The sequence below is a fragment of the Archocentrus centrarchus genome, chromosome 1, assembly GCF_007364275.1.
Source record: "Archocentrus centrarchus isolate MPI-CPG fArcCen1 chromosome 1, fArcCen1, whole genome shotgun sequence".
Classification (NCBI taxonomy): Eukaryota; Metazoa; Chordata; class Actinopteri; order Cichliformes; family Cichlidae; genus Archocentrus; species Archocentrus centrarchus.
In genome coordinates, this window is record NC_044346.1 from 24,174,681 (window position 1) to 24,245,126 (window position 70,446).

Consider the following 70,446-nt stretch of genomic DNA (forward strand, 5'->3'; position numbering starts at 1 on the left):
ACAGGGGGAGGTAAACTCAGGGTTCACATCAAAGTCTTTTTTCCTCACAAAAAATGGGATGAGATTCTGGAAAAGTGCTTGTGCTGCCACGCCAGCTACAAATCCAGGCACTTCGTCTGTCAGTCTGGGAATCCAAGTGCTGAAAGAACACCAAGACACCAGAGATTCATATGTTTGCCGTTTCATAAATTTTGATAAATCTGACCAGGCCCGGTAGCCAAAGTTGTGTCTCCAAGTTGGCTCAGAGTGGTCTTTCCCACTGTTGGAATTTGCGGACTGTGATATTGAAATACTCTGTGATTAATGTGTATTTTGACATTGAAATGTTATAGAAGTCCTGTAAGTGGAACAAACAACGTGCATGACTATAATCAAAGTTTCATGGGAGCTTGTGAATCTGTCAGTGTAAAAACCATTTAGCAGCCCCCAGTTTTGCGTTGCGACTGCAACTCTTTGGAGGTTTTTTTTCAGTGCTGCTACCACCATGATTTCAGTGCTGCAACCCCCTCCTCTACAATTTCAGCACTCTTGCATCAAGCCTGCATCTCTCCACCCCTCCCTTTCCCCACTTCATCCAGAAACCATGTGTGGTGTGTCATTTCAACTCCCTCCACACTGAAGAAGGGCCCCTAACAAAACAAAACAATTATCTCTCCCCTCGTTAGGACCTGGCTTGCATCCCCTCTCCCTCTTTAACTACCCTCTTCCTCCTGTCGGACCCAGCCTTTGCTCTTCCCCTTCCGTAGCTGTCTGTGTGACAATAAGTTGAGCTGAGGGTCTCTTAAGTGCTTCTTGAGTGGAGCGTTTAGTTGATTTTAGGCTTCATGTTTCTTTCAAAGGCCTCCGAAGGAACAGGGGCGCAGGATAGTTTTGGCATAGTGACGAGGGCGAGGTGCTCAAGAGAGAAAAATGAAGGGAAGGCAAGAGAGCAGAAGTAGTTCAACGGATGATGGCATGTGGTGGTATGAGGTGGGTGCTGATGTGTGCTGGTTAAAAGGAAGGGGAATGGATGGATTGGCAGTGGAAGGGTGAGCAGGTTTCACCATGCCAGCTCTTAATTACTTTAATTGGAGTCATTAGCTAAGTGAGCATGAGAGACATCACCTGCATGGCATGCAGGACCGCACCTGCCACAGCAACATTGCTATCATCATCACACTCCAGCAGAGGATTTACTGACAGCTCGACACTCAGCAGCAATAATCACTACAAGTACACTCAGAAGTACAACGCAAACAAATACAAATATCACCAAATGCAAATAAGAAATCGTTCAGTCTAATATCACTCTTAATGGAATACAAAATTTTAGAGAAAAGGGAGAAACCCTACAATTTTAAAAGCTGTATCTTTTGGAGCATCAGAAAATAAAACACCAGGTTAAGGATACTGTTGGTGGGTGTTTTTAAAATGGTTACAGCTGCCAAAGCCTCTTTCAGTATTTATATGACTATTATTTTAAGACAGACTTGAAAGTGAACATATCCCTTAAGAAGACCCTAAACATGTTGAGCCTATATCAGGCAACATAATATTTTTCCATTAATTTTTTTTTGTTAAAACATCTCAAGCATTCATGATAATCATGAGAAAATTCTGAATAATTCTGCATTCAGGACCAATTTCCTCCAAATAATACTCTCTCTGTCTCTCTCTCTCTGTCTTTTGAAAGCAGCACACTTCTGAACACAAGTAATTTGTCACTTATTATGATTCAACTTCTTAGCAATGTAAAAATTTTGGTCATTGAGTCAAATAATCTTGGTTAACAGATTCTGCAAAATTTGTAGGCAAAAATGAGATTTTTGGTACAGGAAACCATGTTTGCCATTTGCAGTCTGCTTGTAGTCCTTGTTTGACATGGTTCTGGATGTGTGCAGGTAAACAGCTGAGAGCCTAAGTCGGAGTGCATTTGCCAAAATGCAAACTCAAAACCGTGGGCTATTGTCTGGTGACATTTCAGATTTTTATAAGCTATAAATCCATCTGCATTCATTAAAGTCTTGGCCTGGCTGAAACAGAAGCCACAAAAGATCTGATCTATGATAAGCAGACTAGCAAAGGGGGTTCCCTGATTGAGTCTCATGTGATGTCTTGCGCTGTCTTCTGCACATTTTCACATTAAATCAAGTTGTAATTGAATTAAATGTTGGTTCAACCTCTTGCAAAACCTTTTAAAAATAAAATAAACCCTTTTCACCTTACAATGTCAGATTAGCAAACATCTAATTCACACAAATCCCAAAAAACACATTCACTTGTTTTGCTGTGCGGTGTTGGTAAAAACTGCAACAGGCTTTCATCCAATAAGAAACTTTTATAGGGCTACACCTATCTTTGTTCTGCTAAGCACCCAACAGACAGTCTGGCGGGCAGGTTGGCAGTCAGGCAGAATGGCAGTAGGCTGGCAGGCCTAGCCCGGGGCACCATCTCCAGCAGAGCCAACTCTGACCAGCTGGTCCAGACTAACACCACAGAGTGAGCATGTACTGCTGTATCAGAGGGGAAATGGATGTTATAGCTGTGGAACAGACATGCTCTCACCTAGAACCTGACACCTACAGCAGTAGACCTCTACTGTTGGGATTTAGGTGATAACACACCATCTCACCTATGACTTAACAGGTCTTAGAAATAATCCTCCTGGCGTATCCCGTCACCGTCCAAATTTATTTCATGAGAGTGGAGATAGTCCCCTGTTCCACAGATGCCAGATCTAGGAGCATGATCACTAGTCCAGTCTAGTCCAAGCTAAGCAACAAGGGCTTAACTAAAATGCTGCAGTACCTTCAATGGTTACTTGAGTCTAGCTCCAAAAAGGGCACATTAATCCCCATAGACTCAGATGTTAAAAGGTCCAGCTTCACAGCAAAAATAAGCAGGTTTACATCCGGTCATTACTTGGGTTCATATTTACTCCTTCAAACCACAGAGCAGCATCTATCAACTATCCATCCATTTTCTTCCACTTATCCTTTTCAGGGTCTGCCTCTCACCCCAGCTGTCATGAGATGAGAGGCAGGTACACCCTGCAAAGGTCACCAGCCTGTCACAGAGCTAACACAGAGAGACAGACAACCATTCACACTCACACATACCTATGGGCAATTTTAGAATCACCAATTAACCTAACACCACTAGCTGCATGTCTTTGGACTATGGGAGGAGACTGGAGTACCTAGAAAAAACCCAAGCAAACATGGAAAGAACATGCAAACTCCACACAGAAAAGTCCCAGCCAAGGTGGATTCAAACCCAAGACCTTCTTGCTGTGAGGCAACAGTGCTAACCACCATGCCACCATGTTTGTGGTAAATGGACCAGTACTTTCTACTATTTTTGCACATCAATGGACGCATTAGGGGAAACTCTGGGTTCAGTATCTTCTGGTATCTTGCCCAAGGATACTACTCAATATTAGCTACAATACAGACAAACACACAGGAAATCAGTGGAAAGAGGTCATCAGCATCAAAAGGTTCATTATTATAATCAAGAAAAAATATGTATAACTTATTAATAATGAGCAAAATGGCTATTTATCATTCTCACAGTATAATTCGGTTTCCTCTTAATTCACCTTGACTGAAGTAATATTGCCCATCTCCCCACCATCCTTCATCCCCACACACACCCATCACACATACCTCCCAACCATTTCCATGTCTGACAGTTAAAAGGCCTACACACACACACACACAGAGAGAAAGAGCAGGCAGCTCATTGTGCGTTTTAAAGCGCTAACTAGGCCACTTAGCACCCCGTGACGCTGATCTGATCCCCGAGGCGCTGAACTTGGCAGCAGGCCCTCCTCCTTTCGCTCCTTCCTTTCCCCTCGCCATGGGAACCAGGCCATCCTTAATGACACAGGAGTGCTCTGCCGGATCCCACAATGCAAAGGGGGCTGACATCTGTCTTGCTAAGTGGTGCAATCTCTTGTGCACCTTGTTTGTTCAATCAACAACCGTCCTCAAACCCCCCCCCCCCCCCCCCCCCCCCCCACTCTGCCCATTTTCTTTTTTATCGCTCTTCTTCCAGGAAAAAAACCAAAAAGATTGAAAGAAGGGTGATACAGTGAGAAGATAGTGAGTTCATCACTCTCTCTTTGTCAACATCATCATGTGCACAGATAGCAAATGTGCTATTGCATAATGACATTTAGGGATGACGAAATGCGAGCCAGGCTTAGTTATAGATCAATCAGACTCTGACATTTTACAAACAACCCTATTCACCATGAGGAATTTGATCATTGTCGTATGAGCCTCCCAAGTTCTCCACCTTCTGCATATATCTATGTATAGGAAAAAAAAAAAGAAAAGAAAAGAAAAAAAGAAAAGAAAACAAGTGCCTGATTAAAACTGGCCCCTAATTCTTCACAGTTAAGACCTGGGCAAATATTTGTCCCATCAATCTTGGAAAATATAGCCATCAACCCAAGATGTTAATCACATGCTAATGGAATCCAAGGGACTCAATGCACCCCCGTAGTGCAATGAACGCTTTCACTTTTTCAGAAAGCCCACGTGAATGCAAATGGCCATCTAAGCAGCCATTTTGACAACATGCCAAGGCGACGTAAAGAGCCCCCTTCTTTATGCTCCTCTGGGAATGTATGTAGGGATGTGTGGGATGAGTTCACTTTACCAGGCCCAGGTGCCAGGATATAAATGAATAATAGGTTTTATGGGCCCTAACAGGGGGGGGAGCACATACACACATAATCACACATGCCCACTTGCTCAAGTGCATCTGTGGTGAAGGATGTTCAAATTCCCACAGCTAGCTTGAAAAGAGATTGGGCATGAGAATAGTTGGTTCCTATACATAATTCAGGGGTCCATGCTGAAACAATTATGTTTGCTTACTGCTAAGTACCCGTGCTCAATAGCCTGCTTGCTGTCTAGTTTGGTGCTTTCAGATGTAAGTGGTATGTGCTAAAAGTCGATGGAACACAGCATTTTAATAAAATATAGAAGCTGACACTTGAATGCTTGAATACAAGAGTGGGAGGGAAATAAACAACAAATGCTCTTCATGTTTTTACTTGAGCTTTGCATGCAAACTAAATTGCACTTGTAAATCCAGCAATGTTGGCAGAAAACTAATTAGCAACGCCAGGAAAAAGGAATGTGGACAAAGAGGACATTTTAATGACAATATTACAGATCACAATATTTCAGTTTAGATCAATCTAAACAAAAAAAATTTTTTAATCACAAGTCCAGTGTGGACCGCTTCGTTTGTTCTAACAGAAAATTGCACGACCTAAATGCAGGTCAGTTTGTCAGCAATCAGTGGTGGGATCAGCCACAAGAATATTTACCTTCTGAATAACACATTCAGACTTAACAACAGATGCACATACAATTATGCATACAAATATTTGTTCAAATGTTTAAAAATAATTACATTCTAGTTAATGAAAAATAACAGCTCAATTTTGGCAGTGATTTAAAAACTTGCCTCCATGTCTTTTTTCTTTTTTGAACTTGTTATGACAGCTGTAACACAGTTACATATGTGTGTAACCTGCAGCCACGGCGCTCCTTTCCTCGCGACCCGTCTCACACTTGCACTCTTCCACCACCATCAGTCGCTTCTCCTTGACCTCGGCTCCACAGCGCAGAGGCACGGTAACAGTCTGAGTTTTGGATGGTGCACAGCGAGAGCACGGGGCCCGCCGCTGGAAGGCTCCTGTCTCAGGACTCAGTCCTGCAAACTCTCCTTCAGATGGGACAAAGAGGGAGCTGCACTGGCCGAAACACAGCTTGTTGTGTACTGTCACTGTTTCGCATCCATCTGCTGTCACATGCTGGGAAGATGACAGAGAGGGTCAGGTTTAGGATAAACACAGCAGCTATAGACATAAAAGCTTCCTTTACCTCTGAGAATATATTAAAAAAAAACCAAAACTATCTGTTTATGCAAGTGCACATAATCACAGCTAATGCACAAGCAGAGGTACAACCAGCTTTAAGATGGAACAGAGTGTAATTATCACTTAAAAATCAACACTTAGGTTACTAACAGTGACAAACTGATAATATTCCATGTAGCTGTGTAAAGGGTTAATTACCTTAATGCTGATTTTTATGTGCATATAAATGGGGAAAGAAATGAAAATCTATCAGAACATATACGAGTCTTTGCCTCTTACCTGAGTGAAAGGTACTGCAGTGCATGTCTGTTTCATGTCCTTCAGGTTCACTGGCAAAGACATTTTGCCTCCTTTTCCTATGACGTTCTGCCACATTTGCAGGCCCTGCTTCTTCTTTAGCTCCATCTCAGTGGGGTTTTTAGGGCTCAGGTTGTGTAGTGGATTTACGGGGGCCTTGTGGGTCCCAGTCTGACCTAGACGACCGCGAGACAGGAAGGCAGGGAAGGGCAGTCTGGTACTGTGGGAAGGGGCTCTTCTGGGACTCAGTCCTCTTCTGAAGAGTCCTGACTGGGTCAAGGTACGAGGGTCTAGCTGCACAACCTTGACTATTCCCTGGACAGGTTCCTCTGGACCGCTGCCAGATGACTCAAAATCCATCCTGGATCCTTTCATATGGGTGTTGTAAGGAAGCGTAAGAGCCACAGCTGTCCAACTGGACAAAAAGACGAAACTGATGAGGAGAGCCATACTCTGAGGAAAAGTTGGATAATTGGTGGAAACGACACTGAAATTATTTAATTATTTTCCACAACTGACTTTTAAAAAAATCTTCGTTGGGTAGTTTGTGGTCCAAGGTTCCAAATGGCAACCTTGCTGTCGGTGCTTTGCCAGTATAGCAGAGGGAGCCTTTTTATGTAGGTAGCTGCCAATTCTCACCTGCGTTTAATGCAAAGAAGGTGTCACAATTCCCACACCAGACCAGACATCACACCCAGCTTAAAAGTCCAGGTCGTGGATGGTTGCCAGACAGAGAGGATTTTAGTTTCAAAGTAAGTGTGGAAAAGACGGTCATAAAAACATAACATTTGAAAAATGAGCTTGATCTTGGAGTTCAAAATAATCCGATCTGGGTTGATTCCATAGATGCTAATTAAGTTGTAGCTTTGAGTTTATGTTATTTAGAATGCTTTCAATTTTTTAAAAAAAATCAATAGATAAAGAAGTTTAATCAACAGTTGGATGAAATAGAGGTAAAGAGGAGATACAAATGCCATTCTTGTAAAACATAGTCCAATATTTAGTACTTGCTGCCTAACAGCCCCAAATATCCCACAGATATTCATCTGGCAAAACCTATAGGATATTAATACCCCCCCCCCCCCCCCCCCCCCCCCCCAAAAAAAAAAAAAAAAAAAAATCAAAGTGCTATGTATCCAATCAAATATTAATTTTTATTGTCTTGGAATGCAGATTAAAAAGAAATACAATGGTAAGAAAACATTAGCACACGAAATTTATGAGAATGAAAAACTAAATTGCAGTTCTCTTGCTAAATTACACATAATTTACATATATTTAACCTTTGACTTGTGAAACATAGAGGCAGAAAAAAAGATAAAACCAAAAAAAATGAGGAAAAAAGTATGCCTGGAAAGTACTATCTGCCTAAAGCCATTTGCGCCCTATCCCACAGTTTCAGAAAGACTTTGAAAACACTATCTCATTAACTGTGCTGGTCATTCGACAGGTGTTCCTGTTACCTTTGACTGTAAAGCAATAATGAGTTTATGTTCCCTGTGTAAACCGGCAGTGTCCTTCCCATTTATTCCCACAGGCAGCTTCTTAGTCTCTCCCTCGGCGTCCCATCATTGCACCATTAGACTTGATTGTGCTCTGTCACCCGTGACATGATCACACACTGGCTGTTGAAGGCAGATTAGCTGACAGTGTTATCATAGAACGAGTGTTTAACTTTCTCATATACACACCAGAGCATTAAAAGTCACTTTCCCCTCTTTTCTTCTCAAGGTTTCTTTCCCAGAATCACCACCTATCTATCAGACACAATGATACAAGAACAGGAAAGGAAATAAAAGGAAAAGGAAAGAATCAGGCTGTTTGATTTGAAGGTTTTTTTTTTTCACTTACACTGACACTGGGTCAGGTCTGTAGTAACAACTTTACTTGCCAGCAAGATAGGTAGTAATGTAGGATTATGTGGCTGTCTTTAAAGAGCGCAAGATTTCTTCCTCTAGCTGCAGAATTAGTATTCTCCACAAGAGGGCACAGTTTACAAACTATTGCCTCCTATTTCCATTCAACTGCCCCCTTACCATTTAAGCAGATCTGCACTGTGGACTGTGGATGACATTTCACTCACACAATTAAGGGATAAGTTTCCTGCTTTTTCAACAGAGGGCTGTATTGAAAGGTTAGAGCTGCTTTCAGCTGCTCCCTTTTCACAAGGGGTCACCAGAGTGGGTAGCTCCGCATGTTTGATCTAGCAGATATTTACACCTTTCCTGATGCAACCCCTTATTTCTGATGATGGAAATAACAACAATTAAACCATATAAAAGGAGGCACAACATAAACTGTGATAGCAAAGATACTCAGGGAAGCACTTTTTTGACAGTGATGCGATTTTTTAAATTTTGCCTCTGTACACCATCAAAATGTATTTTAAATGAAGCAATGAAGATGTGGCTGAAGTTCAGACTTTCAGCTTTAATTCAAGGGTCTCAACAAAAGTATTGCATTAACTGTTTAGGGATTGCAGTCATTTTTCTACATAGTCCCCCATTTTCAGAGGCTCAGAATAAGTTGGGCAAACTAAGATAATTTTAAATCCAAGGATTGTTTTCAATACTTGGATGAAAATCGTGAAGTCTTAAACCCAGGGATATCACCAAATGATGTGTTTCGTTCCTTGAAATGCTCCGTAAGCCCTTAACTGCAGTCGTCTTCAGCCGCTGCTTGTTTGCGGGTCTCTTTGCATTCAGGTTTTTTTCTTCAGTAACTCAAAAGCTGCTCAGTTGGGCTGAGATCAGGTGACTGATTTGACCATCAAAGAATATCCCATTTCTTTGTCTTGAGAAGCTCTTGGCTTGCTTTGGGTTATTATTCATTTGCACTGTGAAGCAAAGTCCGATCAGTTTCGCAACCTTTGGCTGAATCTGAGTGGATATATCACGCATTACACCGTCAGTGAACTCCAATGACCTGGTTCCACTGGCAGCCACACATGCCCATGCCATAACATTGCCTCCACGGGCTCTTTTAGATGTTTTCTGGTAAAGACTAATCTGACCTTCTCGTTCCTCCCCAGAAGCCCGAGACAGACGGAGAAGGACAAAGAAGACCGAGGTCACCTGCAGCATCTCAGGATCACTGAAGAACCAAGGCCGTACATCCCGATGAAGTTGAAAAACATAATTTACTGTCCTATACTCTTAGTCCCCAAGTTTATAAGTTGAGGAAACTGATCTAAACTCTTCATTACTATTTGTGCAACATGTATCTAATTCACCTCCAGCAGGCTACTCTTCACTCTCTGGTGAATAAATAATAAATGACTGTACTTAAGAAGGGTTAGTGTTATTTTCCACAATTAAACAGATCAAGGTTCAAAGTTATCATTATTGTCCCACTAGGTCTGCAGTCAAATTGCTGTTGGGTTTATCAACAACACTTGGAATGAAAGACACATGGCACCTCTTAGTCTGGAGTTCAAACGCCCTGTGGAGTATATGGGTCAGACTGAGGTTATTATAGTATAACTAAAAATTACTTTGAGGAAAACAAGAACTGCAACACTATGAAAAACTACTTAAAATAAAAGCATACAGAAAAATTGTTTTAGTTTTAGTCTTTCTCATTTGTTTGCAGTAAATTTGTCAAGAGGCCCAAGGAGACATCGGTGTATGTTTTTATTGAGATGTTTGTGAGTCAACTGCTTCCAAGAAGTGTTTTATTTGCATTATAAGACATAGTATGAACTTCTTAACTCTTGCTGTTCTTGACCTGTTTAGATGAAGGAGCGGTGGCTCCATGGTGTAGTGGTTAGCACGTTTACCTTACACGTGAAATATCCCCAGTTTGAGACTGGGTGGAAACACACTAGACTGGTACTCCTGGTGCCGGTCCCAGTCGAGGATAAATGAGAGGGTTGCGTCAGGAAGGGTGCCCTGTGTAAAATCTGTGCTGAATCAAATATGTGGCTCCATCCACTGTGGTGACCCCCTGGGAAATAAGGGAGTAGCTGAAAGTGCCTCAGATAAAGGAGCGATTCATCACACCAAGCCACAAAGTCATTATCCCTGCTTTGCTTTCTCACCGCTAAGAAGGCTGACAATAACAGAATCATCAGCAAAGCTGAAGCTGTGCCACTTCTTGTAATTGCCGTTGCACTCATTAGTGTATATTATATATAAAATCACTTAAAATATATGTATTATAAATCTTTAGGGGGGGGCAGGTGTAAGTAACAAGTGATGGAGTGCCAATGCAGGTACCACAACTCACATCTCACATCTTATTTAAACTTCTCTTACTGCATTTATGCTTGAAGTTCACAAAAATGTTGAGCTCAAAGAGAAATGAACAATAACCTGGAGAAAACACTATGATGCATAATCACAGGATGCATTTAACTGCAGTTTAACTGTTTTATGATGTTTATGATGACTCTGGCATTATGGCACAGCATGTGACTAAAACCTGCTGCTTCAGCAGCCAGCACACTGTAAAATGTACTAAGCAGACCTCACAGAAGACACAGACACAAACACACACGCAAACACACAATACAGCATAATCAATCCTGCTTAACATAAATTGAAATGTATCAAATGAAATTAACCTGTGGAAATATAATTTACTCACACTGCCTTAATCTAATTAAAGTGTTTCTAACCGTACGGCTCCACCAAACTGATCAAGTATACCTTTTCATCCCCCATGCAATTAATCAGCTGTTCGCTAATGTTATTAATTAATAACTCATGAACTTTGTTCACTGTACTTATCACCTGCCATCATCCTTGCAGATTTTTTTTTTCAATGACCAAATGCTGGGCATTTTCCAAAGCATGCAGCAGATTGCTGAAACAGAAAAGAATCACTTAAAGGCTTAAGGTTTAGAGTTAATATACTGTAAAATATGAGCTAATGCAACACTAACATGATTGCTGCTCAGGGTAGTGTAAGTCTTGCTAGAACTGGGTTGGACCTGCTTTTGCCTTCAGAATTGGCTTAATTCTTCATGCTACAGATTCAGCAGCGTGTTGGAAACATTCCTCAGAGATTTTGGTCCATTTTGACACCATCACACAGCTGGTGGAGATTGTGTCAATACTGCATGCGTGTTTGTGTCTGTGTCTTTTGTGAGGTCTGCTTAGTACGATCACACAGCTGGTGGAGATTTGTCAGCTGCCCATCTTGCAATGTGGAAATTTTGGCACAAGTCAAGTTTGAAATATTTATTGTTTTGACGTGATCATACATAGAAAAGTCAATTCATCACATTATTTTAGTTATTTTAGTGTTACATAAACATAAACCACTGACACAATGTAACCAGATTTCTCTGCACTGTGCATTGTTTCACATTATGGACTTAAATGTATCAGCACATAAAGTGTCAGCAAAAAACAGCCTTCATAAAAACATAAATAAATCACAGTATAAATGTGCAACAATACATAGTTTTAAAACTAAAACTACATCAGTTTCATTACCTTCTTCTCTATGTTTAAATTAATGTTTTAGAAATCAACAAGGGTGCAGTGTTAAACGTTCGGCTGAAAATGTGTTTTGAATCAAGTAATAGAAAACTTTATTACAAAGTTATTATTTCCTTCCAAAGCTCAATCAGTTCTTGCCAACTCGACAGTAGAGAACCATTGAAACCACCATGGCAGCAATCTGTAAAGACAAAAGTTAATAAACATGTGATCTAAACACAGTGAACAGAGCTGAGACACAAGTTACCATGTGGGCAATTTTACAACTTCTGTTATTCTGTATGTAAGTGGTGATGAAGAAGAATCAAGATCATATTATGCAAATGAGATAGTAACTGTGTGGCAATAATATCCAAGACGACACTGGCGGCTGATAAAACATGAATGATTTGACATTATACCTCAAGAGCAGTGATTCCCAGCGCCACAGCTGCAATGATCTGAGCATTGTCCTCTATCAGCTGCAGCAGTTTGTCAAAGCAGCCGTCAATATTCTGGAAGTAAAACGAAAAGTTTTAGGTGATCTGTCACATTAATGTATCTGTTGCTAACATGCATGAAGTTATGGCAGATGTAGGATGGTCTTGTACCGAAAGTTCTGCTTTATTTGTGTTGCATGCACCGATGGTGATGGTTGAATTACAGCATGGGGTTGGATAGACATTTTTTCCATTGAGATTGTAAAAAGGGGAGTTGTCAAAATCTGTGTAGTTCCTGTATCCACAGCATTTAAACTAGAAAGAAACCAAAAAGTGTTAATACCACAACTTTTTAATCACCATAACATTAAAAAAAAAACATATATCATATAACATATATCAAACATGCAGTTGCAAGTTTGATATATGTCTTAAAAGTTGGATCAAATAAACTTCTGTGAGCATATAAATAACATATTAAATAAATTGATAGGATAGATACCTCCTCCATTGTTACGTTCCAGAGTGAGGTCAGACTTTCATCTTCTCCATATTTGTTTTCAAGACTCTGTCTAACCTCATCTTCCAGTTCCTGAAGAAGCTCACCAGCCTGAGAAACGCAGACAGACAGGAGCTCATTATCATACTTTAGACGTTTTTAAAGAAAGTCAGTCTCTTTTTTAAAATTTCTAAATCTGACCACCGGGAAGGTCATGTTTTGCTTATCAGAGCCACTTACCAAACCCTGGAAGACAAATAGCACCACGCCTCCTGCAACCTCGATGAGGAAGATAACCAATATGATAATGAAGAACTAAAAGGAGGGAAAGGATAAAGCACACTGTAAAACATTTGTTAGCAGCATATTCATAAGTTGTCAATAAAATCAAGTTTTGCTAACAAAGTGAGAAAGCTGGAAAGTTACAATTTAGTCTTAATGGGCTAAAATATTAATCTACCTGCTAAAATATGAAGTTAAAGCATAGCTGCAGAAACATCACATCCATATCAGGATCAGGTGATTAGGGAGTAATACATTATTGTCATCATGGACAGTACTGTGACTTAAAGTCAGAATACAGCAAATCTGCAATAGTCAATACTTTGCAAGCTGGTCATTTACTGTAGAATATCCTGATATGTCTGTGTAACTGAAAAAGACAACACAACCCCCAAAAGGCAAAAAGGCAGGATCCATATATTTATAATGTGCCCTGTGGTGTTAGAGTCCATTTATGTGCATTATATTAATTGGCTTTTCAAACTAACCACATTTTCCCACTGGGAGTTTTGCCTGCTTACTTCTGTTGCCTTTAGCCTCGTTCATTTAATAAGAACTAGCACTAGCAGTGATAAAGTGATGGATCTGGTAAGTCAAATTGTTGAATTTCCTTTTTTTTAAGAGCACCTTCGTGTTTTAAAGTGTACAAATAAGAATCACATGGGAAAGCAATGTGATAAATCAATATTTTTGAAAGACTACATCTGCTCCAAACTGTCCATTATTTAACATGCTTCTTTTTCTTTCTTCTTCTTTAAAAAAATTTTTTTTTAAATCTTTTTAATTTTGACTCTGTCAAACATTGCTCACCGTCAGCAGCATGCACTTGCTCTCCCTGATGGCTCCACAGCAGCCCAGGAAGCCAATGACCAGAAGTACAGCGCCCACTGCGATGAGCAGGTAGCTGACGTTGACCAGTTGCGATAACGAAGAGTTACTTTCCACTTGTTCCAGTACACCCAGCAGCGAATTCTTGTCCACCTGCACCCACACTCCCACACCCAGAATGACTGCACCTGCTAACTGCAGGTTATGTGATAAAAGAAAGGAGAGAAAGAAAAAAAAAACTGTAAGATAATGTAAGAAGATTGTATTAAAACATGGAATAATAATGGGAAATTACTGAAAGGAGAAAGTGCAAACACTGAAACGATTAATAAAATGAGTTGCACTTACTTTTTTCAAATAAGCAATAACAATAGAAACATAAATTACACTTTTTTTGTCAGCATGAAAATTTTGATAAATACATTCACCTTTTCTCTAAGTATAAGTTTATTGAGACCACTCAAAAATCCCAAGGATAGAGACAATTGGAAATGAGTGTAAATTTTAACAGCATGGGTAAAATAAAATGATGGAAGATGTCCCACTGCTACAATAGAAGCAATGGGAGCTGTAATTTTTCTCCATGCGCACAAAGTACTCTTTTTTTTTTTTTAAAGGTTTTAAGTTTTACAGAAACTGTTATAGTGATGAAACATTAATGAAACTGTTATAGTGATGAAAAGCTGTTATAATGAAAATTTGTCTTAGAACATGGAAGGTAATCACCAGGAACAAGCTGTATTTTTTCAGGAAACCCAATGCTCCAGTAAGTTAATGTAGAATAGAAAATTAGACCTAAATGTGACATCATAGTGTTGGCTCTCTGCATCCTGGATGAGCAGGAGCAGTTTACTGGTAATTGTATCACACTTCCTGGTGTTGTGTTGTTCCCGTGAGTTGAACAAGTTAATTACTTTAGAGGTGCTGACAAGCTGATTTTACAGGGTATGTCCCTTTTTTCCGACTACAGGCTTCTCTTTGGCTTTGCATCATATTATCACAAGCCCATCTCTGAATAGAGAAAGTGGGCCACACATGTACGTCTTATTGGGACTACCTACAGTATATAGGAGAATCATTTATACAGCCAACTGAATGGCTTGGCCTCTTTGATATGCCACCCTCCGTAATGTGGTCGTTATAATCTGTGTAAGGTGAAACCAAGATGATGAGGTGAGGCAGAGAAATAGAAGTTACAGTTATTTTCCAACTTACAAAGATGCCGCCATTGAAGATAAACATCATAATTTTGAGTAAGCTGGAACAACACATCTTGGCAGATTTTTTATTTTTTTTTTTTACACTGTTGAAGAAATAAGAAGAAAAACGTTTGTTAGTTCAGCTGAAAACTACTCATCTAGTGTAATTACACATATTCTTTTTCATCATTCACGGTGGGAAACTTTTCATTTACTTCTCTAAAGAAAATCAACGGAATGAGCCGGACAACACAAGCAGTCAGTAAAATGGGGCAGTCGGCATTTGCTTTGGTTACACATTAACCACAGTAGCCGGCAGAAAAGGGGAAGGGGGTCGTAATCTTCTTTAAATATCCCAAGCTTTTCATGCTGACGTCATGCAAAGTTTCGGTTGAAGTATCGCCTAATTCCACGCATTATTTTCAATTAATATTCCTGCTGATTGAATGATCCTCTCCCATGCATTTCAACTGTGTAACTTGTTTGGTTCTGTTCTCCTCTATTTGGAACAGCTGGGAGGGAAAAAAAAAAATCAACTTCCTCCAGCTTTGAACTTTTGCAGTCTGTTGGTAGTATTGACCATGTAGGACTGAATTTCCAATGTGCTGAAAAACTGAAATTGCCATTAACATGTTTAATTGATTTCTCCTTCAGTTACTCAAACGTTCTGTGACGGGTTTCTGATTAATATTAGAACTCAGGTATCTATTCAAATTTCTGGCTTCACAGTTTAGGTTGAACAGAAGTATCATAAAACAGCCACACACTCACCCTTGGCCAGCTTACACAACTTTGTGTCTGCCTGTTCACGGTACCAGAGGAATGAGCTCAGTTTTATAGGTACTGTCAGGTTTTTCTTCCTTATTGCAGCTTTGACAACAGCAATCAATGGGACCTATTGTGCAGCTGTTACCTTGTTTCCCGAAAGCAATAAATTTCTCCTGTAACACCACCGTGTTATTTGTCTGAATATATATATTCTCCAGAAGCCACAGAAGAGTCAGATAAATTACTTAATTTGTGAGAAGAAAATTGTTTCTACATCAGCTCTTTTATTGGAAATGTTATCAGCTAAAGTACTCAGTTTCTGTTGTAGTTTTTTGTTTTGTTTTTTTAGCTCAAATATACAAAATGATAATGCTCGGGCATTGCTGAAGAATAGTAATCATATCACTGTAACTTGCCTAATGTTGAAAAAAACCCTTTGATTACAGGACAAAATATTCATCGTCCTTCTACTCTGGACTTTTCACAGTAATTCAGTGAAGAATTCATAATAAATTAAAGCAACTGTTTTTGGGTGAGTTTAGATTAATGAAAACTAACAAATGTTTAGTTGAGTGTGCAGGTGGATGTTTGGATTAAAAGGTGAAAAAAGCATGAAGCCCATACCTGTGTTGTACTGACGTGTGCGTGTCCGCTGAGGTCTGATCAGTGAGGAGTGTCTGTGCAACGAGGATTTCGACTGCCCATTTATCTTCTCACAGGTTGTACGCACTGATACATGCATGTACACACCCACACACCCACCCACACACAATCAGGGTTCATAGACATTTTCACCAATAAAATTTTACAACTTTTCCATGACACCAAAATTTGTTTATGATGAAATGTCATGAAAAAACATTCAGGGAACAACATAACATGAAGTGACTTAATCTGCCCGAATATTAAAGAGACATTTTCTCAGTTGACTTAACTCAATCAAAAACTCTTTTATACAGGTACACGTGAAGCAAACTTTCCAAAAAAAAAACCCCAAAACACTCTCAAAGAGCTAGAATATACAAACTTCCAATTCAATTAATTTTCCAAGTATTTCAGGAGCATACAAACACTAAACACAGAAAATCCAAATTCATGCCGTACACAGTAACTGAAGTCTTTCCTCGTGATCAGTCCTTTCAGTAATGAAAACTTTGTCGGTTAAATTACAGTTTCAAGGTCAAATCAAAAGATGAGCTCATCCAGTGTGGGTTATAATTTAACACTGACCATAAATGCTCCTCTTGAATTAATTATTTTTGGAACACTCTGCTGATAATGTTTATGGCTTTATTGACTGATTGTGCTGCTGAGTAATGACAGAATTTTGCACACAAACTTTTGGAGATGTTTTATTATCAACTTTGGGTGCCAGTAACAAGAATTTAATCCGGGTTATTCCTACAAGACTCCTTGAGAATCAGCTGATTTGTTTTGTACAATAACTTGTCAGTGAAGCCATGCAAAAATTTTTACCTTCATGTTATAAAAACTGTCTTTGAAGTACACAGGTGAGGGTTGAACATTGCCACATTTTAAGTGAACTTATTTTTTCTAGCTTTTTCATCTCTCATAACTCCTTAAGTAGCCACATGAAATGTTCACGGCTGGCACACACTTCGCAGCGCTGTTAAAGCTTTAGCCAAATCAACTTTACACCAACTCCGGGTGATACAAACTAAAGCCTTTTTCTGATCAACTTTAGGCATCAACATCAGCTTAAAGTTATTATAGTTTGAAAAGCAAACCTGCACCAATGTCTGTGACATGAAGTAACAGAAAGAGCATTAGCACTGTTTGATCTGTTTTCTGATAATTCACTGCAAAAAACTTAAAGTGGGATTTTCCAAGTATTGATCCATCTATTAAAAAAAACAAACAAACAAAACAAAACAAAACAAAACAAAACATGAAATTTCTTCATACAAATGAGACCAACAGACATAAAGATTCCAATATTTTAATTTCAACTTTAGGAGGGACAGCATGAACATGTAATTTGAACTTGAGACTAACATTAACAATTAAATGTACAAAAGAAAAAAAATAATAAATTAAACACAGACAAGAATATCCCTCCAGAACGCCACAAAAAGTGCGGATTATATACGTGGAATGACACAGCACTATTAGATATGTGTAATCTCAGCTTTCAAATGTGTCAGACTTTGTCCTGACCAGGTCCATCTTTCTCATTGGGTTTCCAATGGGCAAATCCAATGGAAGTCACAGTGATGCAGTTTTGTGTAACACCCACAAGGGGGTAGCATGACACAAGCAAATCGGCGAATCCCCTTGCCATTTCAGTCAAGCACATGGCTTTCTTTCACATCCTCACCTGCAACAGGTGCTGTTCACTACACTCTGAACAGGAAATGATGAAGCAAAAGGCACGGCTGCTCAGTGGAGCTCTTTGGCATCTTAGTGTAACAGTTACGTTAGAATTACAAACAAGATCCTCGAAACGCCGCCAGAAAACCGAGAAGAGACTGAAATTAGAAAAAGAAACAGAAAGCCAGGCATCCATGATTGTGTTACAGTAACATTTGGTAAAGTACATTCACAATGAGAGATTTTTGGCAATTCAGGTCATCTGTGTTTAACCATTAAACGTTTTATCAGTTTCTACAATCAGCCATCAGCATGCACAGCCACCCTGACTGGTGCTGGGTGTGTCCTCCAGGCTATCTCCCTTGTGACTGGCTGCCGGCCTGACATCACCGTTGACGCTCTCGTTCATCTTCTCGCAGATGACGTCCACCAGCCTGTCAAAGACCTGCTTCACATTGATGTTATCTTTGGCGCTGGCCTCGAAGAACTGGAAACCTGGCAAGAGAGCAGAGGGAGATAAAGAGCTTATGAGTAATTATTAAATAATGTTTTGTTCCTGTGTTTTCATGCTCAACATTGCCATCATATACACCATCATGTACTGACCGAGCTCTTTGGCCAGTCTTTGGCCATTCTCAGTTGGTACCTGCCTGTCCTCTTCCAAATCCAGCTTATTGCCAATCAGCACCACCTGAGCATTGTCCCATGAGTAAGTCTTGATTTGTGTTGCCCTGAGGAACAATAAATAAAAAGTTCACAATTGCTTTACTGTACAACCTTCAGAGCCTCTCAGTTCCTCACAACACTGAAGCAAAGCTAATTCTCTTCTGATTTCTGACATTCAAAGAGCGCGTTAACAACGTGGCATTGACAGCGATTGAAAATACTTAATTATTGCTAACTAAACATTTACAACTGAACACTTAAAGGCAAAAGCTTCTAAGTCCCTCTGACATGTTTTAAATAAGCTTTAAATAAATAAATAAATAAATCAGGCTCTTATATTCAGATTCAGTAATTTCACTTTTATTGCAATGAAATGATTAATCACTGAAATAAATGTCTTATTTTCAAAAATGTTGCAAAATCCCTGAAGATGCAACTGGCAACATTACAAATACTGATCAAAAATCAAACTGTAACCAAACAGCACAACCACATACAATGACACAAAATGACAGCACACTATATAAATAAGCAAAGGTGAATAACTATCACAAAGAGTGTACCGCTGTCATGCCAAGTAAGTTAAGATGCCAAGTAGTGCATGACGTTGGCACACAGGATTAATCTGAACACACTGATAAATGAGACCTCTTTGAATGTCACATGATCTGGTCTTTTGATTGGCGGTGCTGTGAACATAATTGGCTTTGCTGACAAAGGGAAGCGGCATTTACAGAGATTTTTGCCAAAGAACGATGTTTTGGAAGAAATTCAGTGTGGGATTTAGAGAGATTTGAAGCAAAAGCGTTTGATTATGAAATACAGACTGAGAGCTTTCACTTGATATCATTTTCTCATTTTTGGTGGAGGTGGCGTTTAGAGCCTTTTGCATCTGAACTCTTCAACTGGAGCACAGATAATGATAACATAAAATAACACTTATTACAATATATACAGTACTTCATTTACCCCAGATTTCTGTATTTTTTTTTTATGAAACACATCAGAACTGTACTATCCCTGCACCCATTTTTGAAGCCTCAGACTGAATGTTTTCACCATCACAGCTTTTTTAAAAAGCAGACATCATGATCAAAGGGCAGATTTAACTGGAAAACCTATGTACACACCCACACACATGCATAGTGGATACCCTAAAGCATATCCTGCTTTTTTGCCCTTCTGGACCTGAGCCACCATTAATATACATAATGAAATTCACAGAATTCACAAGGACTTGAAACAAGTGACTGAGACAATGAACTCCTGAGGAAAGAGGTTACTGAGGTCACAGAGCAAGGGAACCATGGGCAGTTTTCCCATAGACTTCCATTGAGGTTTCTCACATGATGTCATGTGCACATTGTTCCAGAGTTCTCTGCAACCACCAGTTGCTAGGGAACAATGCGTATTCCTTGATTGGTTGGCAGTGTTTGCTGCCTCTCACTGGATGAAATCAGTTGCAAAGAAGGTGCTACACCAAAAATCTCCAAGTGATTGCTTTGGTTGCTAGCAAACTGTCACAGTTGCCTGTAGCTTTTCCTATATTTGTCTACAAATACTCACCAACTAGAAAAGAAAAAAAAAAAAATCTGTAAAAAAGTGCTCTACAAAGCCTTCAAAGTAAAAGTTGTGCCCCAGCTCAGCAGCCAACAGGTTAAAAAAAAAAAAAAAGCACAACTTTTACTTTACTTCGGGTTCCTGTTGTACTTTTCATTATAACTAAGACCACAGCAATATAAGAGGTTTTTAGCACACAGTTGAGGAATACACATTTTTCCCTAGCAACAGCTGCTTGCCAAGGGATTACTGACCAATCTGTAGGGCTGCTCGAGTGAGACTTCAGCAATCATTTTCCCTGTGACTGCCATCAACCTCCAGAAACCACTCACAACCAATCGGAGAATACTCATTTTTTACCTCTGGTAGTTGCCAGATAGTTGCAGACTGTCTCCAGGGCTTGTGTGACTATGGCAGTGACCGCTAACCATGTCACATGGTTAGTAGTCATGTGTCTGCAAAACCTCAATACAATGACAAGTCTTTTTTGCAAAGAAAGGAGTCACCCCCTGCTGGCCAGTAGGAAGAATGCAAGTTTAAATCACTTCTGCATAGGCATTACCTCTCAGACCAGCAACCTTCGATGAAGCCTAGCTTAGCAAAGGCTTCCAGCTACTAGAAAACACACATGCTCATTTTGATTGTGTTTTATTAATTATATATCTTTCATCTACCTACCAGTCCTGAACAGTGAAAAACGAATCCTGACTTGTGATATCATACATGAGCAGGAATCCCATGGCGCCTCTATAGTACGCTGTGGTGATGGTGCGGTAGCGCTCCTGCCCAGCTGTGTCCTGTAAACACACATTGAATAGTAGATGAATGGTTTTCACTAGTCTAATCTCAGCAGTCTTACAGAAATGAAGAAAAAGACATTTGATTCCAACACATAACGCATTTCTCAAAAGTAGCATTAACCCCTTTGGTCATGATACAGGAATTCTGGTGGAGAAAAATAATCTTTTTAAGTAGGGGATATGAATGAATATTACAGTCCAATATACAAATGTAGAAAGTGCACAACTGTGTGAGTGGTGATCGAAGGGGTTAAAGCCAAACACTTAAAAAAAATACTTCAGTTGGTTGGAAGATAAACACATCACAGAAGGATGTAAACAAATGTTACCTTGGCAGAAAAGCTAAAGGTGAATAATTCACTTTCTTGGAACAAAATATTGATGCTGCCACACCCTGTAAGCACACCAGGACACACTCTATGCTCTTGCCTATACCTCAGGGAACAAAGAAAAAAAAAACAAGCTCTCCAGATGGTATTTTTCTTCTTTATGCTGCCTTGGGAAAAACATTAAAGCAACAAATGGGAACACTGTGGATACATTAAAACTGCAGTAAGAAAAAAAAAAAAAAACAGACTGAGGCTTAAATAGGTTTAAACTTTCTCCCCTGTAATGTACTGCCAGTAGCTGCTATGGACCTTATTAACATCACTAACTCTAAATGTGTACATTTTAGGCTCAGTAACTTACAATTTATGTCACAGGTAGTTGAGCTTATTTTAATGGTCCTAAGAAACCCCATGAAGTTCCTCAGCAGCCAATAAGCCAGATTCTAAAGCGAAGAGTTGGTAACAAAAGATTTTCACAACCAATATACTGGGTGTATTTCCTGGGTATAAAACTCAAAGTCAACCAGCTGGGACACTAAAAATCTGCTTACTTGTTAATGCATCTGTAATAAAATTTTACTGTTATTTATCTGAATTTTAATACAGTTATCCTTTGTATTACAGGTTCATCATTTTACTTGGCGCCTTCCGTGCGTGAAGGCGCGCAGCTGTATGACTGTAAAGAGGGGCAGAGGAGGCATGCCCCGCTGAATACATTAACTTCAAAAAAGATGCATTACTTTCATCTAACAGGAGTACTGTGGGTGAGTCCTCGCCTTCCACTAACATTCAGTAATAGATCTGTCCTGGGTGTCAGTCTGCGCAGTAAGCACATTCAGCTCCTGCAGCTCAAACCCATGCATCTTTCATGAACCCCGCCGTCTGGGGACAATGTTAAACATCAACTGTTATTAACTCCAGAGAGTGAGAAATTAGTTCACATCTATGACAGGCTGCTGCATGTAAGAGGGAAAAAAATAAAAGTCAGGGAATGGGAAGAGGATAAACACTCGATGTTGTGTAACATGGCTTTGAAAAGCTCTATTCATTTTGCTCCTTCTTTGGTTGAAGATGTATTTTACAACTTCTTTGCCACAGGTAACGACCCCACATAAATTACAGCTCTGACTTTAAAGAACCTGCAGCATTTTATAGTCAATTTTGTTGAAATATTGTGTGTCAAACCTGTTCAATCTGTACAGTAGATTTTTACTCTGGTGTGGAGAATAGAGTAAAAATTTTCCGACGCATTCAACCTGAAATTATTAGGAACTTTTAAGATGTCGGTGATGTTCAGATGGAGCTACCTCTGCATTAAGTGCCTCTAGGAGCATCTCGTATATTTATTACAGTCAGCGTGGTTAAAAAACCCCCAAAACAAATCAAAGAAAACCCAACTGATAATAAGTTTCGCGAGGCAGCTCGATTAAGATCACATTTGGTCAAACTGCAACACTACAAGCTTTTAGTTCTTGGCCACTGCAATGAACAAGCATTTTTCAGTGAGTCAACAAACATCGTTCCTGCCCTAATCATTATAACTGTGTGTGCGTGGTGACAAACAGTTTGAAAGCCGGAAGAATTCTGATTCCAGAAATCTTAGGAAGACAGTAAAAAGCCACAAACTGTTATTTCTATCATGGCCTAAACCGCCTCTGCTCTTACCCTGTTAATACAGGTCAAACAGCAGGTAAAGAGGTAGAAAAGAAAGAACAAAGCAAATGTGAGAGTTTAGAGGGTTTTCTATCCTAAGGACTTCTTTTCTTTGAAAAAAACTATTGATATTACTTGCCAGTGCAGAAGCTCTATCTAATGCCCAATTATCAACATAAACACCACACTAATCACAGGCATATGAAGTTCCAGCTAACCCTTCTGTATGTGTGTAAAAGTCTTCTCTTTGTTTTCAGATGAATCAGTGGTTTTTTTGTTTTGTTTTGTTTGAATAATCAATGTTTCAGCGTGTCTTCCCATCTCACCCAAATCTGTAGCTTGACCCGCTTGTTCTTCCTGTAGATGGTCTTGACTTTGAAGTCGATGCCCACCGTGCTGACAAACGCCGAAGTGAATGAGTCATCTGCATATCGGAACAGGAATGAGGTCTTTCCCACGCTGCTGTTGCCGATAATCAGCAGCTTGAACATGTAGTCAAAGTTTTGGTCGGCTGGATCCCTCTGTTCCTGGGCCACTCCTGGATCTCTGGCTAAAGCCATCTGTCAAATAAAGCAGGACAAAAAGAAGCAAATGTGGGATCACTGCAATGGGTCTATAAAGCATATATTTTCTTTTTTTGTTGTTGTTCAGAATTGTTTTTTTTTTTGTTTGTTTTTTTAAATCCTTGTGTCAACTATTGTCCAATTTTTGTCCATAATAACACGATAGCATCACACAATTGCTCCAAATGTGTCAGCTCCACATCCATGATGTGAATCTCCTGTTCCACCACCACCCAAAGGTGCTCTATTGGATTGAGATCTGGTGAGTGTGGGAGGCCATTTGAGAACAGTGAACTCACTGTCATGTTCAAGAAGCCAGTTTGAGATTATCTGGTGTGGCATCAGAAGATGGTCATAAAGGGATGGACGTGGTCAGCAACATTACTCAGATAGGCTGTGGTGTTTTAACTATGCTCAGTTGCAACTAAGGGGCCCAAAGTGTGCCAAGAAAGTATCCTCCATACCTGTGCACCACCACCACCAGCCTGAATTGTTCATACCAGGCTGGATGGATCCACGCTGACCCTACCATCCAAATGTCACACCCTAAATCAAGACTCATCTGACCAGGCAACGTTTTTCCAGTCTTCTATTGTCCAATTTTGGTGACCTCATGTGAGCTCTACCTTCAGTTTCCTGTTCTGAGCTGACAGGAGGGGCCGTTCTCTGTAAACCCTAGACACGGCTGTGTCTAGGGTTTACAGAGAATGGACTAGCCCTTCTGGCACCAATAACCATGCCGCAATCAAAGTCACCTTTCTTCCACACTCTGACGCTCATGTTCAACTTCAGCAGGTGACCATGTGACTGGCTGCTTAGATATTTGCATCAATGAGAAGTTGAACAGGTGTACCTAACAAAATGGCCAGTGAGTGTGTGTTGCATTGCTTGCATTTCTTTTAAATGTAATAGGGTTTATGTGTTGAATAATTTAAATAGATAACATAAAATAAGCAGTCTGTCCAACTTGAAACTCATTCACAGAAATGTAGCCGCTATAGTTATGAAATGTTCCAACAAACCTAAAATGATCATTTATTTATTAAATAATTTGTCAGGAAAAACATTCCTGCTTCTCTAGGGAATTTCTGCTTCATGTTGTCGACTGTAAACTAATCTTTTTTTTTAGTTTTGAACAGTTTATCAGGCAGAACCAAATAATTAAAGACGGTAAATATCTTTTCAGTGCCTTTGCTCACTTTAGATTGCACATTTCATCATTTAAATGGCAAAGTAATCAACATGTCAAGTGATCAGAGGAACAGCTGTTAGTTGCAGCTTTTCATATAACAAATCAAAACACCACAAGTACAAGATTTCCTAATGAGAGCAGCACAAAATCAGTGTGGTTGTACAGCAGGTAAAGGAAAATTACATACACAGTATTGCCAAAAGTATTCACTCACTCATTCAAATGACTGAATTCAGGTGTTCCAGTCACTTCCATGGCCACGGGTGTATAAAACCAAGCACCTAGGCATGCAGACTGCTTCTGCAAACATTTGTGAAAGAATGGGTTTCCATGGCTGAGCGGCTGCATCCAAGCCTTACATCACCAAGCGCAATGCAAAGCGTCAGATGCAGTGGTGTAAAAGCACACCGCCACAGGAATCTAGAGCAGTGGATTATGGTGTGGGGTTGTTTTTCAGGAGTTGGGCTCGGCCCCTTAGTTGCAGTGAAAGAAACTCTTAATGCTTCAGCATACAAAGACATCTTGGACAATTTCATGCTCCCAATTTTGTGAGAACATTTTGGGGATGGCCCCTTCCTGTTCCAACATGGAACAGTGCACAAAGCACCATAAAGACATGGATGAGTGGCCTGCACAGAGTCCTGACCTCAACCCAACAGAACACCTTTCGGATGAATTAGAGCGGAGACTGTGAGCCAGGCCCTCTAGTCCAACATCAGTGTCAGACCTCACAAATACACTTCTGGAAGAATAGTCAACAATTCCCATAAACACACTCCTAAACCTTGTGGAAAGCCTTCTCAGAAGAGTTGAAGGCTGCAGAGGGCGGGCCGACATCATATTAAACCCTCTGGATTGAGAATAGGATGTCACTCAAGTTCATCTGTGTGTGAAGGCAGACGAGTGAATACTTTTGGCAATATAGTGTAACTGCAGGCTCAGTGTGCTGCACTGGTCAACCACCAGAAAATGCATGCACATATAAGAAGAAACATTATTGTAGCTACTACTTAGCCATTATGCATACAAAAATAATCCAACAAAGCATTAAAGGGCCTGCCTTGCCAGTGATGAGATTATACTGTGTAATGAGGTCTTATAGAAAAGAGATGGTGGGGAATGCTGATGCAGAAGTCAGGCACATTATCTGCACAATCTAATGCCCATTTGCAATAAATTTTAAATAAAAGAAAATCTAGAGAAAGTCAACGCAGAGACAGTTCTGTTTACTAAAAGTGAAAATAATTAAAAACAGTGAAGTTTACCTGAGAATAATTCTGGGAAATCCTATCTGTGTCAGCCAATTAGCAGGTGTATTTATGTCATATTAGAGATTCTTTTAAACATTAATGTTATGTTTAGATTGCTTGAATAAAAAACTGTGGTTGGGAACTGAAGTTAAGAAAAGTACTAGCTCTTGCAAAATCCAGGCTTACCAGTATATCAGCTATGGTGTCAGAGTGATGAATATCAGCTATTTGAGAATTCAGGTTAACACTCACACGTCTGAAATCCATCCACACTAATAGCTGAGCAGATGTTGATGTTGATAAGTGAAAGCGTTATTTTAAAAATGGTCTGTCTTCCTCCCTCATCTCTCTTAGCGCTTATCACTGTGCTATGAATCACAGCCAGGGCGTGCTCCTTCCTCTTTTTCTTCCTGGACTGGTCACCTACTGCTCTCTCCATCCATTTGTCACAAGAACACATGTTAAAAACTTATAGGCTCGGTGGAGACTGAGCGGTGGGATGGGGGCAATAGATTCTCCTCCCCTCCCTGTGTATTTTATCCATCACCCATCTGGTCATTCATTCAACCACTGACACTACTACTTAAACACACACACAAACACACTCCTACTGTCATTTATCTTCCTTTTTCCTCACATATTCATCCATCTATGCATCCCTCCTGTCATCATCCGGCCAGCCAGCATCCCTCCCACTCTTCACCCTCTCCTTCCTCAATCACTCGGCATCCATCCATCTCCATTCATCTACCCCCCCCCCCCCCCCCCCCCCCCCCCACCCCATCCATCCTCCCCTCCTCTCTCGGGGCCTGAGTCCCTCTCCTCCCTGGCTGCTGAGAAGTCTCTGGAAACCAGCTCAGCATTACCGCTTCCAAGATCATAAAAGAAGGGGCTGAGCGGTACGCTGTTGGACACACTCAGCAGAACATCAATATCCGCGCATGCGCCCACATAAGCGTGAAAGTACACCAACTTGTGTGTGTAGGTTTGTGTATTTACTTTAGCTTAGAAAAACACTGTCAGCTCCCATTAATACACAATCAATATTTGACTTCAGAGCATCTGACACCTGGCTTGAAACAGCTTTAGTTAGTTATGCAATGTACACGAACAGCTGTTTCACGGGACAGTTCATTACTCCACCTGTTGACACCGAATCCAAATATCTGTGCACAAACTGGCGCGATTAACCACAAACATAAAAGTTAATTTTCTGAAGCCACCGGTGACACTGTAGCCTACAACGAACAGTCTACACCGCGCTACCATACGGAAGATCAGCTACAACCTGATGACATTTAACAGCCCCCGACCGCCCCTGTATAAAACTATGACTGAATGCACATTACCTCGGATGTTGTTGATGAGTCTATCTCCTCCGTCCCTCCCGAGGTCTTCCAAGTCTACCTGAAAGTCGATGGGTGTGTGCTGGCTGCAGCTGCTGCTGTCTGCAGGGCGCTCCTGTTCAGGTGCTCCTCTCCCGGATCTCTGTGCATGTGCTCATCTATCACTGGGACGTCCAAGGCGCAACCTGTCAAGTCAAGCCCACTATAAATTAAGCACCTCCGGTATGAACTTTCAAAATAAACCTTAATTGAAAGATGGCTTTTTAAGATATCGTCTCTTGGATGAATTTTTGTCCTTGCAACTTTCAGACAAAGTTGGTGTCACTGCTTAAATTGTGGCCATGTGGTTCATCCTCTTCATTCCTCTGCATATTGATAAAGAAAAACAAATTATTCATTCAAACCTTGTATGTAGTAAGCGATCTGGACTGACTGATGGTGACTGAAGAAAGCTAATAAATTAGCTGATGAAGAGCTGGAGGTGTTCAGAAAATCTCTGAACTTCATTTCATAAATAGTTGAGTAAAGTGGCAACAAGCCATGCTGCTTGATCGGATAGACATAGAATACTTTTATCTGATTGCTTTAGAGGTGCTGAATACTTGGTTTAAATAATAGTCTCAAATCCAAGAAGTACAATTTAAACTGACACAATCTAGGAAAAAAAAAATAATAGTCTTCCTAATTCCATTTGTTTGAAATATCACAAGTTTGGCAGCTTCGTCTGATACTACTAATCATCAATGGCCTCCAATCATTTTTTTGTAGACTTTATTTTGAAGGTTATTACCAAATTTCCGCTATTCTGTTGCCTCACCTGCTGCTTGCCGCACTTTTAATAATAAACCTCTCCCAGGGAAAAAAAAACAAACAAAAAAAGTACAAAAACTACTAAACTAAATAAATAAACTTCTTCCGGTCTGTAATGTGTTGATTTGCGCAAGAGTTAAGCATGCAAATCTCACGATGTCTCAGCTAAATTGGAGACCGGACACCGTGGGTAAAACTGGCTGATTCTGCGGAGCTACCCGGTGTAGCGACCCCGTGTGTGAATCCGGACGCAGCCGAAAGTAGTTTTTTTTTTTTTTTTTTTTGCCATTTACTACGCTGCACCTTCTAAAACATTTCAAGTCTTAGGTCACACAAACCACCTGTGGCGTCCATTTACATGCATCAGCCTGACTATGAGCAAGGAGTCATGCACACAGGGGGGGCAAGCATGTCCCGACCCGATCAGCTTTACCTGTTGGGAAATCTCAAGTGATGTTACTTCTAAGAGACGTCTCTGTTAAAATGAAATGAAGTAAATCAGGTCGGAGAAAGCTACACTTGCAGGAAAAATTTACAACAAACCTGCTCAAACAGCAGTGTTAAAGAGTTTTTTATTAAAGTTTTTATTGTACTTGCCTGCAGTAACAAATTATAACAAACAGCTCTGATTTACATTATACACAAAGTGAACAGTATACAGATTTCACAAAGGACATTAAACACAATCTGTAAGTATATTATATCCATTCTCCTTAGTTCAGAGAAAGGAAACATCCCCTATTATTGTTTAAGCAAGAAACAACCTCAGTTGGATGATTAAAATGTGACAAAATATAAAAAACACAACACTGAATGTATAAACAAACTAAAGCAACAAAAAAAGGTGTTCACATGCTGAAACAGAGGAACACACTTTACAAAATGAAAAAAAAAATCTACACTGTAGAACTTAAATAGCAAATGAATGTCACAGGGCTGTGAAAAGCAGTGGGATAACAACAGGCCAGTCTAACAGTTAGCGCCTCAAAGGCTCCACTTTCATCTAAAAACCAAAAACCAAAAACCTTGAACTGCACAATTAACCTGCTAAATCACATAACAGTGCTATGAATTCATAAACATAAAAAAGCTTTTAATACTCTAATACTGTTATCTACCTACAGTAATGCTGTTACATTAAATGAATGAAGGCTCTCAAAACTTAAAGTAACATATCCTCTGGAGAACAAGAAAAGCCTGCTCCTTTTGTGGTCCTATTTGCGTGCTACTAACTTAAATGCTTTATGAGTACTGACTCAGTATTCGTCATAGCTAATCAGCAGCTGGTTGCAGTGTTGGCGTCACTTGAGTGGAGGTATCGGGCTGGATCATTGTGCACCCACAGCCTGTGGAACTCCTTGATGAAAGGTTGCACCAGGTCGGGCTCCTCAGTGATAACGACGTTCTCCATGTTGCTCTGCACTGCTGTCAGCGTCCAGTTGAGGGAGCCGGTGATGAGGACGTGGCCGTCCACCACTGCAAACTTGTGATGCATGTGGACAGAGCTCACATCGCACCGCACGCAGATCCCTGGGGAGCAGAGGGTGGATAGGGAGGAGGAAGGATGGAAAATTCTTTAATGCCTTACAGTATACAGCGTTTGTGCCGTTCCCTTCACCTACCCACTGTTGTGAAGTTCTGCATGAATATCAATGAGCTGGAGTTTAAAAACTCAGTATGTAATGATGTCTTTAATGCTACACCTTTAAAGACTGAAAGACTGTTACGTATAAGACTGTCTAATTGGACAGTGGTGAAAACCGAGGACCCAGAGGAGCTGTAAAATACAAAGGTAATGTAAGCAGAAAAAACATATCAGCCCCCTGCATCATTAAATATTTAGGACACCCCGCACTGATCTTCATTAAGATTACCTTTTCTTTGAACATAAAACAAATATAACATTCAAAGACAGTAAATATATTTTTGTTTTTAAATGCGGCTTTTATGAGCCTCTGAAAGTCCAACATTTACTCGTATGCACTGCAATACAAAAAACTTGTGGATTTTAAACTGAGAATATAAAATAAAGAGAAAAAAATTCTGCTCTGAAATATGGTATTGGCACTGAGGTTTTTTTTTTTTTTAAGTTTATGCAAGAAAGTGTTTCTCTGTTCTATATGTGTTATATGGAAATGATCGTCAACAGGACCATTACATTGGTGGGATTTCAGTTTGCATTACCCCGCAGACCACTAATTTTTAAATTGATCTGCAGATTACGCTCTGACAGAGATTACTCATGCAAATATTCTCTTGAATTTGGCAAGTGCATGCCTCTTTAAAAATGAAAAACCATTACCAGAAATGTGTTTTTAAGTAGGAATATGGCCCCTAGCACCTCCCTCCCAAATCAATCTAAGTTAATTTTGTTCTGGCTTTTTAGAAAACTGAAGAGAAACAGTAAATGCAACCTCAATGATCAAACGTTTTCCAGTTTTGACCTCATAGCATGGATAGTCCTGAAGATGTCCCTTTTAAGATCCTTTTCAGAATCTGTTTTATCATTCTTCTAAAGGAAATGTTTAACTAATGAACTCTTGACTATCTCAAGTGATGATAAACTAAGCCCCTGTGCTTCGTTTATATACAGCAGTTCAAGACTCTCCGTGAGATAATGATAAAATATACTAATAAGAAAAGAGGAGTTGACTGTTCTTTGTGCCAAAGTGGTTTTCATGTGATTTGCAGTCAACACACACAAACACACACTCACTCTCTCACACTTTGCTGTGTGGCTGCCAGTTTTGCACTTACTTAATTCTTACTTAAAGCCTCTGGCTTGCAAAAAAAGAAAAAAAAAGTTACAATGTATTAAAGTTGAGTGTCTCATTAAGGAACCACAAAGATCTCCAGTGCCCTGCAGTTGGAAAATAAAGGACATTGTGATTTTCACCAGTGGATGTGCAGCCTGGGACAGCACAAACAAGTATGATAAAGAGGATTGGGGGGGGGGGGGGGGCACATAGTAGGGACATAGAACATAGTACTTTTGGCACTATGTTGCCAAAAGTATTCACTCACTCATTCAAATCATTGAATTCAGGTGTTCCAATCACTTCCATGACCACAGGTGGGAGTTGTGGGAACAGTTTGGGAATGGCCCCTTCCTGTTCCAACATGACTGTGCAACAGCGCACAAAGCAGGACCATAAAGACATGGATGAGCAAGTTTGGTGTGGAAGAACTTGACTGGTCTGCACAGAGTCCTGACCTCAACCCAACAGAACACCTTTCGGACGAATTAGAGTGGAGACTGTGAGCCGGGCCTTCTTGTCCAACATCATAGTTTGACCTCACAAATGTGCTTCTGGAAGAATGGTCAAAAATTCCCATAAACACACTCCTAAATCTCCTAAAGGATGGGCCAATATCATATAAAACCTTATGGATTAAGAACAGGATGTCACTCAAGTTCATATGTGTGTGAAGGCAGATGAGCAAATACCTTTAGCAATACAGTGTAGTTAGTTAGCCAAGTGCAAAAAAGCTGCATACGGTTCAGTCTCACTGAGGCAGACAAAGCAAAAGCAGATATGTTTGGCTGGTCGCTTTGTGGAAATAATAAATAATTGTGGATTTTTTTTTCCCAGCTTACTGATGATAAGACCCTAGGTTCAACAGTAAAAAGGATATCGCTGATATATGTTTCCAGAGGCTGATATATGGTTGCAGTAATCAATTAAATGCAGAGTGGGCTGCGGCCAAAGTGAGACAGCATGAGTCAGACACGTGACACAAAATCTTTCAGAGAATGATTAGTCTGACTCATAGGAGGGCTTGTAGCAGCAACCCCCATTCACACAGACAGCTCCTTTCATCTCGCTCTAATCACAACTAAGGAACCCAGTGATACTAACAATGACACTTAAAGTCAAGGAACATAAACTGAGCACCATTTCTAGAGCAGGACCTGAGTCATCCTTCCCGTCAAAAGAAATGTGTTAATAATGATCTCAGAGGTTAGTGTGACTAACCAATACCACCACCCAACGGACTACATAAAATATACCTCGGTGGCATGTATGAAATTTATGAGTCACTTTGCCACAACAGCACCCTCAGTCACACACTGACTCAAGCTAAAATATATATGTATATTCACAAAGATTTAATATATAGAAACATGTTCCCCTTACCAGCCTTGCGGAGGACCCCGATCTGGGACCCAGTGATGGCCGAATAGTCCTTATCAGTGAGGACTCGGATGGTTACGCCCCTGCTATGCAGCAATAGTACAGCCCTAGAAAGATCCATGTTGGAAAAGGAAAAGACACACAAGTCCAGAGTGGAGCAAGCAGACAGGACGCAGCGGAGAAGACGAGAGAAAGAGGTCTCTACACCATGAGGCAATGAGCAGAAACAGGAACTGAAAGAGCAAAAAAGAAAAGACCACCTGTCATACTTCATGGTTACTTCATTGAGGTTTGGCTTTCAGGGTTCATTTCATGTTAATCACTTCAGCAGATTTAGAAAAAAAAAAAGATTTAAAACATCGCAGGTGAAGTTACCAGACATTATAAAACTTTTGGCAGCGACATGGAGAAAATTATAATTACTTCATACAGCACTGATGTTCCACTTACCGAGGGGAAGTGGGAGAGAAGATATGCTCCACACAAGCCACCTCTGAGGGGAAGAAGAGGACCTTATTGGTGGCTCTTCCAGACCTGCGACGACTGAAAAGCCAACCAAGCAGCTCCACACTGAGGGAGAGAACCACCACTCCCAGGCCGACCACCTCCACTGTCCGCATTGCTGCTATGGAAAAATAATAACTTTAAGAACCAAATGTGTAGTATAATGAAAACTTGCCTGTCCTTCAAACATGATCATATTTCACAGATATCTCATTCAGTATAATCATCATACCATTTTTTTTTTTACAGCTGTAAAACAAGCTGAATTGTGGATTCATGCCCTTATAAACAACCTTATTTTCTACTGTAGGTGCAAATTTGGGATGTCATAATGGTACTTTATTTAGACAATATTTTGACAAAGACCTCACTAGATCAGTAGTGCACTGTTTGGAGCTCCACTATGTGTTTTAAATGCAGAACATCTCCAGTTTTGGAGGAAAATCTCTATGAATGATACTAATGTAATGTATTTAATACACACAGTTACACAAAGTTCCTGAATTTTCTTTTCATATTAGATGTATAGAGATTGATTTTTTTAAATTAGGTCTTAAAATTACAATGCTGTGAAAAAGTATTTGCCCCCTCACTGATTTCTTACTTTTGTATATTTGCCACCCTTACATGTTTCAGATAATCAAGCTAATTTTAATATTTGACAAACATAACCCAAGTAAATACAATTTTTAAATGATTTCATTTATTAAGGTTAAAAACAAAAACTACCCAAAACTACCTCGTTCTAATTAAAAAATCCACAAAGGCTCGTCTCACATTTGCCAAAAAGCATCTCTATGATCCCCAAGACTTTTGGGAAAATATTCTGTGGACTGACGAGACAAAAGCTGAACTTTTTGGAAGGTTTGAGTCCTGTTACATCTGGCATAAGACTAAAAGCATTTCATAAAAAGAACATCATACCAACAGTCAAACATGGTGACCGTAGTGTAATGGTCTGGAGCTGGTTTGCTGTTTCAGGACCTGGAAGACTTGCTCTAATTGATGAAACCATGAATTCTGCTCTGCCAGAAAATCCTGAAGTTGTTGTCTTGAAGGTCAAACACACTTGGGTTATGCATCAGAACAATGATCCAAAACATACCATTAAGTCCACCTCTGAATAGCCCCCAAAAAAGAAAACAAGTGAACAAAATGAAGGTTTTCGGAGTAACCTAGTCAAAATCTAGACTTAAATCTGGCTGAGATGCTTTGGCATGGCCTAAAAGAGGCCGTTCATGCTTGAAACCCCTCCAGTGTGGCTGAATTAAAACAATTCTGCAAAGAAGAGTGGACCAAACCCCCTCTACAACGATGTGAAAGACTTACTGTCAGCTATCACAAATGCTTGATTGTAGCTCTTGCTGCCAAGGGTGGCACAACCATTTATTGGGTTACTTTTTCACACTGATCTGAAGCATGCAAGTGTGACAACCATAAAAAAAAGGTGAAAGAAATCGGGAAAGGGGCAAATACTTTTTTACGGCACTGTAACTCTAACGATTTAACTAACCAGCACAGCGCAAGGTTGCTCACATAATCGGTTTAACCAAGCCGAACCGAGTTAATTAAAGCTGTATTTTAACAGTGCTCAGCTGCTGTTACTGACTAAATTTTTAAACAGTGTTAGCCTTGCGAGACGTGATGAGGCAATCACTTATTATTTCCAGATTTGTGGTGCACATGTCGAAACTTCAAAACGGAATAAATTTTTTTAGAAAACAACAGCAAACCTGAACGAGCTTCTGTCGCCACCACGTGGGAATAGGCTGTTTCAAGCGCTGTGTCGTCACTAGCAATCGAGATAACTGACACGTCAGACAGCCAATAGCAGGCCGCGAGGCCCATTCTCTTCTCCAATTACTTAACGTGAAGAGTTACCGGTGCCGGGTCTAATGGAACCCATTTCCGCAATTCAGTAACGTGTATTTTCCACGAGAACAGGTAAACAAGATTAAAATTTTACCAGATAACATTTACCAGTTACTGTATGTTTAATATTTTCGGTTAGTAGAGGTATAATCAAAGAGAATATTTAACTTAACCCCCCCTCCCTTTTTTTAATCGCGAGGCGACTTGTGTTGCACGAGAGATCAACAACAAATATGCTAACGTTAGCCTGTTAACAACAACATGGGGCAGCAGCAATTACCGGCTGGAGTTGTCCCTTTAAGTATTCTCACATATATGGTACCATCGATCCAGTGTACATGCAGTCTTTGAAAGAGTGTAATTTTGTTTTTTTTCACTCAGACTTGAATCCCTTTGTGTGCAATGGGTCGCCGCAAGTCCAAAAGAAAGCCTCCTCCTAAGAAGAAGATGACAGGGGATCTGGAAACTCAGTTCACATGTCCTTTCTGCAACCACGAGAAGTCATGCGATGTCAAAATGTATAGTACCCACCTAAACGCACCTGTTCTGTGGTTCGTTGGTAGATTTCTTAGATGATTGGTGGTCTTTGATGCTCTCTTTTGCTTTTTTTTTTTTTCCCCCAACAGGGAGAGAAGCAGAAACACTGGAATAATATCGTGTACAGTCTGCTTGGAGGAATTCCAGACCCCCATTACTTGTATCCTTATTGAATTTTAGATGGCAGCTCTCTTTCTCATACAGCCACAAAACAAATATAAGGCGGAACAGTTTTCTCATTGTTTAAATAATTATTTTATTAGCTTTTAAAAAGTTTATTTTTGATCTGAGGAAAAGTTAGTTTGGCAAAATGAAATGTTAGCTCATGCCTTTTTCAGGGATTGAAGAAGCTCATAGAAGTGTTCTGTGAGGTCAGTTTAATGGCTTAGCAAGCTATGTCGTGCTTAAAGGCACAAATGTGGCTCTCTTTTTACCTGGTTAAATCTCAGTGGTAACGTGCTGAACACATAACTCGATTGGGAGCAGGTTATGTTCAAAGGTTCCCTTTAAAATTGGCAGGAAGAGCCACGTTTTTACTGATTCTTTCATTTACAGCATGTTTTCAGTGCATTGTAGATTCTCTACTTTTTTTTGGGGGGGGGGGGGGGGGTCTTATATGTGCAGGTTGTTAAGACATACCTCACTAAAACCACTGAATGAAGTGCAAGCTGTGCATCACATTGTCACAGGAACGTGCATGTGTTAATTTGGTAATGCAGAAAATGTATAAATGTTATTCTTGATTCTAATCTGCTGCCAAGTCTGTTTTACACTACTTACACTACACTATTTTTTATTTATTTATTTATTTTTTACTGTAAGGCCTTATATAGTTCACTAATATCTTGTCTTGGGAAACCTGGCTTAAAAAGTTGGCATTCACATTCTTTGCCAGACCCCATCATAGAACTGAGACAGTCTCACCTTCATATACGGCGCATCTGACCAAAGGTCCAAACTCACCTTAGGCTAGGAGGCTGACCATATACAAATATTTATGATAACAATGATTTCATTTGTCAAAAAAGACTAAACAGTAGATAAGCAAATACATATTTTATTTTATTTTATTTTTTGCAAATTTTCAGTAAATATCACAGTAAGGTGTTTATTTTGTTTTCACTTGGTCACAATAACCATGCAGGTTAAATCTGATATTTTGAGAGCCTAACTGCAGGTTACATGAGCAATTTAATGATGTCAACTGACTGAATTACTTTTGTTGCAGATGGCTGTAAGATGAGGTTGAAATATTGGGAAAATAGAGGTGGTGGGTTGAGTTTAAATAAAGGTTATGTCATCAAACTGTATTGTTTACACTTTAAACAACAGCAGCTCGCATGCTATTTTGGCATCTCCGTGTTCTCCAAGACCAGTAGGAGGAAGTGTTTAATTTTATCAGAGTAATAAAAATGTAGTGACCTTTAGAAAATGTTAATTAGTTTATTTGGCTTATGATAAATAACATGGCTTCAGAATGTGATTTGCTATTTACTTTGTAATAACAGAAACTTTGTGTTGATTTTTAAAGTTCACACCATCCTGTTTATCAAAACTTTTATTTTTAAGCAACATCTTTTTTTTTTTTTTTGTTCTTATCCTTAATGTATTCCTCTTCAGATCTGTCAGAGCCAGTTGATGTGTACAGTGATTGGATAGACGCCTGTGAAGCAGCCAATCAGTAGAATTCATGAAACTAAATAGACAGAGTGCAGTTAAGTCCCGCCCACACTGAAGAGGAAAACCATTCCTACCACCTCTGCTCAGAAAAAAACTGCCAAATGCCCAAAGGCAGCATTGTAGGTCTACAGGGTAAAGAACTAACTTTTTATAATCTGCCAACCCCCCCAAAAAAGAGCTGGCATCATCAAGAAGAATTTGGGAAGGGGGGGGCACTAATGATGAGCAGAATAGCCAACCAAATGTCAGTTTGCAGGTACTGTGCTGCTAGCTAGCATTAATTCTCAAAACAGCTAACTAGACATGCATGCTAAAATAATCATCTGATATCAAAATCGAATCATTTTTATAGCTAGCTAAAAAAAAATCAATTTGTTTTGGATGATTCTCATAGATCCCGTAGAGCCATTCTTTTAAAATAAAGTATTTTGTGCTGAAAAATTGCTTCCAGGTATTTAGTTTTTAAGCTGCTAGATATAGTTAAAAAATACACTCAAGATTATGCAAGAGAACATATTCATCTTAGCATCTGAATATTTGAATATGAAAATTTTTATCGTGAAAGAAACTGAAAAAGTTAGGTAAATTTTAAAGTTGAGAACACTGAGTATTATTCCTACACTTTTTCTACACTCTAATACAAGCAACACGAGTTAGTTTTCATACAGTCTGGGTACAGACAATCTTGATGTTAGGAGAGTTCAGGCCAACTGCAGTGCTGGATAATATCACACTGGAACAGCTAATCAAGACCAGTCTGTGTGTGTGTTCTAATCTATATTGATAGCTCAGATTAAAGAATGATAGTACAGGTTCTGTTCATAATACAGTCACCCAGACAGTTGTGTCACAGCATTAGGTCATTCCACTGTAGAGAGGAGCAAAATGTTCAAGATATATGCTGAGCTGCTAAGGTCATAAGTTTTGAAATGTCCTTAATCCATTCAGTGTCTCTGTTGATTTTATGTTTTTGCTCACTTGTTCATGAAATAAAAGAATTTTAAGAAGAATAAATGATCTTTTAAGAGGCATGTATGTACAGTATTTTAATGTCTTGTACAGTATTTTGATTGTTTGAAATCAGTCATTTATGCTGAATGATTACTTTCCTACACAGCCTTCTGTTTAGGGTATCATAAATCTGAGCTGTATTGTTTAATGTATGCTTAAGTAAATATGTTTGATTTTGATTCTGTGGTAGAGACCTAAAGGTTACCTTATCATTATTAAAATCTTTACGCTCCACAAATATGATGAAAAGATTAAATCCAGCAATATGTTCTTCTTTATGACTTACCTGTCCTGTTGGTGCTGCTCCGCTTCATCACACATCTGGCACAATGTGTAAATCTTAACAAATGGCAAGAAGCAGTTTCATTTTGTAGAAATACTCAGTAAATTATAGAAACAGCCTGGTGCTGTAGCTTAGTAAATATTACAAAAACAAATTCTTGGATTTGTTTAGATTGTTTTCTCCCACATGTTCATAAACACTTGGGGTGCTAATAAGTATTTATGGAAGCAGGAATGTGTGTGTGTGGGATTGCCTCCAAATAAACCACATTGTCCAGATCTTAATGAGAGAAAAAAACATGTAACCCTGTTGAAAAGTCTGGCTTATTAATGTGAGTTATTTTTATTATTATTGTTTTAATACTTTTACAGCATTCAGTGGCAATAATAAAAAAGGATCCACCGTGGTGAGCTTTGGCTGCACAATATAAAGATAACTTAATTAGTTTCTTGTAATAATTGCTAGAAAAAAACAATATTAAGCTTGCCACTTTATATATTTTTAGTTAATGCTAAACTACTGCATCAGGAAGACAAATGTGAAATGATAAGTGAGTGAAGCCTTTACTAGTTACGCCAAATATTTCGAAATATATAGCAGGGTTGATGGGAAAGATTTACAGGCTACATATGTGTACTTTGTGTGTGTGTGTGTGTGTACACAATCAGGAGGGAGTTACTCGCTAGAAAGACTGAAAGGTTGAAAGATGTTTCCCTACCACAACCTTGACAAGCGTGACAAGTGGAGGTTTCAGTACTGGAATTATAAGCTTAAGACTATATTCCTTGAAAATAGTACAATGACAACAGCAAATGATGAAAGTGAGAAATTTTATTCTTTAAATTGGACAGCAACATGTTTTCAGATTTTGCAGTCTTAAGTGGACTTATACTTATGTGTTAAATCTACACCGTAGGTGCATCACAACCACTTCTGAAACTCTACGCCGTCACCTGACGTGCACCTCCCTAGAAATGTAACTACATCCCACATAGATAAATGCTGGCAAGGGTGTCGGCCACTTGCATAGGCTACATAGTAGGTTTTACACAGCTTCACTGCATACATATAAATGAAACATCAGCGCTCATAAAGCTAAGTGGTAACATCATTGATATAAAAAGAGCTTCTCAGAAGTAAACATGGGGAGTTTACATAAAATTGCAAATAATTTGGGGATTTTCATGATCTATGGAACACAGTATTAATAGGAGAATCCACAGAAATCTGTACACAAGGGGCACAGCTAAGACTAAATGAAACAGGAACATTTTGGAAAACTATCAGCAGTCATATAGTCAGTCACTCCATCCACAATTCAACTACAATGCAAAAAAAAAAAAATATATATATATATATACTCTGTATTTTTGGAAATCATGGACATCACATTCAATACTGTAAAAGGAGTGGAAACTGATCTGATTTGTTATCAGCATGCAATCCAAAGAGAAGGCGTTTCTACTTGAGCATCTGTGAAGGTACCCTTAATGGTGAGCAACATATGCTTCAGTCCAGACAGCATATTTTCAGGGAAGGCCCTGTTTTTTTTCAGCAAGACAAAGCCAAGCCACATATTACAACAGCATCGGTCTGTAATAAAAGAGTCCTGGTGCTAAACCGCCTGCAGTCCACACCTGTCACCCACTGTACACATTTGGCACATTATGAAACAAAGCATAATAAAAAGAAGCCCCTAACTGCTGAGCAACTGAAATCCTAATGTAAGCAAGAACGTGAAACACTTGGCTTTCAAAAATATAGCATTTGGTCTCCTCAGTTTCCAAATGTTTACAGAGGGCTGTTTAAAAAATATAACACAGGGGAAGGAACATCACCTTGTTGCAACTTTTTTGGAAAAGTGTTGGTGGCATCAATTCAAATAAGCAAAGATTGTGCCATTTTCTAATAAATATAGGCTTTTTATGGCCAAATCATTTCATTTTGTTTTTAATTTACATTTTGCACAACCTTTTTGTAATCAGGTCCATATTGTATAGTATATTCCATGGTAAAAGCTTTATAAGGTTTTTCTTAGATTATTATTTGAGTTTGTGCCATTACAGTTTTGATCCTTTGACATCTTTAAACACACTGATAAAAATATGGTTTCTAATAAACAGAAAATCCTGCACAGCACAATGAAACACCCTCAGTTAACAAAGGGATAGACGGAGAAAACCAAAAAGCAGATTTCATTAATTACAGCAATTTAAGTGGTCCAAAGACAAGAACAGCATCTATTTCAAAGTAAATGTCTCTGCATACAGCTCCTTATCTACTGTCTTGTGGCATCTGTGACCATGACGCATTTTAGGAGTCCAGTATCCATTCATCCCCACAGAGCGGAGGATGTAGCAGATCACAAATGAAAGAAGACACAGTGTAGCAAGGTTGTGCACCAGGCAGGGCTGAGTGATAATAGATGAGATGTGGAGTGCCTGCCTGGGCTCTCCACCCAGGAAGAGTGTGTCCATGCATGCGAGCAGTGTACTGTGTATTGTGTTTGATGATGGACCCCAGCTGGAGAGGTATTGACGATGCCTTATGAAACATGCTGGAGGATGATCACAATGGAGAATGATTATCACTTAGTCTCTTCTCTGTCTCTGCACGTCCCCTCCCACTGCCTCCCCCTCTCTTCTATTTCTCGCTTCTTCTTTCTCCTCTCCCATTCAGCACGCGAGGTCAAGTGTCACTCCGTCTCCGTTGTCAAGGCTGCCAATCACCCACACAGTGAGTGCAAGGCAACTGTTGCCAAGGAAACAGAGCGATTTGGTTGCTAGGCACCTGGAGCTGTGCTCACAATAGTCATTTTGTTGCTTAGAAGCACACACACAAATACACACCAAACCACAGAAATGGCTTTGCCCAATCAACAAGTTTATGCAACCTCAGAGTGAAATTTGTATAAATTATAATTATACACTCTTAAGAGATTTGCTTACACAGTAGCAAGAAATCGTGTGAATGATAAGGGTGTAATTTATCATGGACATAACCAGATGCTAATGTATTGCTGAATTTGCAATGAAATACTGATTTTCTAATTTATAATACTTAGCAATAATGCTAATGTACCAAAAATGTAAAATGTTTTATTCTAACACAGCTGCTACCTGATTAATCAGCACACCCAAACGTCCGGGAATTTTTCAGACCCACACCTCAGCTTGATCAATAAAGAACATAAACATCCATCATTCTGACTAAAAATAGTTACCCATAAAATCAGTCAATCCCTTATTTCCCCACTGGCACATGGACCCAGTGAACCTACTAGCTGCACTGTGAGTGCATTCATATGTACGAGGTCTATCTATATGCCTGTTTTCATGAGATCCCTCAATCCCCTGTTTTCCTACTAGCGTCGAGATTATGTGAACATTCAGGCACTTGAGTGTATGCACGTATGTGGGTCTGAATCTCCATCGTGACAGCCAGTCAGCTGAGCTGAATGCTGAAATGTCAGCCACGGGTGCAAGCCTTGACATGTCCTCATGTGTTACTGTCTACTGTTGCTGCTACAGGCATCAAACACACATTTTTAGCAAGATTCAAAAATAGGAATGCAACAGTAGCTGGTAGTGCGGTGGGACGATGCTTATGCACAGTTATAATATGGCATCCCATTGGTTTGCAGGTGTGAAGTTCAAAAACACATGGGCAATTTTTTTTTTTTTATACTTTACATTTCTGCTCAGCTTGAGGAAAATGTTGAGTGCAGAGTGTGAAGGGCTGTGAAAGACACCCATCAACTGATAAGATTATAGGATCACTTGTGTGCACGACTGAATGACAAGGGTATGCAATCAAGAATTTGGAATTAACGTCTGAGTCTGAAGACTTTTGTGTTAAGCTCCCTGAACTAATGCCTGGGGGTTTAGCTTAGTGGCATGGTACAAGACTTTCCCACCAGCGCCTCTGCAGGGGAGGCTGAATCTGGCCAATGACACAAACTCATTTCCTCCACAGGTGTAAAGAGTGACATGGTTGATAAACCTACGATGATAAAACCTTTTCATTGGCTGGATTGGATTTGGGCTCCTGCTAGCCCTGATTGGATTCTATTTAAAAAAAAAAAGAACCCTTTCTGATTAAACCCATAAAAAGTCACCTCTGAGCACTTAATTAAAATAACCAAATGCCCGTGTCCCTTCCTCAATTTGGCCATACATTTAAATGTGTCTGCCTGGTTTTTGAATAATGTTCTGTTTTTGGTCCAGTGCTGATGATAAAGCTTCCACTCGACTACGCGTATTCTCAAGCAATAACATCCACATCTGTATTATCAACCCAAGAATACCCGTGGTCGAGACAGGAGCAAAGATGCCCACCTCCTCCCCTTATTACTTTCTTTCTCCTCTCGACTGTGGAGCTCACTTTCCTTTTCTGTGTGCTTCCCTTCAGCTCCTGCACTCTGAATAAGATTGCAGTATTGAAGTAGATCTGTGTGGAGGCACATCTTTAAGGACAGCACCTGGGATAAAAGAGACAAAAGAGATCATTTTTTTTCCTTGAATGACAAGGCAGCGGTATTGCTCTGAGGTTATAATGCACATTTAACACACACAGTCACATCTTGAGCACACTGTTAGACTGATAACCCGACTGTAAGCAACAGCAACGCATATATCCACACACAGACACACAGGCAGCCTGCTATGCGTCTTTACCTGAGCTGCACCAAGTAAACAGATTACACTGCCAACAGCTAGTCCCTCTGCTCCCCCCAGTATCAAGCAACCATTTAGCCGAGCGCTGAGGGAGAGGGCAGGCTCACCAATTATCAAATAGGTGTCAGTATGTGTTACACTGCACTGAGGGAAGAGAGTGATTACCAAACAGATGTTTAGTCCTCACCTCCATCCTCTCCTCCTCACCCACTGTCTTCCTTCATTCCATTTACGACTCCATTTGACCATCTATTTCCGTCTTCGCTTTGCCTCCACTCCCCACAACTATTGTTGGAAGACTTCCCTGGATATGTCCCCCATCTCCTCACCACCTCAACACACTCTCTTTCTCTCTTCCTTGGTCCGTCCCATGGAGAATAAGCTTTACTCTTCCCTATCCACACTTGCCAATTAGAGCCACAGTAGCTGTCAGTCAATAGCTGAGGAGGAGAGAACGAGGGAGAAGGAGATTCATTGGGAAAAGAGGGGGGTTGCATCAGCACCACAGACAGTTCCCCCCGGAAGCCTCAAACTAGTTTACAAACCTGACTTGATGCTCTCTCTTTTCTTTTTTTCCTCATCTCTCAGTTTTCCACTTAACCTTTCCTCTCTAATCATTGTGATCCCTCTGCTGCCTTTCCCCCTCTTGCCCTGCATTTACCCTTTTATCCCCTTGTTATCCTCAGATCAGCTTGTTTATCCATTCGCACGCACACATGAACCAATCACCTATCAAAGGTGCACTTCAGGGAACCTGACACCCCTCAAAAGTTCCCATTTGCCACTGACAAAACCCCTCACCTCTCAGACTTTGGTGATAGTCTTCTTCCTATCCTGCTGTCATTCTGAGAGAAGTGCCAAAACTAGCTAGGGCCATCACATCGACAAGATCTTGACGCCTCCCTCATTACCTATACTTCTCTAGTCTTCTCTCCTCATCTCTCCCTTCGCATCTTGCCTCTTCCTCCATCCCAACTGTCCATGTCTGGGCTGCTGATGATGACAACTCAAGTGGACGTGTCTTCTGTTCTCACCAAGAGCTGTGAAGAGATGTACGTAGGTGTCAGAGATCTGGTGTAAAAATACACCCTGCTGCTGCCCTCTTCACTACTCAGGACCGGTCTGTGTCTGCTCAGTGTCACTGGAATGTCTTCGTCTAATTTGAAGACATGCTTCAGTGTGGTTTTAGCTGTGTATGCGGGGGTTAAGCTATGATAGCAAGACACTCACATATGGGTGTGCCTGTGGCAGCAGTTTTGAGTGTACAGACAAGTGGGCCTTTTTTTTCTCGCCTCTCTTTTACGTTTGCATTCATATGAACTTGCCCTGCATGCACATTTTATATTTCTAATAATTTCTGCATTGACTTGGTAAGAAGTTCATTTCACAGCGAACGACATCTGGTTCGCATTTATAAGAAAATCCATTTCCTGAATTGACTTGATTGAAAGTGAACTGGCTCCAGCTGGAGGGCCTAATGAAAGAAAATCGGTCTGTGTTTCATATTTATGTCTGATGCAACAGACTTATCAATCCTTTAATGTACCTGGTATTTCAGATAGGATACAGAATCACAAGTGGCTGTGCCACAGGCAAAGACAAGACCGTCTTGAGATGGAGACAGAGACTAAGCGGATGCTGAGCTGCTGCTTGCACATTACTGCTTAATTGCTTGGAACTAAAGGCACTGTTATGAGGATGTTTATGCTTATGCCTGCAACAGCAAATCTTTCCAGTCATTTTTTTTTTTTTTTTTTTTGCTACACTGTGGAGTCTAATAGCCACCATACAGACAAAAACTAAATGACCCAGTGATGGCCACTGCAAAAAAAAAAAAGAAAAAGAAAATCAGCCTATAGTGCAAAATATGAAAGTAACCCATCTGCCTTGGGCCAAACTTTTAGTGACAAACTTAAAAGAGATACTTTTTGGTATCCTTAATCTTACAGGACCTCAATACATAGGCTCCAGTTGGCCTACTAGCCCAGATAACCAGACAACCACACACACCACTGTAAAAATTGCAGATAGCCAGCACCTGTCCCCTACGTGACAGGCTTGGATATTAAGCTTTCTTTGTTTGTAAATACATCCGCTTCTACTGACAAGGAGAACCCAGTTCAGAGTGGCAGGCGTGGATTGAATCCTTAACCCTTTGCAGGGAATGGGAAAGAGATTTTTTTAAGCATCATTTCTTTTTCTTCTTTTTTTCCCCCCCCAACCGGATACAAAGGAGGAAGACACGTTGGCATGCTGTTGTGGTTAAATATTAGCCTAAGCTGCATGCAGGTACAATTCACATCAAGTAATCTGATAGGCACTTGGGAGTGAGGCTGCTGGGACCAACCTGTTTAGTTATCAAATCATAAAGCGTGCCAGCGACAAACTGATAGGGCGTTAATCTCGTGCCATGCCGCGCTGCAAACCGGCTAATAAAGCTGAAATCTACAAGTCCTGTTTTCTTCACTTCGGGGATTATCAACAAATATCTTTAATAAACAGGACAGTGTAAAGTGGCGGGACCCTGACCAACGCCGCGCTATGAACTGTGTCCAAATCGTTTTTCATGGTAAATAGGAGCGAAAAAATATTTAACTTACCGCTACGTCCACCTTTATGTCAGCTGCCGTGAAAATGCCGCTCCATATGCTATACAATGTATCCATGCTCAAGTGTGATAATAGACTGTGCTGTGCAGGGAAACGCCCCCCTCCCCGCTATTCCTTTCTCCACTGTGCGCTTCTCACCCTGCATGTGGGGAATCACATAACCACTCCTTGTTTTTTCCATTCTCTCCGAGGGAGGGATGGAGCGATGGAGCCTATGCAGCAGCATCACTATCCCATGCCATGCAACTCATCTGCAACCTCTCACCTCTCCTCTCCTCCTCCTCTGATCCGTATCCCCTCCTCCTCTTCTCTTTCTTTCTCTCTTGTCCATGCCGCTATAAAGCCGTGCTGCCGAGGAGCATGCTCCATAGTGCAGCGGTCCCCAAGTCCGGGGCCTTCAACGCCCAATAATGGACCACCGGTAGGCCCCGGAGAAAGAAAAAAGAGTTTTTGGCTTTGCACATCGAGTGCTCGTCTAACACTGATTGATTAATTGGCTCCACTGACTGTAATATAGTGCATTAAAAATAAAAAGCTTCCTATGCATTGTACGCATTTATCACATATATGATGTTTTGTAGTTCGTTTTTTGTGGATTTGTGATGCTTTGAGAATGCTGCAGTCTGACTAATATTCTAAGTAAGACCTGTAAAATACAATGCAATCCTGTGCAACAGCCAAGCAATAAATCACCTAAGCCAGCAACTTTTTCAAGGTGTTTTAATATTTCACAATATTGCTTCAACTCCATGGTCATTTGTGGTGTTACTGACATGGGGATCTGGGCTGTTGCAGTGCATTACATTTGGCATTATATATATTTACTGTTTGCATAATTTGGTTTCAATCTAATTTATCTGTGTCTCTGTGGAAATGAAAAGTGAATGCAGTAATTATAGCCCACTTTAAACCAAAATAGACAACATAAATGTTGAAACTGAGAGCATTCTGTTGTTTGTTATTGTTGCTGATGTTGTTTTGTTATTATTTTGAATTTACTGCCAGCGTTACGTTTCATGTTTGCCATGTCTTCCATTACGTGTCTTTTTTTTTTTTTTTTTTTTTTTGGGGGGGGGGGGGGGGGGGGGGGATCTCTGTAGTTTTGGAAATTAAATGTTTCCTTAGTCCTGCTTGATACGATATTTCAGCTACTTAACAGTTCATGGCCTCCTCAGTAATATTTTTTCATTATATAGTGTGCCAGATGTTTTAAATGGATGACAGATATGATGTGCAGGCAGCCCAGTTTTGCACCTGGCCACTTGTACTATATACATAAAGTGGCATGGTATTACCTTGCTAAAATAAGCAAGGCCTACCCTGCAATCATTTTCTCTTGATGGCAGCATATGTTAGTCCAAACCCCATATATCTTGTGCAGCATTAATGGTGACTTCACAGATGTTCAAGTCCCCCATGCCATGTGATCTAATGTCCCCCAGCAGCATCACAGATGCTGGCCTTTGAAACGAGTCTGTGAAAACAAGCTAGTTGGTCTTTCTCCTCTTTAGTCTGCAGGAGGTGGCATCCACAATTTCCAAAAATAATTTTAGCTTTTGACTGACTACCCCACAGTACTACTTTGCACTTTGCTTCCGTCTATCTAAAGTCAGCTTAGACCCGAAGAGCGGAGTGGCATTTCTGGATCTTGTTAATATTTGTCTTGGGTTTGCATGCCAGGGATTTAACTTGCATTCCTAGATACAGCAGACCACTGATGATAATTTTCAGATGTGTTGCTGAGCTCATATGGTGGTTTTCACCAGTTTTCAGTACAATCATCAGAGACGCCCAAAGATTTTGACCATTTAGTGTAGATTTACAGATTTACACTGCAGAGCATTAATCTGGATACTCAGAGTGTTTTAATGACAGTGTGTACCATAGACTAGAAAACCACAAAGTTCTACACATTTTTAAATTGTCTGTGTGTGTTGTGTGTATATAGTATATATAATGTTGCATGTGATTAAGGGTGTTTGCTGCAGAATCTCAGAAAGATTTCTCTATACCCTGGTGGTGTGTCTGTTTTTCTCCTAACAATCTTCCTCTTAGTGTATTCAGCGAATGGTCTTCCTTACTAGGTATGCTGGGTAGGATTGGTGGTAAGACCATTTCTGATTCTCTCCTCATTTGGTGGTTTGTAAAGAGGTTGACCCCTCAAAAACATAAATGTGGGTGCATGTGTGTGAATGTCCAACTTGCAGTGATGGCGCAATGAGATAATCTGTAAATACCCTTTGCTATCCATTTGTTTGTTTTTTAAAATTCATTCCTTCCCTTGTGCCTTACTATCTCTGATTTGGTCAGGGGCATCAGTAACAATAGCAGATAGGCAGCAAACATGTAAATTTAATGTTTGAGAGCCCAGAAGGCTGATGCTGTAAGGCACTGGAGTCTCCAGGGCCATAAAATAAATGAAAGCATATTTCTTCAAATCAGCAGCCATAGCGTCTCTGTCTCTCCCTCCTTCCTCTTTTGGACACACACATGTATCCACACACACACGTGCGCGCGTACATATGTGCACTCACACTCACAGTGTTAATGGCTTCATAATTGTCAGAGGCAGACCACTGAGCATAATCAGGAGACTGCAGCAAGACAGCAACCACTATTTGGAATTTACTATGACAGATAGTGCATTTTTATTACTCAGAGGTCTCTGGTTTGTTTTGGGATGCGATAAACCACACTCATCTGACTACTTCCCCCCCTCATACTTCTCTCTTTCTCTCTCTATGCCTCTGTGTGTCTCTGCCCCTCTCTCTCTCTCTCTCTCTCTCTCTCTCTCTCTCTCTCTGTCTCTCCATCTCTCTCTCTGTGTCTGTCTGTCTCTCTCTGTCTGTTGCTCTCTCTCTCTCTCTCCATCTCTCTGTCTCTCTCTCTCAAACACACACACGGTGGTTCAGTCCCAGACAGTGTGTGACTCAGGGATCAAGACCATTACTACCAAACACTTAGTCAGGGAGTAAAGTTCAGCTTATCACAGGAAATCGCAGACACACACAGACAAGAATGAATGCACTCAAGCAGACACACAGTCATTCATACATGACCCTCTAATACATAAATTGAATGCCCATGAACAGTTTGGTTCTGGGTGAAACCCAGACATGTTTTGCATTGTTAATTTTTTATTATCAGAAAATGTAACGGTATATTTGCATTTGCACTTCTATTAAGCTCTATTGAGCTCTATAACACAATCCAGTGCAATAGACACTAAATTCTACTTTTACAACCCTTCTCAATTTTTTGTGGTAATGGTATGAAAAAGATGATGTTTCTACTATATAACTGAGTGGGTGGTCATGGTGTTCTGGTAAACTGCATCACTACATTTATAAAAGTGCTAATATTTTATCCTTTTATGTATGTATGTAGTAAAAGTATTATAGAAGAGTGGTTATTCTGGCTACTATTCGATTTCACACGTTACTATTACAGTGTTTTGTTTTGTTTTTAGTGTATAATGATTTTTTTTTTTATTCTGTGCATTCTTTTTTCTTGTCAAAAATCTGGCACCTACATTGTATTTTGGTTTTAATGTAACATTAAGCTGCTATCCCAGCCTGGCTATCCTTAAGCAGAGCCAGCTCATTCTTTCTAACTCCACCTCAGATTTGCTCCATTTTCAAGCTTGTTGTCTTCAGATCCAACTGCTTTGAGGCAATTTAAAAAACTTCACACAGCTCCCTATGGAACCGCAAAAGGCTTTATACTACTTTTTTCACACTTGTAGTATTTCTCCCCAAGACATTTAATAAGATCTTGATGTTTAAAAATCAGTGGAGTCCTGCCTCGATTTCCTCTTTCACACATTTATCTTAACAGATATGTATCTCTCTTGTGCTTGCACACATGTTTACATCTTGCATACTGCACTTACAGTAAAGTGATGTTAACACATTCCTAATCAGCCAAATCAGGTTCATCATTCATCTCTGACAGCCTATCTGCCGTAGTGGCTCGACATGTTATAAAATATATATCCTGTTTTCTCAGTGTCTAGCTTTGAGAGAGAATTACTCATGTCCAAAACACTAATTTAACAGTCACAAGTCATTAGAATAGCACATGTAAATTATTAAATTGAGTGGTTTTGCACTCTGAGGCAGAACTTAAAGATGTAAGTGATTCATACTCTAATTGGAGTGGATGTGTGCTTTTGCTCAGTAGCCAGTTTGTACGATTGGGAATGGGGATGCTGGCAATCAGGATGTAGAAAATGCGTGTGTGTGTGTGTGTGTGTGTGTGTGTGTGTGTGTGTGTGTGTGTGTGTGTCAGTGTTAACAAGAGAGACAAATAGGAACAGAGAGAGAAGCAGGTGCATCACTAATGGCTTTTTAAAAAGGTTACAGCGTAGCGCTCTTCTTTTCTAATGGGGCTCTGGCTGTGCTTGAGAAGCAATTTCCGGAAAAGATAATGTTGTCGAGAGAGTGCAGAGAGTTCCATGTTTGTGTGTGTGTGTGTGTGTGTGTGTGTGTGTGTGTGTGTGTGTGTGTGTGTGTGTGTGTGTGTGTGTGTGTGTGTATTTGTGTTGTTATTAACAAGACTGACAAACACAAACTCAAAGGAACACAAAGAGGGGGCGGGAAGAGATTGGGGCAATTGAGAGAGAGGAGAGAGGGAGAGAAATTGCCTTTGTCTTTATTGCAAAGTAATTGTGCCATTGCATTGCATTTATTAGCTGATGAATAATGCCTGCTGCGGGCCAGCAGAGGTCTCAAGCCAAAAATAAATAAATAAATAAAATGTTCTCTTTTAGCATATTTTTACATTCATAATGCGGAGTTTGATTTCATAAGCATTAAAACTAGTGAATCCTGAAAGCCCCTCTCTTGCGCAGCCCTGTCCCAGTAAGCATGGTAAACAGTGCCACCCTGTGTCCACGGCTGTCTGCTTCAACTTTTTAATCCAAGGTTCTGCAGGTTTATAAGGAATAAACCCACTATCCTTTCATGCTGCAGATTTTAATAGCACATTGATATAGGCTCCACCAAATTTACTGCTATGTGCTCAACTGATAATTAAGGAAAAGTACATATGTAAATACATTTTACATACAGATTTGTACATTTATGTCATCTTAAAGGAGAATCAGATTAAGGCCACTAAGGGGCAGTACTTTCCCATTACTGTGGCCATACTATACAACAAGTAACACAATTAATAATAGTCAGCTTGTTTTGTGATGTGAAGAGCGTGTTGTTGATGAGCATTTGTTTTTTTTTTTTCCCTAAAAAAGGAAATTGATGAAGTAATCACAAATGCAGTATTTAAAGACTGTGGATGATATCTCCAGGAACACCTCAGACAAACGAAACAAAGTCATAAAATTCTTCTCTTTTTGTGAGGTGTGATGAGAATTCAAGGTCACAGTTTGATTCAAATCAGGTGACAGAAGTCCTCTCTAACTTTGAACATGATTTTTGTATCCAAACAGCAAAAACTGTGTGCTGTTATTAAAGTTTTTATGCGATATACTGAGTACTCATAGTATATATTGTACAGCTCCTGTATTTCAGGAACTTGAGCACAGGTAGATCTTTTCCGTCAGCACACGTCATCAAATGTCATGACATGTGCAGTAGGAAAAATGAAAACTGAATTCCATCTATTGGCCTGTTGGGTCACAGTCACACTGTCCCAGCTAGAATTCTTGTAATCCATCATTACAATCTGTCCTTCATTTAATATTTCTTTGCCTTCCTCGGGCATCCATTATGGATCAGGCTTGTTTCAGCCAGAAATAATATAAGCAAGAGAAATAGCACTCAAATTCAAATCTATGGGACAATTTTGTGACGGCATAAATGGTGATAGGAATATAAAAATAGTTTTTAAAAACTTCTTTGGGGGCAAAGTCAGCAAACCAATTCATTATTATTTTTATCTAATTTTCCCGATGATAGGTTGAGATGATATTGACATGTACAGAGGAGGGACAGTGGATATACTTCTATCGGACTTGACTATGTGATTGCTCCAACATTGATCCAACATACACAGGCAGCCCTTAACTGGCTACATGTTAGTCCATATGATCATGTCTGAGCTCTTCCAGCATGGCCTTTTTAGATTTGTCTGATCACTATAGGGGATCAAGCCTTTGCGGTTTGACCCTCACAGCTGTGGAATTGACAGGTGAGGGTGCTAGGGATAGGGTACAATGGAGGCAAATCTTTTAACTGTGATGCCTAAAGGGACCAGCTGAAAGAAGATGATTTGGTTCATAACAATGGTTCTGAATAATTGCCTAAATAACACGAAACTTGCTTTCTGGGTCAATCGGGTAGGGGTCCGGAGGATTTGTGTTTGTGTTTGTTTTTGTCTGTGCATGTGTGTACAGTGTTATTCCCTTCACCTGTCACCAGCTTTAATGTTGTGGCTGATTACTGTAGTCAATATCAACTGAAACCATCCATCCATTTTCTTCAGCTTATCCAATTCAGGGTCTCAGGGGGTCTGAAGATGGGTTACACCACAGACAGGTCACCAGTCTGTTGCAGGGCTAACACAGAGAGAAATCTGTGGCTAATGTAGTATCTCCAATTAACCTGACCCCATGCATGTCTTTGGACTGTGGGAGGACCCACACAGATGGAGAACACGCAAACTCCACACAGAGAGGCCTCAGCTGGCTGGTGGATTTGAACCCAGGACCTTCTTGGTACCTACTGCACCACCGGGCTGCCCAGCTGAAACCAGTTGCCCACAAATTGTCTCTGTACACTGTCACATGCAGCATTCACAGCTGCTATATCAGGTATTTCAAATAACTGCATGTAACAAATAAAATGAGTACTATTCTCATTTAAGGTAATGAGGAATTCAACAAAATCACATTTAAAAAAAAAAAAAAAAAAGGTAAAAATAAAAAAAGATTTAATTCACCAAGCAGTGTTTTATATTTGTGATTTATTTTGGTAAATAAATACAAAACAGTGACATTTCAACATGAAAATAACATTATTTAGACAGTTATGGTATTCTCTATTTCTTCAGTTGTTTACAAAAAAAAATTCTGACTGAAAAGTTTCACTGTAGGTAATCACAGAGCTATAATGAGCACCTTCTGCTATAACAGGCATTGTTAGGAAGCCTTGGCAGGGGTCCTTTGAAGGCCTGCAGTTACACACATGTACAAGTGTGTAATTATAGCAGCCACTTTTGACAGTTTAACTTAAAAAAAAAAACAGATTGCCAAATTAACAGTTATGCTGCCATACTATGTGCTCATTACAAACATACATACAAGCAAACACGCGCACGCGCACACACGCTGAATAAAACCGTAACAACGTCTTCTTTATATAACCCAGTGTGTACACTAGTATACCCTGCCTGGAGTGTCCTTTTGAACTGAGCAGAACCAAGCAAGCTGTGAGCCAAACACACCCCAATTTTATGCTTTTAGATTTCATACACTTCTCTGCCGCGCTACATTCCTGCTTTAGACCAGGCTACTACTCATGTTCGCACAAGACAGCTTCAGGTAGCTTCACATTTTTCACACAATAAAACATAATGATAATGCGGTATATACTGTGTAAAGAAACCTATATACTGTACAAAACTATACAAAGCTCAGAGAGCTTACCTCTGTCTTACACATTGGACCGTGCCATCACTTTTCCAGAATTGGTGAGAGGAGTCACTGATAAACTAGGGACAACTAGACGGGACAGATGCATGAACCGCAGCAAACTGATGTCATAACCACTCTTATTACAGATTAGATTTGGAAACACCAGCTGATATAAATGTAAGAAACATCATATAGGTGTCCAGTATTTAGATAAAAGTTCTCTGAAATAAAAGATGATGCATGAAAGTATTAAATGGGGAGTGGGAGGTGGGGAGTGGGGTAGACAAAAAGGATTTTTCACAGACTAAGACCTTCACGTTTGAATCGGCAGTATGTCAAATCACAAAGCTTTCCAAATGTTTCACACGATGGACATTAAACCTACATACACTTAGAACACACACCTGAATAGAAAGGAGTAAAGATATTTGGAAAGTTGGTGAAAATCAAATGCTGTTTACTTCGAGGAGGAATTAAATGATGCCACCAAACAAATGTGGCATCACAAGCACAGCTGTAGTGTGTATAAATCTCTCTTCTATCACTTCACGCAATATAAAGTAAAACAAAATAGGATACAACACAGTTTATTGAACACTGAGTCGGTTCATCTGTGCTATAATTTACAAAAGTGCTTTCGCTTTGACAGCATCTCTTATTAACTTTGAGGACAAAACAAAAATCTGTACGTTAATACTCTCGATGGTACCTGTATTCTTATTATAAAGGTCTTTGTTGTTATTCCTGTCCTCTGCTTGTTTCTATTTAATCATCCTGAGTGTTACAAAATGGTCTTGAGGGCAATTCACTTGTGCCCGGGGTTTTCTTCGATCCACAAACCCTCAGCCCTGCTGAGTTTTTTCATTTCTTGCTGTGTTTTTTTGTTTGTTTTTAAATATCAAGTCATCACCAGCCAACAGTCTTTAGAGTCTTTGTGGAAAAACTGGGCAAGAAAGCAGGAAACAGTATTGCTTTAACAGCTCTGGCTTTGGCGAGTCTCTGAATAGGTCTTTCACCCAAAGGAAAAGGTAGGCCCACTGTGGATGACAAACAGGACAGTGCAAGGTAAGGAGGGCAGGTAATCTGTCTCCTTCTGGTCCTTAGCGGTTGGCAAGTTTCAGCCAAGCTCACCATGTGTGATTTTTGCTGGTTTGTCTCATGTGACTGGTGGACCTTTAGACCTGGGTGGATTTGACTCGTCTGAGAGGCTTTCGTCCTTCAGGATGGGCAAGGCAGGGTGGGGGGCACTCAGTGGGCAGGTCTAGACTGCGCTGGTGAGGCAACGTCGTGAGGGGAGGAGCACATCGGGAGGGGCGGGGGACGGGATTGGCTGATGGTCATGTGATCTCAGAATACGGTAGCCCTGGAGCCTAATGGGAGAAGAAAGGAAAGGAAGGGGAAGGGAGAGAGCAAATTAAGGTCATAAAACATTTCAAAATATTTGGGAAGTTAAGGAAAAGAGCAGATAAATTTGACTTGACTGAGATAAGGCGAGACCAAACTGCACTGTGATGATGTCTAGATGAGAAAGGGCACACACAGAAGCATGTGGGACAGGTTCAGACACATTAAAATCAAAAAAGGACAAGAGAAAAGAGTCATTCCAAATATGAATCTAAAATAAAGTCCCCACCTGACCACCTCAAATCAGCTAAATTTTTTAGTATTGTTTACAAAGCCATGCAAAGTTGAACCTTCATACTATGAACATTTTCCAATTTGGTCGATCTCTGCAATAAGTTGTCTGTCATAGGCTTTGACAGGTCCCCAGATGCCTGAGGTTTAGTCACAGTGCTTTTTGTACATTCACTCTCTTAAATAACATGATTATAAGACATGGACTGGACACACTCCTAAACCTTTCCACAAGGTTTAGGAGTGTGTTTATGGGAATTTTTGACCATTCTTCCAGAAGCACATTTGTCAGACAGTTGTTGGACGAGAAGGCCTGGCTCGCAGTCTCCGCTCTAATTCATCCCAAAGGTGTTCTATTGGGTTGAGGTCAGGACTCTGTGCAGGCCAGTCAAGTTCTTCCACACCAATCCCGCTCATCCATGTCTTTATGGATCTGCTTTGTGCACTGGTGCACAGTCATGTTGGAACAGGAAGGGGCCATCCCTAAACTATTCCCACAAAGTTGGGAGCATGAAATTGTCCAAAATGTCTCGGTATGCTGAAGCATTAAGAGTTCCTCTCTCTGGATCTAAGGGGCCGAGCCCAACTCCTGAAAAACAACCCCAGACCATAATACCACCTCCATCAAACTTTACACTTGGCACAATGCAGTCAGAAGGTACTGTTCTCCTGGCAACTGCCAAACACAGACTCATCGTCAGACAGAATCAGAATTTGTTATGAACTACATAAAAAGCATGGATCCATCCTGCCATCTATAAACAGTGGTGTGTGTGGAATATCTTCTTGGCACAATTTGGGCCCCTTAGTGCCAACAAAGCATTGTTTAAATGCCAAAGCCTGCCTGAACATTGTTGATGATCACGTCCATCACTTTATGACTCGAGTAGCTACCTTCAAATGGCTTGAACAGAACAATGAGTTCACTGTACTCCAATGGCCTCCACAGTCACCACATCTTAACAGAGCATCTTTGGGATATGGTGGAACAGGAGATTTAGATCATGGATGTGGAGCTGAGAAATCTGCAGCAACTGTGTGAAGCTATCATGTCAATTTGGACCAAAATCTTTGAGGATTTTTTCCAGCACCTTGTTGAATCTATGCCATAAAAAATTAAGGCATTTCTGAAGGAAAAAAAAGGATCCAATCCAGTAGTAGCAGGGTGTACCTAACAAAGGGCAGGTGAGGGTATGCATTCATGCATGGTGCTCACTCACTCAACAGTAAACATGGTTAAAATTTCTTGAGTAAATAGAATTTCAAATTTAACATTTGGTAAGTGGTAAAAAAGAAGACTATATAAGAAAATAATTTCAACACAGAAGGAAAATGAGCTGCTATCAAAACCTAGGTAAAAATTAGACCTTTCATATGCTGCGATTTGCTGTGACTTGTTGTGAGCAGCCACCTAGACCACATGGTGATACGACCCTTGAAAGTTTACCAAAAAATGTGCTTTTTAAAGTTTCTCCACTGAACAATCAGAAAATAGGCAAAACATCCACTGTACCAATGTTTTATTTCTGTTCCTCTACATCCTAGACATTAAATTGGTACAGTAAACTATGATACATGCCATGATGTTGATGCCTAAAGCTGATTATAGAAAAATGTGATTTTGGTTTTAGATTGTAACACTTGGAGCGGGCGTAAAACTGATGTGACGTTATGAAGGGCTCAAAAATTCTGGGAAAAACACTCAGATTTCATCACTACATTTTGATGGCCTGTAATATAGATTTTTTTAATTGTATGAAGGTAAAAATTTTGCATGGTTTCTTAAGTATACCACAGTTGATTGTGAGGAGGTCAGTGATTTTCATGGACTGCTTTGCCAATACCTTTCAGCAAAAAACAAGTACATGTACATTTGTAGCATTGTTTTGATTGTTACATTTTGTTTCCCCCACCCCTTACCTGGAGGCCACTTAACTTTTCAAGTGGACTCTCCACACGGGGCAGGCTGATGAGAGGCAGCCCAACAGGAGGCTCTGAACGTTGTTGTGGAGGTGGAGGATTTGGCACAGCTATCTGGGTTGGCCTGAAGTTGTTGATCACACATGACACCTGGTAGAGAGCAGACAAAAGCGGGTAAAGGGAAAAGGAAGGGAGAAATTGGTTCCACTCCACTACAGAGATGGATGATTTTCTACTGCATGAAATGCTCCAAGTGTGCATGGAAACAGATAGTGAAGTGGGAGAGAGAGAGACTGAGATAAAAGAAAAAGGGATAGGAAATGAATTTGGGGGGGGGGGGGCATGGAAAGACGTTTATATTCTTAGGGACACACAACAGGAACTACTTTGATCTTTGAAGTTAATACTGATCCTAGAAGTTTTTTCTGGAAAATTGATTTGGGTCAAGAGGTCCAAGACCAAATGACACTGAGCAATATAAAAGGCTTACCTCAGTCCACACTTTTTTTTTTTTTACAGTCATGGGTATGAAAGCGATTCCTTTTTCTAGCCTTAATCATCAGTCCATCACTCCTATACCCACATCTTACCACATTTCTCTCTTCAACATATCCCACACATTGAAAATGCAGTGGAACAGATCAGAGTTTGAGTTTTTATGATAGTGGTGCCACAGGAAGTACAGTTTCCACAGAAACGGGACTGACAAGAAAATGGAACTAAAATGCAAACTGACATAGGACAGTGACATGGGAAAAGCATGCTAGTGAGACAGCCATGAGCAGATTATTTATTGTTTTTTATTTTTCTACTGTAACAACAATAAATGAATGAGGCAGTAACTTCTGAGGGGTAACTCTGGCTCTTGTGAATTTGGCGTTAATGATCTACCTTTAAATCACATATTTAAATAAATTAATACAAATATTAACAGTACAGTCAGGATGGCTTTAGTCAAAAGAAGATTGTAATTTCCATCGACAGCAGTCTTTACTTGACAGCCAGACCTCATGGCTACAGAACAGAGCAGGCATCAGTGACAGCAGACATGACATTGATTAAGCCAGACGCAGAATGAAAATACAGAGGGTGGAGGGTGAAAGAGGGCTGCGGAGCAGCTTATAGAGAAAGTAGCAGCTGTAGGCAGCTTACAGCAGCTTAAGGAGTGCACCCTATACGGGACCTGCCACGTGGATGCATGGAAGATTATCAGCTGAGCAATCAATCAATTAAGACCAGCTGATCTACCAGGATTGTGGGCCATGATTGACTTTATGGCTTGTCTCCACTAAGGCTATGCTGAATTAGTCAGAAAAATGGAAGTTTTACGGAGCAGATAGTTAATCTCTATGAAGTATGGACTGTTTCTACAATATAGAATTGCTCTTTTGGGGACTTTAAACACCATCACAATATAAGATGATTTTAAGCATTTATAGGGCAGCATTGTAATTTATATTAACAGCCACACTCTGTTTATCTCTGCTTTTGCTCTCTATTAACACCTGAGGAAATAATCACACTTTTTACTTCTACAGTGCTTCTACCGTCAACTAGATTATAAAGGGAAACATTGCACTTTTTAGAGCACTACAGTTAACTGACAGTTTTAGTTACTGGTTTAAAATGAAGATTTGTTTTTCACATAAAACACAAGAAGGGCTTATAAAACACAATGCTATGTTACTGTTGTTTATTTATTGTTAAGTTTAAGCTGGGTGTAGCCTTTTGCAGCACAATGACTTCACTGATTCATGCCATGCGTTTTGCATCTACAAAGGGCCAGAAGGACTGCAAAGCTGGTGTAGAAGTTGACTGCATTCCTGTCTGCAGGATGGAATAAATAGAAAACACTAAGAACTCACAACACAATAACAATAACTCCTAAAAAAGAACCTAGGTAATTGCAAGTTAACTACAAATTAATTAGTCATTAGTCAAGTAGAGGATCTCATTTCATCTTCATCACGAGACTGAACCTGAACAGTTGAGCTGAAACTGAGTTTAAAGCTTCATAAATCCAAGGGGCACTGCAGATTTGTGTGAAATCTCATCTATCATCTCTTTGCCCCTACTTTCCCTTACCCCCCCCCCCCCCCCACACACACACACACACACACACACACACACACACCCTTGTTTCCTCCCTCCATCCTCTCCTTCTTACCAGAAAGGCAGCAATGGCACCTCCTGTTATGAATCCAGCCAGGATATCATTCCAGTGGTTCCTGTGTTCGGTCACCCTCACCACCCCCACCAGCACAGCCAGAGATAGCAGCACCAGGCATAACGTGGGCTTCATTAGGCGGGTCCCTTTGGTCCTGAACACCAGGGTCACGTACATCTGGAAAACAGACATATACTGAAGTAACTACATTAAAAAAACAAAAAAAACTAAAGCCATGTTTTGTGTTCTTAACAAGGCTGAGAGGTGAACAGGATGTTGAAAGCTCAGTCAGCCAGCTGAGAGAATGTAAAATATTTTGGAGACTGACTGGCTTATTAGTTCAAACAGCTTGAGTAAGGCGCAGGAGGCCGCACTCTGCAGTGATTTTTGAACAGCTGAGTGGTTTAACAGCAAAGAAAGCAGCATGATAACGCTACCATGATTGGTTTAAAACTTTTGAAATGACGGGAACAAGTTAATTAATTAAAGAGAAAAGAGGCAGAAGGGCCTCATGTAAATTTTTTCACCCCAGCATTACTTAGTTAAGTGAACCCTTATTACTTTGTGGTCTGTTAGATGAACATGTTTTACTGCTGAATATTAAATACTTTGATAGTTGGGTATAAAACTGAAAAGAACACCAGTTTGCAGAAGGACTGTGTTAAGATCAGATGATTTCGGTATGCTATTCTCAGTGCAAACAGATGTTAATGCAGATGTGTATTTCTCTATGCTACTAAAATTCAGGTTTATCGTATCTAAATTGGTGTTTTGCTTCTTTTTAAATCTGTTCAGATGCTCTAAAATCTTGTTGGAAGAATTGTCAGGCCATACCAGGTTTTATTTAAGGAGAGAAAAGTACTCTTTATTTATTTTATGTGTCTGTTGTATTTCATTTATTTATTATAACTAATTTTGCATTTTACAGATTAATGTAATTGCACAAGTAAAATGTGATAGAAAGGGATTTAAAAAATTGAATCTGATTCCACCATTTAATTAATTTTACTATTTAAAAGGGTAAATTCACTAAAGCTCTTCTGTACTTGGAGGCTGCTTATTTTTAAAAATAATACTAATAATAAAGAGCTTTCATTTATAAAAGCACTTTTCAAAGGCTCCCAACAGCATGGATGCAAGTAAAAAAAAAAAAAAAAGGAGAATTGCATAAAATAAAAAACACACCAAAAATAAAATCAACCACAGTTTGTAAGTAAGAGTGGGTGAAGAGTGAAACAGTGGGCTTTGAATAATATTTTTGTCTTAATGTTGGATTCTTGATACACACGACTCTGTACCCCAGGATCTCCAACCTGGAGATGGAAATGGACTGCTGCCCCGGGTCTGAGGAGCAAATAACTCTGGGATGGAGTACAGAGATGAAGATCAGTTCAAAGAGGTGCAGTGGGGCAAGACCATGAAGGGACTTGTAGGTGAGAAGAAGATCTTATATTTATATCTATGTACTTTATTGGGAGCCAGTGTAGGCGGAGAGTAGGGTTGATGTGCTGCCAGGATTTAGTGTGTGTCAGAACCAAGCAGCTGAAAAACACACAACTTTACAGCAGACAAAATAACCATGTTTTCAGCCTGGAACAAAAAAACTCTTTGGGTGTCTATACCTAATTTTGCCCTGTTTAAAAAGTCTTTTGAGGTAATCTAGTTTATTACTATTAGTAATATTTATTATCACAATTGTAGCCAGTCCAAGTAGTCTGTGCTTCAAATTTGGTGAGTAAAATTCTAGTGATTTATTTGTATTTCACCTGGCACTAATTAGCAGGTATGCATCTGTACAATTCACCTATACAGTCTTTGGATGCACCTTGTTAGCCAAACTCAGCAGCTGCAAAAATACCAACATGGTGGAAGAAGAAAAAAAAAAAGCTGAAATTAAGGCTTAAAATGGAAGCCCACACAAAAATGTGATCATGGTGGTTAGATCCATCTTCCAGTCTTTCTTTGTTGTAATTAGGGAGGCTTGAATATTATAATAAACATGTATTAATGCTACATGCTGGGAACATAGCATCTAAAACACATTAGTAAATTAACCTAACCATTAACCATTAACTATAAAATAAAATAAAATCATTAACTATCTCATATGGTACGTCTCCCTTCACCAGTTCTCAAAAATAAAGTTTCCTACCACTGTGTAGATGGCTGAGTAAAAGCTGAGTGCTGCATCTTTGGAGGGGAAGGATTTGCGGGCGGACACCACCAAGTATGGGTTTCCTGTGCAGGCTCGGCGCTCTGTGATGTACTGTAGTGGAGACTGGCAGCCCAGAGCCGTGTAATTTGGCTTACAGGCAGATAAGAAATGAGGTGTCTGGTTTCCTGTCACCACCTGACCGGCATTGGCAAAGATGGTGGTGGTAAAGAGGCCGAAAGAGTACACACCTAAGGGACAAACAGAGAGAGTGAAAGTGAGGCAGTGTGTACAAGAGTCAGAAACAAGCACTGAAATGGGATTTCACTTGTTATTGCTGACTTGGAGTGAAAGGCCAGACAGAAACAGTCTTTGCCTTTATGATTCATAACTTCAGTTTCCCATACAGAGGTGGTGAAAAAGATCACAGAGCATCAACAGAATAGGAAATAAAAATAAGGGTAATGAAAATTAGTCACTGGAGACCCACATTAAGGACAAGGGGCTCCTCATGTCTAGTCTACATACTGCAAGATGTAGAGGTAGTGGTATAAGCCTTAATGAGGCTTCACCCCAGAGAAGGGAGGCTTTATTAGTCAAAACTGAAGAACCTCTGATCTTCAGGACTACGACTGACCCAGAAAACGTACGATCCTACGGAGGAGAGGGTTGAAGTAACAGCAGTCAGCCGTCACTATGGTCTTCTCCTGAGCGCCTTCTGTCTTCACAAAAAAACTGGTCACTTCCCCGATAAGAATCTGGGACACACACACACACACACACACAGGAGAGAGAGAGAGAGAGAGAGAGAGAGAGAGAGAGAGAGAGAGAGAGAGAGAGAGCCCACAGACATTTTTGTCAAACAGAAAGCTTAAACTGTGCGCTTAAGGATTGATCAGCTTCAATGAATATTCTGTCAGTTAAATATGGTGCAAAGCAAAATTATTCATGACAATTTCTCCCTCAGCCTTGATTAATATTTCCCATCATCATTTGGCAGATTTTATGCTGCATTAACACCTCCAATTCCTTGTCATCACTGAGAGTTTGTTTGTCAGAGTCTATCCAGTTTTTCTGTACACATTTTACTGTAGCGCCACAAAACCATGACTGCAAGTGGACTGGTAATGCCATACAAGTTAATAACCTCAAAAATGCCCATAATCAAACTTATTTTATATTATTTTTAAATGAGATATTTGAAATATATGAGCTAACGCTTTAGCTGACAGTGATCACACCCCATAACCCATCACTATACATATATATCAGTATTTTTACTGATAAAGCCTAAACACATTCAAACGCTCATTTGAAGAGTGTGCACCCCAAGCATCTAGCAGCTGTTTGAAAAGACTTTTAAACCAAAGCAGCAGGACCTTGATCTCCTTTGACAAGAGAATAAATTGACTAAACACCATACTACGCACTCCAGGACACCATTAAACTGTGCATACTGACTGATCAGGGGACCTCCGCTGACAGAAGCATGGGTATATGTAGGTTACTTGCTCATACAATATGCATGGCCCCAGGCCAAAAGCGTGGGACGATGGTAATGCACCAGAGCTCATTGCCCTTAGTGTGGCAGATGAAGGCTGAGGTTTGTGTTATGGAGTAAGGATTACCAATAGATGAATCAGTGAGACATGTAGGAGCTTGTGTGTCAGCATAAATTATGTGTTTGCAGCATAATGTTACCCGAGTGCGGATATGCAACAGAGATATGCAGGTTGGGAGTGTTGTTTCTGCATCCCTCTGCTCACCTTCACAGTTTTGCATAAATCAGAATAACACTTACTACAGAGTTCCTCCACTAAAGAAAGTATTTATCGTGATTATGATTCAGCAAAAAAGTGTAAATTCATTTTGCCTGAAGAGAGCTCTAGTCCCAGGCATTTTTCTTCATAGAGGAAATTTCTCACTTTCAAAGCAGTCCTAATGTTTGCTATCCTGCCCTTCGGAGCTGTCAAGGAAATTCATAAAATGATAGTATACTGTATGGTGCTAAGTGTTAGTGATTCCTGAGATCTAGACCAGAAGAAATGAAAGTACTTTGGACAAAGTGAAAAAAATGAACAACTGAAACTGTAGAAACTGAAAGACAGAAGCCATCATGTATGCATGATTGTTCCTTTTAGCTGTGTGAACAAGCCAAATGTAGGTGTTAGAAATAGACTGCATGGCGCACGGACTTCACAAGTGAAGAAGGAGCACTAATGAGTAACATTTTTACCTGTCTACTTTAGGACATCCTTAAGTTAGTCTTTCTTACCAGAAAGCTTTTACGTGAGGGTCTGTGTGATTGACTTAAAATTAAACAGGGTACTGCTGCTACAGCTTAGCAAACCTTCCAAAGAAAACTGAATAATAGATAAAGCATAAATGATAAGTTATGCAGAAAAAGTCTATGACTTATTTGTGTCTGCAGTTTGTGTGGAGGGACAGTAATGAAACTTAAAGCTGGTGGAATTTTAATGCCTCACTACAGATATTATGTAGCATATTATTTACATCTAAGTTGCTTCAGATTTCCGTCACCCATCATTTATGATAAAAATGACCGCCAACAAAGATACAACTGAAATAAAATTAAAAATAATAAAAATAAAATAACTATGAATAGTTTGGTTTGGATTGATGTTAAAGTTTCATTGTACAGAACTGAGCACCGGTACTGATGCTAGAATGAGTAGGTAGGTATAACTGTGTATAAGGCTGGAGCTGTTGTCAGTCATTGTATGACCCCATGTGCACAATATTTCTGTGGACTTGATGGCTCTATGACATATTTTTTTCAGTACTTTTTTAATGAAATATTTTGTCATGGTCATTCTTTGGGTCCATGTTTCTCTTTTCTCTAACTCCTCTTTGTGCACTGACTTGACATGTTCCCGCAATAAAGTGTACACATGGCAAATTTCCCCCTGCCATGCTGCTTTCAGGCTGAGACTTGTTCCCATTCATCCTATCCTGCGTTGTCTCCTGGAGAGATTGAGGTGACACCTGTCTGTCTCATAGTGCAAGCTTCTTGTCATTCTACTGAGACGGAGATGTTGACTTGATATATAAAGGTCTTATTTATAAAAAAAAAACAAGCATAACGGGTAAAGCAGTTACGGTTACAAGTTTCAGTGTGATGCCCAAACTTAAAAAGCTCTTTCAAGGCTCTGTTGGTGGTCACTAAACTGGAATCACAGTGAGTTTCATAAGGAAAGCAACACTACAAAAGAAGGGCTTTCTTGTACTTGGTTTAAAACATACGGTTGCCACAGCTGTCAGAACCCACAGAGGCTGTGGCGGAGCTTCAGAGTACAGAAAATGAAAGCCGTTTTCCTTTGATTCTTTGAACTGGACTTAGGTGCAGGCATTAAACTGAAAGTGAACATCTTTCTGACTGGAACATGTGTAGTGAGGTGATTATTTATTCAGGCAATAAAAAGATTTAAGCCATCACAAGAAAGCATCTTTGTAGTGTTTCTACAATATGATCATGTTAAAACTCTCATAATGTATTCTTCAGAGTAGCTTGTGTGAAGTGAGTGTGGGGAGAATCTGTAGAAGACTGGAGGAGACGGCACCACTGATGATAGCAGCCAAGAAGGCAGGAGGCAAAGAGACTTGTAAATGGTGTTGGCAAATAATCATTGTGAAGCTGAGATTACAGATTAAAGAGGTCTATAACAACATAATTAAAAGTATCACAGGCCCAATCTACACTTCTCAAATTAGTTTCAGCAGCTGTCTTTCTAGTGGTGAGTGCAATTTGTGTGTGTGTGTGTGTGTGTGTGTGTGTGTGTGTGTGTGTGTGTGTGTGTGTGTGTGTGTGTGTGTGTGTGTAGTAACTTAAGGAAGCATGGGACATGTGTAGTTTACAAAAAGGAAGATTCATACAATGCAATTATGTGGCTGTGCTATTAGCTGCCACTAGCACAACCACAAAAAAGAAGACATGTCTGCAGGGCAGCAGGATGTGTAACCAGCATGCTACAGACCTCATAAAGAATGAGGTCTGTAGCATGCACTAAACTGGCTGCAGCACAATTTTCAAACTTCAGAAAAATACAGAAGACAGTTGCATCCTGATTTGAATATATAATATATATATTATATATATATAGAATATATAACTCCATACTTACACTCACGCCACTGAGTGCCTAAGTTTCACATTGACAATTATATGGGTACATTAAGTACTCTTTGAGAAATCAAATGGGACAGCACACACTTCGAATCCTTAATGGCTGGCATCCTGTCAATGTGGCAAAAAAAATTTCAGCTAGTAGAAGGAGGACACAGCAGTAACAACAATTATATTGCTATAATTACTGTTACTGCCACAGCTAGAAAAACCAAAGGCTCAACTTATCTCAGTGACCGCAAGAGTTTTTTTTTTAAATTTAAACAGAAGAAAGAATGAACTAAAAGTGTGGAAAACACAAACAAACAAACATAAAAGGTGAAAGGGGTCTGGGTCAGCCACACAATGGGGTGTTGGACCTAGAACTTCCATCTCTAAAGAAAGAATAAAGCTGCAGAAAAACAGACTACCCGGACATCCATCGCAGTCATCAATTACGCCACCTGGTGGACCTGAGAAAGAAAGAAGAGATGAGGGAAGGGAGATGAGAGAAAACAGCAGAAAAGGGGAAAGAAGGAAAGAGGAAGCAAATGCAAGGGGAGGCCACGTAACACCGAGCTAACTGAAAAACAAAACTACATTGAAGGTGGCAGGCTCACAGAACATCTGATGTCATGCGCACATTTAAACACAAGATCCAGCAGCTGTTCCAAAGGGTTTGTTTGTGACAATTAATGATGATTTGGTAGACTTAATGGACAGATGGTTAGGTGAATGTATGATTTTGTTTTATATACATCAAAATAAGGACAAATAATTACAATTAAAGATCAAACCAAATCATAGTACTATAAAGCTACTGAAAGAATTAGATAAATTAGGCTAAAACTTACATCACTAATGCATCCACCACCTTAAAGGTTATATACAGCAATCTAGTGTAACACAATAAGTGATGAAATATCCCTTACATTGTATGGTAATCCGTTGTTTTCAGTCTGGTGGTAAGGAGGTCATTCTTTTTATTCCTAACAGCAAATGACATGTTCTGTAACTACTGAAGAAATAGTGATCCTGCGCAGCTTCCTCAGACAGAGGTTATAGAAACAGTATTATTTAATGCATACTGATTTGACAATATTCACTCTTCAGAAAAAAAGGCCGCTTACAGCACCACCTCTATATTTTTAAAACATTACACAGCTTTTCAGATCAAACTGCACTGAAAACAATTCAGGAAAAGTCAGATTTGATGTGTTTGCTATCTTATTTGTATTCCACAGCATGGAGCCCAAGTTTCCTGATGATCCCTTGAAGGCAACATCAAACTCAAGGAATCCGTTTCAGATAGGCTGGAGGGCATGTAGGAAGAGAGGGTGGAGGGCACATGAAACATATATTTGAGGGTTTGCATTTAAATAAATTATTTCTGTGATAGCAATGCTTCTCAGTGCTTTAGAAAGTGAGTTGTATCATACAGTGCTGCAGCTACAGCTACACTGGATTCTGAATGGTCTTGTTACCCTTTCTCTACCATGGTTTTTCCCCCCTACCTGTACTTCTCACTGTGAGAAAATTAAGACTACACACCAATTAGGAAAGCGGTTGCCATATCCACTCCATGATCATTAATTTTTTCAGCTACTCCAAAGCTGTGTTCACACTGATATTCAGTGGAAGGTTTCCAATTGAATTGTTATCCACTACATGTCTCCTGCTGTCTTCAGAATTTCGGGGTTTCAACCACCCCCCACCCCCCACTGACGTAACTGAAATTAACTTCCTGCTGCCTCACAAAGCCCTGCCTTTAATCCTTATGACACCTTTGTAACAAAAAGTAATCTTGGTTTTCTCCAGCTTCTCACAAAGAAGTCTCTTTATGGTAATCAGTAGGTAGCTCAGCTCCTCCAGGATGGCACATCAATATGTGGCATCACAGTACGGTTCGCTGTGTCTCCCAAGACAGTCTCAAGAGTGTGAAGAAGATATCAGGACACGGGCTGTTATACGAGGAGAGCAGAACAGGGCCATAGAAGCGCACCAACTCAGCAGCAGGACCAGTCTGTGCTGCTTTGGGTAAGGAGCCCTATAAAAGAGCCCTACAAAATGTGAGCACAGGACCCATTAAGGACATCAGGACCTCATGCCCCCCACATGAAGTCTGTTTTTTACAGTTTGGTCAGAAACATTGCTCTGTCCAGCTCTCATCATGTGATGCCATGTCGCCTGCTATCTCCATCACTCTTTTGAATCTGTGCTGAGAGACATAGCCAAGCAAAAAACAAAACTATGGAAAAAAAATTAATCAGAAGGGATGAGGAGAGAGCACCTGCTTAACCATTTCCTGGGGGGTCTTCTTGTCCAGTGCACCTGTTGTCACTTTCGTTTGCACCAAAGTAGGTGAAATGGATTCACAGTGCTTCCTAACTGGACAGATGGCCATCCCTGAAGTTTAACTGACTTTGGGTTATGCTGTGATGAGCGCTCACTTAATTTTTTTGTATTCAACCTGCTCAGCTACAAACAGCAGAGACACACTTAATTAGCAGATATGGGCTCAGGAGATAGAACGGGCTGTTGACTAATCAATGAATCAGTGGTTTGATCCCAGAGTGTTCCACTGTGCATTCTGTAGAGTCCCTGGGGTAGATACTGCAACCCAAATCGCCACAGATGCACCTGTCTGTGTGTGAGTCTGTGTGTGTGTGATCAGTAAAATGCTTAAAGGCTGCAGAATAAAGTGCTGCATAACTTTTTTTTTTAATTGTAAAAGTACTTTTGAGTCAGTAAGACTAGAAATGTCAAAATGCCAGTCCATTTACATAGTGCAGCATTTAGCAGCACCCATAGTCTCCATTAACTCTCTTAGGAGTTAATGGAGACTATGGGTGCTTTCAGGTTAAACAGCTGTAAAAGAGAGTGATTTGTGGACTTAATACATTACATTACTTACTTTACTTCAAATAAAAGCTAATGTTTTTTGTTTTTTTAGGCATTAGGCACCTGTCATTGATTGTTGATAATATGCTAGTACTGTATTTAGTGCTTTTTGCACACTCCGTAGGTAACCATAAATATTAATTTACACAGTTATAAACATGTGAAATGCAACTTTGGAAAGTAATACACAAACACTGTCCACACATATGCTTGTCTTTGCTCATCCTTGCAATCATGTTGTCTTTTAGACTGCAATTCTCATCTGAGCACAATTTTCTTTTTTACCTGGGGTATCAGAATCTTTTCTTGGAAACACTCCATGTTTTTTTTTTTTTTCTACCACAGGCTCTGCAAATCTCGCAATTGCTGGTAGCCTAGGTAGTCCATCTTCCGCAATAGAATTGCTTCCCTCTTCAGCTCAGGCAAACCAGTCATTGCTGTTTGACAAAAGATGCATTTGTACCACATTCAGGACCAACGGGACATTTCCCAGTAATCTGAGGGTTATTTTGCCCTGGTGTGACCTTGCCCAGCTTTACTATAGCAAACAGGAGTTCAGAGCCCTTTCAGAGCCCACACATTACACATGGCTATCTCAGCATGAATCTCTTGCTGCACAATCAGCTGAAAGAGTGAGCGCAGGCTAAAAACGGACATGGACACACAAACCAACCGTCTGCCTGCTTCTCCACCAGGGGAACACTGGAACATTAATTCAAGAATATGACTCCATCTCAGGGTGTTCATGCAAACCAACAGATCCTACTTGATGTAAAGGGTGCCAGACTATGAATGTAGCCATGAAATGAACATTCAGGCCATTTACAAATGTACTGCTGGGTTGTTGCATTTGTTCTATGTCAATAATTAAAAAGAAAGGCGCTTAAACCAGGCAAAGTTAAATGCTGCAAAATAAGCAACATGTATGGTAATAAAACAGAAAACAGACACACACAGACACAGATGGACATATCATCCATATTCATAACTAGTCTGTCACCTATTGCATCAAGCAGTAGAGTTAAGCTACAGAATGAGCGGTCTGGTGGTCTGCATGGACAGGATGGCACGGCATGGAGAGAATTCCTTGGTTGAATTATTGTTAAGTACTTAACAGGTGCACCATCACAGAAACCAGATTTAAAACTGCACAATATTAAAAAATACAGATATTTATCTAGTACTAATAGGCTTAATCAACACTGTGTGAAATTGTTTGACAAGGATTTGCACATACCAGATGTTTATATATATATATATATATATATATATATATATATATATATATATATATATATATATATATATATATATATATATATATATATATATATATATATATATATATATATACCACACCAGATTGAACTCTTTGAGCCTTTGTGACACATCCTTTTATAGGGTGGCATATATAGGGATTTTAACTTCAAACACATCACTAGGACCACTGATGGCAGCCAATATTTTGTCTGTAAAATGCAACTGAACAGCTGTGATGGAAGAAAATAGCTGAAACAAAGTTAATGTGTTGGAAATATACTGCACACACGGTTTGGTGTCTGTCAGGATTCAGCAGTGTGGCAGGCAGTATGCAGGACTCGGGAGACAGATGCTTTATTGCTGGGCTCTCTCACAAAACACAAAAACAGGTCAAAGCTTTACAGCAGCAAATAATCGAATGAGCTAGGCATCACAGGGAAACCAGAGACAGGGAAACAGACTTTACGGCTCGATAGAGGGCAAGGGGAAACACAGACAATTTATACACCAGGTAATGGGAGAGGAAACAGGTGGGCAGATATGGCAAAGGTACAGATATTGTGTACTTAAGTAGAAGTACAGTACAGTGTAAAAAAACATACTCTGGTAAAAGTTAAAGTACTGATCCAACTTCTTTACTCAAGTAAAAATGAAAAAGTACAGGCTCTGAAATGTACTCAAAATAAGAAAGTAAAAAGTTGCTCTTTGAAGGACATTTCTCCCAGCTGTTTTTGTACAAAGCTAACTGAACCTCATGCTATTATTATCATAATAATAAAATAATTTTATCTAACATTATTACTAATATTATTATGAGAATACAAACTGTGTTTCAATCCAAAAGGTGGGAAATACAGTGGGAACAAATCAGGAATAACAAGACAGAGGAAATAAAACTAGACGCAAAGTAAAAGAGACAAAAGACCACCAAAGTAAAACAGGAAGTAACAGTAACTGTTACTCACACATGCAACAAACATGGAGACAAGAATGAAGGAACAGAATGGGAATACAAAGGGAACTAACAAATCTAGAAACAACAAAAGCCAGGCAGGAAGCGATGGCATAAAATTGCAAAATTCATAAGCACAGGGGGACATGAGATAAAGGCTTCAACATAAATCTTCTGACCAAACTCAAAACCCAGGTACAAGGGTACAGCACTTAAAGGCAGAATATTTAAATAACTGGAAATTGTGACATTAACACACAGAGAAAGCTTAATGAAAATGCTTTGGAATCAAACAGCAGACGGTCTCCTTAATG

The 70,446-nt window shown here is 39.9% G+C and overlaps 6 protein-coding genes across 14 annotated transcripts in view; 1 reads left to right on the plus strand and 5 right to left on the minus strand.

Moving 5' to 3' along the window:
- Nucleotides 1-5,515: 5,515 nt before the first annotated feature.
- dand5 (DAN domain family, member 5) lies at nt 5,516-8,374 on the minus strand. The gene is made up of 3 exons (XM_030726195.1): nt 8,355-8,374; nt 6,161-6,611; nt 5,516-5,815 (listed from the first exon to the last, which is right to left on the minus strand). Exons 1-3 carry the CDS (start codon nt 8,372-8,374, stop codon nt 5,516-5,518), a joined length of 771 nt encoding a protein of 256 aa, XP_030582055.1.
- A 3,005-nt stretch (nt 8,375-11,379) lies between these two features.
- tspan34a (tetraspanin 34a) lies at nt 11,380-16,320 on the minus strand. Its single transcript, XM_030740297.1, has 8 exons — nt 16,245-16,320; nt 14,869-14,956; nt 13,636-13,848; nt 12,784-12,858; nt 12,547-12,654; nt 12,216-12,359; nt 12,027-12,119; nt 11,380-11,806 (listed from the first exon to the last, which is right to left on the minus strand). The coding sequence occupies exons 2-8, from the start codon at nt 14,923-14,925 to the stop codon at nt 11,753-11,755; spliced, it is 744 nt and encodes a 247-aa protein (XP_030596157.1). The 5' UTR covers nt 14,926-14,956; nt 16,245-16,320; the 3' UTR covers nt 11,380-11,752.
- Nucleotides 16,321-17,564: 1,244 nt separating this feature from the next.
- On the minus strand, nt 17,565-27,475 carry LOC115781200 (ras-related protein Rab-3D-like). The gene is made up of 5 exons (XM_030730719.1): nt 27,314-27,475; nt 23,286-23,519; nt 20,856-20,974; nt 18,558-18,682; nt 17,565-18,446 (listed from the first exon to the last, which is right to left on the minus strand). The coding sequence occupies exons 2-5, from the start codon at nt 23,517-23,519 to the stop codon at nt 18,259-18,261; spliced, it is 666 nt and encodes a 221-aa protein (XP_030586579.1). The 5' UTR covers nt 27,314-27,475; the 3' UTR covers nt 17,565-18,258.
- Nucleotides 27,476-28,721: 1,246 nt separating this feature from the next.
- Nucleotides 28,722-34,930, minus strand: pld6 (phospholipase D family, member 6). Of its 6 annotated transcripts, none has more exons than XM_030738318.1 (4): nt 34,913-34,930; nt 32,707-32,881; nt 32,260-32,489; nt 28,722-29,650 (listed from the first exon to the last, which is right to left on the minus strand). In XM_030738318.1, exons 2-4 carry the CDS (start codon nt 32,874-32,876, stop codon nt 29,397-29,399), a joined length of 654 nt encoding a protein of 217 aa, XP_030594178.1. In that variant the 5' UTR covers nt 32,877-32,881; nt 34,913-34,930; the 3' UTR covers nt 28,722-29,396. The 6 variants fall into 6 exon arrangements, with proteins under 6 accessions (XP_030594178.1, XP_030594144.1, XP_030594137.1 ...); XM_030738284.1 differs by lacking the exon at nt 34,913-34,930 and adding an exon at nt 34,494-34,633 and having other exon boundaries at nt 32,707-32,878; XM_030738277.1 differs by lacking the exon at nt 34,913-34,930 and adding an exon at nt 34,494-34,623.
- On the plus strand, nt 34,600-38,116 carry LOC115786255 (transcription elongation factor 1 homolog). 2 transcript variants are annotated; one of them, XM_030738328.1, is made up of 4 exons: nt 34,600-34,704; nt 35,014-35,150; nt 35,259-35,329; nt 36,790-38,116. In XM_030738328.1, the coding sequence occupies exons 2-4, from the start codon at nt 35,035-35,037 to the stop codon at nt 36,852-36,854; spliced, it is 252 nt and encodes an 83-aa protein (XP_030594188.1). In that variant the 5' UTR covers nt 34,600-34,704; nt 35,014-35,034; the 3' UTR covers nt 36,855-38,116. The 2 variants fall into 2 exon arrangements, with proteins under 2 accessions (XP_030594188.1, XP_030594197.1); XM_030738337.1 differs by lacking the exon at nt 34,600-34,704 and adding an exon at nt 34,809-34,929.
- Nucleotides 38,117-52,337: 14,221 nt separating this feature from the next.
- The window catches only part of LOC115788997 (phospholipid phosphatase-related protein type 5-like), a 68,670-nt gene continuing 50,561 nt past the window's right edge, over nt 52,338-70,446 (minus strand). The window contains exons 4-9 of one of the 3 annotated variants that reach the window (XM_030742151.1): nt 61,534-61,654; nt 60,897-61,147; nt 58,745-58,921; nt 56,578-56,727; nt 54,504-54,540; nt 52,338-54,392 (exon numbers count right to left, since the gene is read on the minus strand). In XM_030742151.1, coding sequence (XP_030598011.1) covers nt 54,370-54,392; nt 54,504-54,540; nt 56,578-56,727; nt 58,745-58,921; nt 60,897-61,147; nt 61,534-61,654 — 759 coding nt within the window. In that variant the 3' untranslated portion in view covers nt 52,338-54,369. The remainder of the gene's footprint in view (nt 54,393-54,503; nt 54,541-56,577; nt 56,728-58,744; nt 58,922-60,896; nt 61,148-61,533; nt 61,655-70,446) is intronic. The other 2 variants (XM_030742143.1, XM_030742158.1) reach the window with 2 other exon arrangements.

What these genes read in the sequence shown, in the direction of transcription:
- pld6 (XM_030738277.1), bottom strand. Translation starts at nt 34,608, where the DNA reads ATGGGCCTCGCGGCCTGCTATTGGCTGTCTGACGTGTCAGTTATCTCG. An exon ending in TTCTCTCCCACTTCCCCTCG is followed by an intron (nt 32,490 to 32,706) that starts GTAAGTGGAACA and finishes TTGCTCTTTCAG; the next exon opens with TTCCTGTTTCTGCTCATTGC. An exon ending in CGGGGTCCTCCGCAAGGCTG is followed by an intron (nt 29,651 to 32,259) that starts GTAAGGGGAACA and finishes TCTGCTCCCCAG; the next exon opens with GGATCTGCGTGCGGTGCGAT.
- tspan34a (XM_030740297.1), bottom strand. Translation starts at nt 14,925, where the DNA reads ATGTGTTGTTCCAGCTTACTCAAAATTATGATGTTTATCTTCAATGGC. An exon ending in GCAAGTGCATGCTGCTGACG is followed by an intron (nt 12,859 to 13,635) that starts GTGAGCAATGTT and finishes CCCTCCTTTTAG; the next exon opens with TTCTTCATTATCATATTGGT. An exon ending in CAAATAAAGCAGAACTTTCG is followed by an intron (nt 12,120 to 12,215) that starts GTACAAGACCAT and finishes TTTTACTTCCAG; the next exon opens with AATATTGACGGCTGCTTTGA.
- LOC115786255 (XM_030738328.1), top strand. Translation starts at nt 35,035, where the DNA reads ATGGGTCGCCGCAAGTCCAAAAGAAAGCCTCCTCCTAAGAAGAAGATG. An exon ending in AAGTCATGCGATGTCAAAAT is followed by an intron (nt 35,151 to 35,258) that starts GTATAGTACCCA and finishes TTCCCCCAACAG; the next exon opens with GGAGAGAAGCAGAAACACTG. An exon ending in ATTCCAGACCCCCATTACTT is followed by an intron (nt 35,330 to 36,789) that starts GTATCCTTATTG and finishes ATTCCTCTTCAG; the next exon opens with ATCTGTCAGAGCCAGTTGAT.
- dand5 (XM_030726195.1), bottom strand. Translation starts at nt 8,374, where the DNA reads ATGCGGAGCTACCCACTCTG. An exon ending in ATGCGGAGCTACCCACTCTG is followed by an intron (nt 6,612 to 8,354) that starts GTGACCCCTTGT and finishes TCTCCTCATCAG; the next exon opens with TTTCGTCTTTTTGTCCAGTT. An exon ending in CTGCAGTACCTTTCACTCAG is followed by an intron (nt 5,816 to 6,160) that starts GTAAGAGGCAAA and finishes TCATCTTCCCAG; the next exon opens with CATGTGACAGCAGATGGATG.
- LOC115781200 (XM_030730719.1), bottom strand. Translation starts at nt 23,519, where the DNA reads ATGGCTTTAGCCAGAGATCCAGGAGTGGCCCAGGAACAGAGGGATCCA. An exon ending in TTTTTCACTGTTCAGGACTG is followed by an intron (nt 18,683 to 20,855) that starts GTAGGTAGATGA and finishes ATTGTTCCTCAG; the next exon opens with GGCAACACAAATCAAGACTT. An exon ending in AAGACTGGCCAAAGAGCTCG is followed by an intron (nt 18,447 to 18,557) that starts GTCAGTACATGA and finishes CTCTCTTGCCAG; the next exon opens with GTTTCCAGTTCTTCGAGGCC.